The 63,540-nt window shown below is 40.0% G+C and overlaps 5 protein-coding genes across 5 annotated transcripts in view; 2 read left to right on the forward strand and 3 right to left on the reverse strand.

The window, feature by feature from the left end:
* snky (ubiquitin protein ligase sneaky) overlaps positions 1 to 15,958 on the reverse strand; it is a 39,944-nt gene extending 23,986 nt beyond the window's left edge. Inside the window, exons 1-5 of the mRNA XM_072306556.1 lie at positions 15,596 to 15,958; positions 12,125 to 12,195; positions 11,727 to 11,849; positions 10,695 to 10,804; positions 1,086 to 1,319 (exon numbers count right to left, since the gene is read on the reverse strand). Coding sequence (XP_072162657.1) covers positions 1,086 to 1,319; positions 10,695 to 10,804; positions 11,727 to 11,849; positions 12,125 to 12,195; positions 15,596 to 15,630 — 573 coding nt within the window. The 5' untranslated portion in view covers positions 15,631 to 15,958. The remainder of the gene's footprint in view (positions 1 to 1,085; positions 1,320 to 10,694; positions 10,805 to 11,726; positions 11,850 to 12,124; positions 12,196 to 15,595) is intronic.
* Positions 15,959 to 20,620: 4,662 nt separating this feature from the next.
* Positions 20,621 to 30,191, forward strand: LOC140225222 (double-strand-break repair protein rad21 homolog). The gene is made up of 7 exons (XM_072303388.1): positions 20,621 to 20,792; positions 21,770 to 22,147; positions 22,844 to 23,064; positions 23,835 to 24,305; positions 25,665 to 25,856; positions 26,517 to 26,675; positions 27,487 to 30,191. The coding sequence occupies exons 1-7, from the start codon at positions 20,786 to 20,788 to the stop codon at positions 27,610 to 27,612; spliced, it is 1,554 nt and encodes a 517-aa protein (XP_072159489.1). The 5' UTR covers positions 20,621 to 20,785; the 3' UTR covers positions 27,613 to 30,191.
* A 263-nt stretch (positions 30,192 to 30,454) lies between these two features.
* On the reverse strand, positions 30,455 to 39,604 carry LOC109032184 (uncharacterized). Its single transcript, XM_019044177.2, has 3 exons — positions 38,162 to 39,604; positions 36,272 to 36,514; positions 30,455 to 35,293 (listed from the first exon to the last, which is right to left on the reverse strand). Exons 1-3 carry the CDS (start codon positions 39,227 to 39,229, stop codon positions 33,878 to 33,880), a joined length of 2,727 nt encoding a protein of 908 aa, XP_018899722.2. The 5' UTR covers positions 39,230 to 39,604; the 3' UTR covers positions 30,455 to 33,877.
* A 209-nt stretch (positions 39,605 to 39,813) lies between these two features.
* Positions 39,814 to 42,303, forward strand: LOC140225230 (large ribosomal subunit protein uL30-like). The gene is made up of 3 exons (XM_072303430.1): positions 39,814 to 39,971; positions 40,771 to 41,005; positions 42,109 to 42,303. Exons 1-3 carry the CDS (start codon positions 39,961 to 39,963, stop codon positions 42,286 to 42,288), a joined length of 426 nt encoding a protein of 141 aa, XP_072159531.1. The 5' UTR covers positions 39,814 to 39,960; the 3' UTR covers positions 42,289 to 42,303.
* Positions 42,304 to 42,628: 325 nt separating this feature from the next.
* Positions 42,629 to 52,407, reverse strand: LOC140225242 (uncharacterized). The gene is made up of 2 exons (XM_072303482.1): positions 52,269 to 52,407; positions 42,629 to 50,232 (listed from the first exon to the last, which is right to left on the reverse strand). The coding sequence occupies exons 1-2, from the start codon at positions 52,290 to 52,292 to the stop codon at positions 49,846 to 49,848; spliced, it is 411 nt and encodes a 136-aa protein (XP_072159583.1). The 5' UTR covers positions 52,293 to 52,407; the 3' UTR covers positions 42,629 to 49,845.
* Positions 52,408 to 63,540: the final 11,133 nt, after the last annotated feature.

Below are 63,540 nucleotides of genomic sequence, written 5' to 3' on the forward strand. Positions count from 1 at the left end.
CTTTTATCTCACTTCCGAAATATTTTGCTCGAGGAAATGGATGTGCAGAAAAGTAGGTGATCGGCGTTGTCAACTCGTCCGTATGATATAATTGAAACTCTGAGCCTCCTAATCTTGTTATAAAGCCACACTCTGCGCAACAATGACGTGGAATCAATTTAGGATCGAATTAAAATACTTTAGCCTCAAGAACTTCAACTAGAAACAATACACCAGCTGGAGAAGAAAACCTTCACGCCAAAGGAAATACTCTAAATACGGTTCTAATATAAATCTATTCAGCAAATGAAGTTTACGAGGTTCATTCTCTCGCTTAGACGTTAAACTTTCAATTATAGACATTTTCATCGTGCTCTATATTAAAGTTTTACAATTAAATTCTCATGTCTTTCGTTTCTTATTTTTTTCAATTTGGCTGTATATTTGGCAGCGGCGAACTTCCGGCTCTACATTCCCTCCTCTTACAGCTCAGAGGATCTACTTTTCCACGAGATAAGAAAATCACTATTATTCACTCCTGCAGGGTATTAAAAGAATGTACATAAAAAAGCTACCGCCTCCTCCTCGAAAGGTCGACCCTTTTGCGAGCTTATTTAGGTACAGCATGGTAGACGCGGCCGAAAAACGTATTCAACCGAGTTTTGATGCCCGCATAATGCGGACGATGCCAAATCGAACTTTCCGTCGTTTCTGTCGGTCTTGGGTATTTTCGCACATGTTTTCGGTGATGCATTTTTGTATTGAAAGTTCAAAGCAAGGCATGAATGATCGATTATCGACATTTTCCCATTTGAAGCTATGGTAAAAAATTGACCTTCAAGGTGTTTGTTTCGAGCACCCTGATCATCGATCCTTTTCCATAGGTTTAAATGGAAGATCAATCGATATATCGCAAAGCACATCACGTCACTGATGGTTTTTCATACATTGAAATGGAGGAGAAACTGAACAGACTTGTGCTAAAAGGAACGATATGTATAAGGTTTGCGTGCAACATAGTTGCTTTAGCATGCTTGCGTCCAACCGTGTTGCCAACTTGCAGGAATCGCAGCTAAGTTAGAGAAACAAGTTGAAGGAACTCTCACACGCATTTGGGATATAGCAGTCTTGAAAGGTTTGAACATGAGGCTGAATCTGGTTTTCGTTAGATTATACGTTAGTTCCGTTGAACATGCGAAGACCCTGACCACTTCTCTGCTGTTTACCGCCAAATTAGTCACGGGACCAGCAATCAAATAAGCAACGATCAGAGCTTGAACAACGCTTTGCCCTGAGCCTCCGCAAAAACTTGGCAAGGACAGCAATGTCATGCAACGAATCTGTAAGAAATAACACAAAAAAGAAAGGAGAAAATAAAGAACTACAAAAACAAACATCGCAATAATATTTTGAGTAAGTTTTAACCCTCCGATGCCCAGAAAGGTTAAAGTGACCCGTGGCTTGCTTAAAACACGCGCCCCGCAGGTTGAATGGGGCCGGTATGCACACACGATCTTTAGAAGTTGGTCTTTAAATACATCTTAAAAAAGAATCAAATGTCAAATTGAAAAAAAATCAAGTTTCATCACATTCGAAGATAGGATAGGGGTATTTGGGCCTCGTTTTTTAACTTCTCCCCCGAATTTAAGTGACGCATCATTGAATTAGCAGTACAGAGCGGAAAGTTGCGGGTTCATGCCTCGCGCCATCGCGCCTTCAATTTTGCAGACGCAACGCGGACATCAAACAAGCACGAATAGTTGTATCTCTGCGCCGTCGTCAACGCGCATTCGCTCTTTCTCCTTGGTCTATTTCTACACTGTGTTTGTTTCCGTTTGTCTTATTTGTGGTTGTGCCTTAAAGACTATACGTCCTTCAGGCACCAAGGGACCTCCTTAAGGGACGTTCTTAAGGAACTCGGCCTAATATCGCAAACAAGTAATCGTGTACCGAATTATTCGAACTAATTTTTACTCTGAGGTCTTTTAGGAGCTACCCTGAATAAAAGGCGCTTCTTGAAAGTTGGGAATACTGATTGTCCTCCATTTAGATGTATTCTAGGGGGCTATTACTTAAATTGCAAACTCCTGACACATGCAAGAGCCTCATCGTCTGAAAAATTTGAAGAACATTGTTAACAATTTGCCCAATAAAGTCGAGTTCTATTCCAGGAAATGTGGCAACGTCTGAAAACACATAAGGCACACAGTGGATCGAGTCAATGGGAGAGGTCGGACAAAATTTGGAATTGTTGAAAGCTTATATTTTTGGAAATACGAAACAAAAAAGTCTGAGTGTGATTTCATTGGCTTTTTCGTAAAATTTCCTTCATAAAAACTCCTTGAAATTGAATTTCTGACAAAATCAACATTAAAATTTGAAATCTCAGTCAAAAATTCCATGTCCGATCTCTTAGATTGACTCAATCCACCGTGCGGCGTGTTTGAGTAGCGTGGCGTGCTTTGAGATATATCAATTGATCTGCCATTTAAACCTATGGAAAAGGATCGATAAACAGGGTGTTGGACCTTACCTTAATAATCGATTCTTTACTATAAGTTTATATGGCATAATCATGGATATATCGCAATTGACGCCACGCCACGGGCGTGTTTCCTTAGCATGGCACCACTACGAGAAGCACGGTACTTGACAGAGGCACTGGGTCACCGTGCCGGGGAGAGGGATTAAAGGCCGTCTTATTTGAGGACAGCATTAACATTTTTCCAGCGCGCCCGGGCCCGCCCTCAAATCCCTGGCTAGTAGGACCCTCACACGGTTCGAGGGGACCCAAAACATCGTCCTCGTCGTCCCCGGCAAGTGCTTTGCCGACGTTGCCGTGCCGTGTCGGTGGAGAAAGGCGGGATATCGACGGTGAAACTACCAAACCACGTATCCCGGTTTGCGACGTCGCAGACTTCCTGTCATACTTTGTTTTTTAAATGAAAAACTACTTAACATCCAGTCTTGAAAATTTCAGTGATTTTTCCTTTTTGTGCGGAGAAAATCCCGTGAAAATTTCAAGGAATGATATCGATTTGGTTTACTTCAAAAAAATAAAATGTGAGCGTAGATTTTTAAACACCGCAAACGAGATACGTGGTTTGGTAGTTTCACCGTCGATATTCTCTCGGGGAGGAAACTACCCGGAAGCGTGAGCGGCGTCGCCTTGGTGCTGGACAGGGAGGAGACAGCGCCGCCATGCCGAGATAAAGTCATCCATCAGTCGTGCTGTTCATTTATCACGGCCTAGCGACGTACGGGACGTTAATTTGATGCGCTCCTCATCCGCAACGCCGCGCGCGGAAGTGGCTCCCGATGGCCTCCCATCCGTGTCTTCGCCTGCCCGGAAGGCGCGTAGCTTCGCCTTCCAGTCGTGTGCCGTCCTTTGCGATACATCCATTGGTCTCCAATGGAGATGTTGCATGTGTGAGGGATTTGCGATTTGACTGCTGTTTCTAATGTAAAAGTTCGCGAGAAACACTATGGTGCCACTGGTTTTCTCTGAAATCATCTCCCAAGCTCAAAAGAAGCTCTCAAAGTGAGGCCAAAATGGAGAGGATATCCCACCCTACCCTGAGAGTCCACCTCTACATCAAAACAAACTCTCCATGCAAAGATAGGGAGCAAATACATTAGCATCGATGCCGTGTTTCCAGTTTTGGAGTCCCCAAATAAAGTGGCAACCCTGCTACTGTATTTGCACCCTATCGTTGCATGGAGAGTTTGATGTAGAGGTGGACTCTCAGGGTAGAGTGGGATATCCCCTCCATTTTGGCCTCACTTTGAGAGCTTTTTTTGAGCTTGGGAGATGATTTCAGAGAAAACCAGTGGCACCATCGTGTTTCTCGCGAGCTTTTACATAAAAATCAATGGTCAAATCGCAATTCCCTCACACATGCAACATCTCCATTTAAACCTGTAAGAAAGGATCGATAAACAGGGTATACCTTCATAATCGATTGTTTACCACGGCTTCAAATGGGGAGATATCGATAATCGAGCATCCGCGTCTCGCCACTCTTGGCCTACATCCGGAGATATCCTTCTCGCCATCCTTCTCATCCGGAGATAGGAAACGGAGGCGGCAATAGTATTTCAGTCGAAATTTATAGTTGGAAGAGGGGGTGGGGTTCAAATTTGTTGGAACGAAGCATAATGGGCCTGTTGCAAACCTTTGCTAGAGCAAAAATAAGGGTTGTTACCCATACAGAGTGTCTCGGAAATCACAACGAGCGCATCGGCTGAGTCCGGAATGCACTCCTTACTTCACAATTGGACGTATTTCTGTCCAACGGAACTAAGCGCCAAATTGAGTTCCTTTTGAGGAATTTAGAATGCCGGATAGCGCGTTCTGTCAAACGGAACTAAGCGCCATGGAGAAGTATTGAGTGGATAGGACGGAATGAGCCCGACGCCCGATTCCGCCGCCAATCCAAGTCCCCCTCTACCTTCCTCCTCTGATGGCGCTTAGTTCCGTTTTACAGAAATACGTCCAATTTGCATAAGAAATTTGCGTTTTTTCGAGCTACCCGCTTCAAAAACGAAACCACGGCACGGGTGAACATTTCGTTAGAGGAGCCATTCCATCCAACCCCTGCTCACAAGGATACCACGCAATATTCAACATAGCCGACGCCAATCCGCCTGAACACATGTGACGGGACGATACTTCCAACCACATGAATACAATCGGCGTGTTTACATTTACATTTTTCTCGCTTTCATAGAATCCGCCTTGATTCACCGCGAGCTCTCCTCAACTTGCGCGTAGAAGCGACAGCCATGTTGAGCAGGGATTGAATGGAATGACTCCTCTCACGAAATGTTCATCCGTGCCGTAGTATCCTTTTTGGAGCGGGAAGCTTAAAAAACTGCAAATTTCTTACGCAGATTGTGAAGTTAGGAGTGCATACCAGAGTTTGCCGATGCGCTCATCGTGATTTTGGTGACATTATCCAGAAGGAACAACTCTAATTTTTGCACTAGCAAAAGTTTGCAACAGGTCCATCAGATTGAGAGTCGGGGAGGAAAGATTTGGACGTGTTTCTGCTAACCGGAGCTATGGACGGGTGGGAACGATGGGGTGTGCTCTAGAAAGCTGCGGAAGAAACAATGTAAAAATGGGCGTGATTCCTCTTGGGGAAACGGAAAAGTGGGATTTTACATAAAATCAAACGCAAGAAATTGTAAAAGTTAGACTAAAAAAGACTGAATAGCTTGATTCCTGCGCGACTCGGATTACCGATCCAAGTTTGTTTATTTTAAGTGGATTGACGTAATAGATAATTTTATCAAAGGAGCGGGTGGGCGCGGGTGTAACGAAACTTTTATCCGTTCGTCTTTGACCGGGACATTGAGGAGGGTTGCGCGACGCTGGAAACTTGATTTCCCGATTTGTTGCCAATTTGAGTGAGTAAATTGTAAACCACTTTTCGTAGACTCACTGGAAAAAAGTCGCTTGAATCTAGAGTCCAGACTCCATTGACAAGAAAAAGAACTCTTGATTCAATCGGATTTTTGATTGAATCAAATGGAAATCCGCTTAAATCAAGAGGCTTAACTCGTCGATTCAAGGGAGAATCCGTTTTAATCAAGAGTATTTTTTCTTGTCAATGTTTTTAAGAGTCTGTACTCTAGATCCAAGCGATTTTTATTCCCATAGTGCTCTCTTCAACGTTTTGTGGTATAAAGTCAAATATTGATGACCGAAGTATGAAACGACGTTTATCCATTGCGGTGTTTTAAAATTTCCGCTCCTATTCTATTTTTTCAAACAGAAAGAAGCCAAATTAAGTGCTCAATTTTATACATGATATTTTGCGAGCAGAGAGGAAAAATCAAGGAAGTTCACAAGACATTGCGTCGACTACTTTTCCAAAGAAAAAATGAGGTATGACCGAGAGACTGCAACGTCGCAAACGGATTTACGTGGTTTCGCAAATTGACCATCAATGTAATATATGATTTCATACAATTTACAATTCTATGCAATTTTTCATGCAATCACAATATTCTGTATAACTTCATAAAATTCCAACAAGATTTTCTCAAGAGATTAGATCTTTCTAAAGCGGACTGTCACCCATACACTCCTAACGTCTCAAACTATCTTGCGTCTGTAAGTTACGATAAAATCGTAACTCGTACTTCTATGTTGTCCATCGGACGTTTTCGCATTCAATTGACTCTCTAACCGCATTTTCGTCTAGATTTTTCCGAAATCGAAGAGAGCGTCCGTAAGAATTTGATCAGAATTCTTGAAAAAGATCAGGAGATGTAAAAAAAAAAAAAATAGCGACGTTACGGATGCAGTAGCATTTCTTACTGGATCTAACTGTGTACCTTTTTTTCAAGACACATACGCCCGATATTTTATTTTAAAAGAGACAACGACGGGACAGGACAAAAGCACAAGGAGCATTTTCCCCGCGGAGTTATTAGAGGGCAGCGGTGAGGCGTGAATGATCGATTTTCGATACTCGCCCATTTCAGACTATCGTAAAAGATCGATTATTTAGGTATTCGTTGCGAACACCCTGTTTATCGATCTTATTCCATAGGTTTAAACAGCAGATCAGTCGATGTATCGCTGTCGGAGGGCTCCTCTTTGAAGAACTAAATTAATTATTCCGCGACGGTACGGCTCGGGCTCCCACTTACCTCGCCTCGGTAAATCCGTGATTTTCACTCATCACGGAACCAACTTTTATAAAAGTTCAGTCGACTAGCACAAATTTTTAGTGAGTTTCTTCCGTCGCGCGTTGCCCGGGGGATGTAGGATCTTCATCCCTTATAAGTTTCGCGATTGTCGTTGTTCATCCCCGACCCCGCCCGACACCCCTATGCGACCTGAGATGCGAGAGCTCATACCTAAAACATGAGTTCCGAACTAACGCGATTAGCGGGGACGAGATTCCAACATACCGTCATTTCCCGGACGAAGGAACGTAACCCAATTCCGAGGTTGCCAAGTTGCCTCTAACAACTCGAATTTTTACAAGAATTTAAACGTGAAATTTTTGTCCAAAATTCGTCTAATTTTTACACGGGACCAGAGGAAAAATCGGTGAAAATTCGGTTGGAAATGTTCAAGATTCTTCTAATGAAAACGCAATCTGTAAGGGGAAATTTGGCAACACTGAAGTGTAGTTACGTTCTTTCGTGAAGGGAACGACGATATTAGACGCGTAGCCGGATCCGAGCCAGTGGCGTGGCGTGAATTGCGATATATCGATTGTTATGCCATTTAAACCTATGGAATAGGATCGATAAACAGGGTGTTCGCAGTGAACACCTTTATAATCGATTCTTTACCATAGGTTTAAAAGGCACAACAATCGATATATCGCAATGCACGCCACGCCACTGATCCGAGCTCGCGCCAAAAGCCTCGTGGCAAAAACGCGTAAGCAAATACTGGACTTCACAACTTTTATCTCAGGGTCTCCTCTTCACCGCTGCATACAAGGGGGAGGATGGGGGGGGGTCTTAGACCTTCAGCCATCTCTTTTTGTTTGTTTTATCTTTTAGCGGTTGAAGCGTCAATCACAAATTTTGTCATAGAAATTGGGGGAGGGGACCTTTTACATATTTTCACTGACAATGAGTGGTAACCTTGACTACGTGTCAAGCCAGAAGTTAGGGAAGGACTTGCGGAGAAAAGGGGATGGTAGCTCTAGTTCGTGTATGATTTCAGACCCAACTTGCGGTGGGTATAACAGAAAGGGTATTTCTTGGTTGCGGTGTTTTGGAATCTCCACCGCTAATCAATATTTTAGAGAGGAGACTTCTCGGTGAATTTTCTGAAATTTTTCGGTTTCAGATTTGTAAAATCATAAAGAAAATTCCGTAAAAATTTCAACAAATTGTATACATTAGCTTTAAATACATGGATGAAACGTTAGTGGAGATTCTAAGACACCGCAACCAAATACCCTCTTTGCACCCAGCGCTTCAATTATTTCGATTATTTGGACTAGGACTGGAGAATGTGCCGAAAATCAAACTTGAACATTGTGTGAGCTGTAATTCCTTTTACTTTGTGCTACTCAGCCTCTGTAGTCGCTCTTCTGACCGTAAAGCCGAATCTTGATTTCCTCAGAAAGCATGGATTTATACGTGGATTACATTTTGCAATAAGGAGCCACTATCTCTGGCTCTTCCGTAAAAGCACCTTTCTGCATAGGGAAACCAATGGCATATATTTTGTTTCTAAATTGAGCCGGAAATGGTGGTTACTTATTGCAAAATGTATTTCATGTGAAACAGGGCTCACGTGGAAATTAGGATTTGCCCTTTCGTCAAAGGGGCGACGTATTATTAGGAGGATTATAAATAAACAAGTGGTTAGAAATGAGAACAAAATAATATGAACTATGCAAAACGATTATTCCGATAACGGAACTTGGCTGTTTTGAAAACGCCTTCAAATGCGGCGTGAAATCTCACGCATTCCGGAGAGTTCAATTAGTTGTATCATTGCGCCATAAGAATGTTACGGAAGATTTAAATGGAAATAGCCTCCATGCACGCCGGCCTTTTCGATTTCCGTTAACATTTTTGCAGTCATGAATGCGCTTATGTGTGCTTCAGCTAGAATTGTATTTAGCAAATGGGTGGTTCTTATAGGAGGATTATAATTAAACAAGTGGTTAGAAATGGGAACAAAATAATATAAACTATGCAAAACGATTATTCCGCCTTCAAATACGGCGTGATAGCCTCCATGCACGCTGGGCGTGTCGATTTCCTTTGACATTTTTGCAGTGGTGAATGCATAGCTAAAAGCTATGCAAAACGATAATCCGGGTATCGGAACTTGAATGATTTGATAACGCCTTCAAATGCGGCGTGATACCTCACGCATTCCGGAGAGTTCAAATAGTTGTCTCATTGCGCCGTAAGAATGTGACGGAAGATTCAAATGGAAATAGCCTTCATGCAGGCCCGCCACATCCCATCTCGGGCCCTGGTACCAGTTTTAAGGTCCGGGCCCCAAGCACGGAGGGGGGGGGGGGTCCGAGGGGCATCCCTCGAGAAATTTTAGAATTTATACGACTAATCGGACGCATTTCCATAAAGATATTTTTCATCAATTTCTGCGGAATAATTATGTTTTTTTCTACTTTCAGCACAAAATACTTACGAATTGTTGCATTCAAAACATCTGGAATTTTTTTTTTCTTTTTTGGGGGGGGGGGGCATATGATACTATTTTCAGTTCTAAGAGGGCCAGGCCCTCCTGGACTCCCCCTTCGTTTGTCTATGGCAAGGAAGTTGAGCCATGGGCCATTGAAGTCGAGGATGCCCAGACTGGAGACTCTTAGCATCTGACGATGGAAGAAAATGAAACGCAGTTACTAAAAATATCCCTCTGTACTGAAAATCTTGAAAATAGATAGAAATTTTCCAGGAAGTATACTCATTTGAAATTTTAAGAAGAATTCTATAGTGCCCCGGCGTGTTTCTGAAAATCTATTCACCTTTTGCGAAATTTTTAAGGTAAATTTTTCACCTTTTCTTACGAAACAAGGGTTGCATGTGAATTCGTAGTGGTTTTTCACGGGTAACACGGGCCCCGTTACCAGGGACCCAGTATCCCCCCCCCCCCCCCCTGTGGCGGGCCTACCTCCAAGACAAAAGAAGTTGCACAATCTTAGCAACATTGCAATGCTAGTAGTTCCTATTTGCAAAATGCAATCCAAATGAGAGTTGGGTATGAAAATCTTTTCATTTCTTTTTTGGTCGTTCTTCTGTCGAAGCGGGCCTAAGAGAACGCAAAGCGCCCCCTGAGAGTTGGGCCGCGTAGCCCCCTAGTGTTTTATATTGTTTGATACCTCAATCGAAAATTTATATAAATTTTTAAGTGAATTTTTTTTACTTACTCAAAGATATTTACAGAAACTGTCAAAGAGATTTTTTTCCCCATACTCAAAATCTAATCGGAGATTTTTAAAACACTGCAATCAATAGAGGTGCGCACTTTTTGACTCTATACCCACGGATATGTCTATTGAATTTACACCGAAGAAAAATAAATCGAAATATCCGATTGAATGGCCAGCCTGGATACTCTACGCAGTGATGAGGCGTTGATGATCGACCATCGACATTTTCCCATTTGAAGCTGTGATGAAGAATCGATTATTTAAGTGTTCGTTGCGAACACCCGGTTTATCAATACTTTTCTATAGGTTTAAATGGCAGTTCAATCGATATATCGCGAAGCATCGCCACTGATTTTATGTGGGCTACTTAGCGTTCCCTTTTATACACAAACCGCGTTAAGCAGAAAGGAACCAAGTCACATAAATTATTGCGAACTTTAATTGGACAATTTAATTTATTACATGAATACTGTTGCGCGAATATTTGTGCATAATTCAGTGCATTTTCTGCATAGTGCGAAGGGAATTCCTCAACATTTTCTAAGGAATCTGCACAAACGTTCTCGTGTTAAAAATTAAATTGACCCGTTAAATTCGGCAACAGCTGATGTGGCTAGGCCCCCCTCCGCTAAACGCACTAAAGTTATTCTTCTCTCTATTCCGCTTTCTCTCGTGCATTGTGGGTAGGTTCCAGATTCCGATGGATTGGGGTATGAGCGAACTCATTTTTGATACCACCATGGGTAATACACCCCCCGCTCCCCCAATAATATAGCATTTTATGTTGAGAGCCATTACAGAGTCGAACGCTTTTTATCTACATACCTGCGAAGAAATGGCGTTTCCGAAGGCCAATATTAGACTAATACTTGCTCCCAATACATAAGCAGTCAGCGCATCGAATTGCAAGTCAACCACGATGATTTCGTAAAGCACTGTAAGCATAGTGTGCAAAATTTTAACTTTAAATTTTAAAACAATTTTAATTAGCTGTCTGTCGAACGTCGGCGATTCATGATGTGGAACGATAGGTGGTGGTCTCAAAATCCTAAAAATGCATCTGAAATTGAAGAATTTAGGCAGGTCCGTTGATGTGAAATAATATGTTTCAAGATCAGATGTCCACTTATTAAATAAAGTGACAATGTTTGCAAGTAAGGAGGGAGCGAAAATCATAGAGACTTAAACTTTTACTTTTTGAGAATATAATATAGAGGGCTTATTTCCGTATTTGATTTGGTTCACATTTACGCATTAACTTTCGACCAGACTGTGCGTTGATTGATATCAGTGGATGGAGAAGAACTGAGTGGATCGCGTACCAGAAAAGAACCAAGCCACATCAGCCATCGCCAAATTTCACTGAGAAATTCAATATTTTACAAGCGAACATTGGTGCGGATTTTTTTGAAATTTTTGAGGAATTTTCTTCACACTATGCAGAAAGTTTACTGAAATTTCTGAAAAAATTGGCAAAACCGTTTTCATGTAAAAAATAAATTGCCCATATAAATTTGGCAGTAGCTGATGTGGCTTGGTTTCTTTTTGTTCAATATAACGCGGTCCAAGCCAATCTCTGACGTCCATTTCCGCTTTTTGAAAACTTTCGTGTGGCATCACGAGAGGCTACTCATAGCGCTCTCTAGACATTGGCGGATCCAGCAAATTGGCAATATAGTTTTTTCTCCATTTAAACCTATGGAGATGTATCGATTGTCGGAGGGGCCAGGTGCTCCAAAAAGAATCGATTATTTAACATAGGTTTAAATGGAGGAAATCCGGTGTTGCCAAATTGCTGGATCCGCCTGTGTTTCTAGAGCGTACATTAAATGAATAATCACGATAATTTATACTTACATAGTCCTATGAGAAGACCGAATATGAATGCTGAGAACTTTTTGGCAACTCTGTGTTCATTCTCATCCGAATTGACCACTTCGTCCCAATAGGGCACATGCTCCGAAAAAAAAGTTGCGACGCCTACAAACAAAAATGAGAAAGGAGGATCTAGGGTTAGGTTAGGTTAGGTTAGGTTAAAAATCAAATAGAAAGAACTTAAAAATGAGGAGGCTTTCTTCCCAGACCTGCTTGCCCAAAATTTTGGCAAAACAGTACAGGTTTACGTTATTTTCAGGCTCAAAGTTTATTAATCATACAGGGTGAAAATTGCAAAATTGAACGTATTTAAGTAACCGACAGACTTGTGAAATTAAAGAAAACATAAAAAATCAAAGCCACTAGACGCATCCAAGTACCGTTATTTCCAAAAGAACCGAGCCAGTGCTGCGGTTCACACGAGCTCAAGACGTGGGTCTGCAAATCCATCCTGTAAAAAAGAAGGAAGAACGAGATTCAACACAGCCGAGAACAGGATAGACGTATATAGGCCTCTTTCCTAACTTTTTTCCCGAATATGAGCGACACCGCATTGACAGTATACAGCAGAGCATTGAGAGCTCACGCTTCGCGTCATCGCGCCTTCAATTTTTCAGATGCAGCACGGACGTCCATCAAGCACGAATAGTTGTATCTCTGCGCCGTCGATAACGCGCATCCTTTCCCTCGCTTTATTACGCTTTATTTTATTTTGTTTGTTTGCATTTGTCTTATTCGTATTGGTGCTTCAAGCACCACGTGAGTAACACAGCCGAAGGTAGCAAAGATGTGTTCGGGCTTCATTTTTAACTTTTCTTCCGAATCTGAGCGACACTCCATTGACAGCAAATAAGCAGAGCATTGAGAGCTCGAGCTCTTGCTTCGCGTCATTGCGCCTTCAATTTCGCCTTCAAAAGCCTCAAGGAATGATTTCGATTTGTTCTCCTTTAAAAAAATAACAAAGAGGCGGAGATTTTCAGATACCGCAAACGAATACGTGATTGTCGACTCACACCGACGCTATGTATTCAATCATAAATAACATGAGCAGATATCGTTTACTTCAAAATATGTCAGTAAAATTACTTATAGCGATAAAAGTATCCTCCATGAGAACTGCGGCGGTAAGTTTGATTCTATTTTACGCCTTATGTAGGCACTAGCCTTGTGAGATATTTCGGGCACTCTGGTGACTTTTTTTGTGAGCAACTATTGAATTCCCTGACTCTAGAGGAAAGCAAATGTCTCTTGAATAACAAATATCCCCAACTCTACTTCGAATCGCGTTATTTCAGGATCTTCTCTAATTAGGCCCAAAGTCGAAGAAATAGAAGGAAGAAGATAAATATTTCATCGAAGAAAACATTTATTTTCCTTTCTTTCCCGCGGTAGCTCATTTAAGCGTCGAGTTGCCAAGTGGCTCTAGAAATTTGTTTGCACGCTCTAAAGCACAACAACAATATCATACAATATTTGGCAACGAGATTTTTCTTGGGGAAAACGAATTTTTTTCTTATATGAAAATTCGGTGAAAAATCTGGGGTCAGTTATGTGGATCAGTGGCACTTGTTGCAGATAATCGTGTTCTTTACAGTGGTGATTCTTTCAATTTGGCAACACGGGTTTTCCTCCATTTAAACGTTTGTAAAACAATCGATTCTCGAGGCAGCTTGCCTTATCTAAAATCGATATTTTTAATGGATTCAAATGGTGGAAAATTAGTGTTGCCAAATTTCAAGAATCGCTACCGAGTTCTGATTGTTAAAGTTTTCATCAAAAATTAATGATTTCTGTCCGAAGGCCATGTTTCCACGCTTCACGTATACGGAGACAATGACCATCGAAGAATAAGGCGGAGGACATCATCCACCACAGTAATGCATACCGGGGTTTCATTAATTATTCTGATTTCATTGCGATTTTCTATAATTAATTTATGAGTTGACGAATCATTATTAATCAATGCATTAGCGTGGTTAAAATTAAAACCGTTGTTAAATCTATCTCACAAGGGGAACTTCCCAAGCTGCCGCCTCCGATCGGGCTGAAAAAATTCATACGAACTCTTTGGATGAATTTATTTGACCCGTATTTTTTTGTTTTTTTCCAACGCCCCCTAGAAACCCCCCAAAAAAATTCCGGAAAGTCTTGCTTTGAGCGCTCGAGTGTATATACGTAGTATGGCAATCAGTTCTTATCAGTCGGCGGTGGCTCTGCGGTAGCGCGCTTGCCCGGTAGATAGGCGGTCCCGGGTTCGAATCCCGGGCGCCGCACCTACTTTTTACGACCGAATTTTATATTCTCACACATTTTCACATCGAATCCCATTTATTACAGTGGAACTTAAAACATCAATTAATTTACAACCATTATCAAACACAAATTGATCTACGATCAATAACTTCTTCAATTTGAAGTATAGATTTTTTTTGGGAGGGGGGGGGGGGGATACGCGCGCGATTTTCTCGCCAATCACTGTACTTTTACATTAGCCGACGACCCGCCCCGCCCCCTCACATCAACATATTTCTCCCGATCACCCGTATGCGTCATGATTTTTCCCGTCATTATCCACAAAAAAAATCTATACTTCAAATTGAAGAAGTTATTGATCGTAGATCAATTTGTGTTTGATGATGGTTGTAAATTAATTGATGTTTAAGTTCCACTGTAATAAATGGGATTCGATGTGAAAATGTGTGAGAATATAAAATTCGGTCGTAAAAAGTAGACGCGGCGCCCGGGATTCGAACCCGGGTTCGCTGATCCACCGGGCAAGCGCGCTACCGCAGAGCCACCGCCGACTGATAAGAACTGGCTGCCATACTACGTATATACGCTCGAGCGCTCAAAGCAAGACTTTCCGGAATTTTTTGGGGGGGTTTCTAGGGGGCGTTGGAAAAAACAAAAAAATACGGGTCAAATAAATTCATCCAAAGAGTTCGTATGAATTTTTTCAGCCCGATCGGAGGCGGCAGCTTGGGAAGTTCCCCTTGTCAGTAAAGAAAAAGAAAAACAACGCATCCTCTGTGTACTGAAAAATTTCACGCAAAATTTCACGCAGATCACGATTCGTGCAACCAAAATTTCTGAAATCAACCCTTAGCTAAGATATTTAACGTTTTTCAATGCGTAAATTCAAACCCCCCGGCTCATAGAAAAACGAAAGTCTACGCGAGTCAATTTGCACTCTAAAAAACAGTCTGCGCTATGAAAATGTAGCAGCCACAATCTCGGTGCTTCGGCTTAGCCGTTACACTTAGCTGTTAACACTTTGAACAACACAAGGAGGGAAAGAACATTGCTCCATCATGACTGCCTAAACCGTTTGTAGTGCGCGATTTGATTTGGGTAGAATACATTGTTATTCTTGTGAGCGGGGAATGCATAATTCCTCTAACCAATGTAAACTAAAAACTTTAATATCTTTGTTAGGAGTTGATTTCAGTGATTTTCTTTGTGCGGATTGTGTTATACGCAAAATTTTAATTCGGAAACATGTATTAGAATGTTAGAATACGCATTTTGTCTAAAGGTCCATTGATTGTTAATTGGTCTTAACGTGGAGATTAAACTCTTCACATTGTGAAGAAAATCAAATCTTTTTTTAGCTTTAGAGGTTAGAAAATGGAACGCTATCAACCTTGTATGCTCACCCACCGAGTAAGATTAAATCACTTTGTTAGCTTGATGTCTCGAAAATATGCAACAATAAAAAAACATTCTTACAATCAACAAGAATTTTAAGGCTTCAAAAATCGGTCTAAATCTTTGATAGTTTAAATTATTAACTTATTTATTGTGCATCTAAACTATAAAAAAGATAATTTAAGCATAAACTTTTCACAAACCATTGAACGAATTGACAACAACACGAATAAACCATGATGACTCGTTTACTTCTTGCTGATGTCCCCACTTAAACGTTAAACTTTGATCCGACGCACCTCTTTTGCTTTTCTTCAAGACTGAATACTTAACTTTTTTCATATTTATGGTTCATTTCACCTCGTGACATGAAAGTTTCTACAGACTTGTACAGACACGAAATTTCTTTTGATGAATGTTGAATTGTTGAGTTCACCATTTGAGCAACCAATCGAATCGAGAGCCTCAAGACACATGGTTGCAATATTGCGGAAATTTCACGAAATCTTTTCGTAAATAAAATGTGAAGCAAGCTTTTTTTTTATTAATTTTTTTTTTTATTTCTAGAGGACCCCCCAGAAAACAAGACACATCGATGTATCGATACAATTTTTCTAAAACACTGATTTTGTTCCTGAATTTTGGTAAAAAACAAGGAAAATTAGCGCGCGAGCATATTACAGCAATTTTCTCGAAAAGTATCTCATGAAAATCCAACAACAACAACAAAAGTCTTTAGGTTAAAATACGAAATATTGCATTTAGACTTCCTGCTCCCTTCACGCTCTTATAACCTCTCACCATAAATTGTACCGAACACTTATCAAGTGGATTGCCGATCACTCCAATAAAAAACGAGAAAGTAAAAAGAAAAAAGAAAAAAAAGAATTGTGAACAGAGTTGCATGCTATTCAAGAATAATTAAGAATACTTTGTGTTAAAACTGTTGTGCTGTGGCCATTTGTTCTCGTTTACTAAAGCTAATTTTTTCATCTTCCTTTTTTTATACCGCTGTGCGTTTACTTACACGAATTAATAAGTATTCCACTCAAAGAAAGGTGGTGCAATCAAAAGGTGCGAGCACCCACGCAGTGCAACACTACATGTTCGTGAAGCAACTATTCCAACGTCTGTGCGGTGTTTAAGTATAACCGCAGCGTTGAAGGCGAGCTACTTGCGCGTTGCTGCTGCCAATTCTAACTCAGTTTTCTCTCGTGTGCTAATCGTGCCTTTTCAATTATTTTCCTCCTCTTTTGTGATCTACGCTATGGATTTACAAAAATCATAGGTCTAATTATATAGTTTTTAGAGTGCCTCACATACTTTCTTATGAGGAAGCTGCACATGTAAGACCTTGACCTTTTTCATTGCAGTAAAACTTCTTAATATTTAAGCAGTAGATAGCGACTACTTATTTAATGTATCAAACCATGCTATGTTGCATTGAAGAATTATAAAGATATACTCTAGGCACATATCGACGCAGTGGCGTGGTGTGGCGTGCTTTGCGATATATCGGATCAACCGATATGTCATTTAAACCTATGGAAAATGATCGATACACAGGGTGTTCGCAGCGAAAACCTTAATAATCGATTCTTTACTGCAGGTTTAAATGGCATATTAACCGATGCATCGCAATTTACGCCACGCCACTGATCGATGGTGATACTTCCGAACTACGTAACTCGTTTGCGGTGTTTTCAATTGGACGTATTTATGCCAAAAGGAACAATGTGCATAGGTTTTGCGTGCGACATAGTTGTTTTTAGTATAAATACGTCCAATTTTCCACTCTAATTTCATCTTTTTGAAGGAGAACAAATTAACATCATTCTTCGGAGTTTCCACAGAATTTTCCTCGCACAAAGAAAGAAAATCACGGAAGTTTTTAAGAATCAACGTTGAATAGTTATCCAACTTAAAAAATGAGGTAGGTATGACAGGACGTCTGCAACGTCGTAAACCAAGACACGTGGTTTGAAAATCTCACCGTCGGCGCGCGTCGTGCTGCCAGCGCGGCATGCGCACTGGCGCCTACAAACCTAACAGGGATACTTCACGCATTGCGCAATGCGTGAAGTATCCCTGTTAGGTTTGTAGGCGCCAGTGCGCGTGTCGCGCTGGTCGCCCTCGCCTGCCGCGCGCCGAAGCGTGCCACGGCGTCGTTAAGCCAACACATGCATTGTGATGAGGAGACAACCTATAGACGCATTTAGTGTGACGTCACATCTCGATTTAATTTCAATATCTCGAAAGTCGAAATGTGCCCCAACAAACGAACACAACGTTCGTCCGAAGACTAAGTACTATGTCACGAGCTCATTATATTATCAATTCGTGTGTATGTGGTCTCAAACGTTTTGGAAAATAACTAGCTTTCATAATTTTACGGTCTCATTGATTAATATTACAGTTTTGGGCTGGTTAAAGCATTCTTTCATCAATTGTTCATTTTGGAGGTTATATGTTTGTTTATTGGGGCACATTTCGACTTTCGAGATATCGAACCAGATATCGCTCCGTGACGTCATCACTAAATGCGTCTATAGGGGAATGCACATACTTGGCTGTTAGTTCCGATTAATCTCGCCACTCTCCCATTTGTCACTTTGCAATCCTGAGTGAAGCATTGAAGTTTCAATTTTTACTAATCAAACAAATGGCTGGATTGAAACTGAAGTTTTCGTCAAGCGAGGCGGGGCGGGGGTAATATGATTTGCTGGGATGAAAGCAGTGGCGAAGCGTCAACGATCGATTATCGATATTTCTCCATTTGCAGCTATGATAAAAGATCGGCGTTCCTTGCGGACACCCTCTTTATCGATCCTTTTCCATAAGTTTAAACGACAGATCAATCGATATATGGCAAAGCACGCCACGCCACCTGATGATATCCCGGGAACGAGATTACTTTGGTCCCTAAGTTTTCACCATCGGCTTCATCAATTGATGAGGAAACACGCATTTCCATTCCTACCAGTGGCGAAACCAAAATAAGGTGTTCTTTGCGAAAATCCTGTTTCATCGACCTTTTTCCGTAGGCTTAAATGCCAGATCAATCGATGTATTGCAAAGCATGCCGCGCCACTGATTCCTAACAGCACGTAAAGCATTTAAACTTTTATGGGAGTGACTTTTTTTACGGAGTTCATTTGTTGCAATGAGAACACCATGTCCCTTTTGCTGAGAGGCACTCACTAATTTATTGAAGTGGGAAACCCTGTTTTCCCAACCTTGACGCGACTTGAAGTTCAATGCTGCTGACTCACTGCGCCCGGCGAGCGGGTTTCTAGTGCATTTCCATGCTTAGTCGCAGCTAACTCGCTTCCTCAACTACGCAGTCACCCTGAAAAGAGAAAGATGGGGAAAAAAATCAAGCAGTGAGCGATCATTTCCACCTTTCCCCCCAAGTTTCCGCGAACCAACTTCCGTCCAGTTACGAAACCTAACTTTCACGGGCACGTGCAGTTTGTTTAAAAGTGTTCGCGGAACCTTGAATTACTTTCACGGACTCAATATTCACTATCCACATCCAACGTTATTTCGAAAAAGCGCAATTAATATCTCGCTCAACAAAACGTTTTCGTGAAGAAGTATATGAGATTAAACGCTTGATCAAGAGCCTGATAATTACCCACGATTGAGGAGGAGCTTGAGGGACAGAGCGCATAAAAATGGTTTTTGAAATAGATAAGATTATCATGAACTCGACGAAAACTAGTTTGAAAGTATATTCTTTGAAAAATACCCGACTAAAATCCAACTTTAAAGCATTAAAAAGTGAGCTTAAACTTCCTTTCCGCTATAAGGCTCCATGGAATTTTGAAACATTGAACACGTTTTTCTCAAAATAGCAAAAACTGCACTTATGCGTCTTACCCTCCAAGCCCGCAATTACAGTGTGGTACGTAATGCAATATTAAGAGTCATAAAACTTGAGCCAGGATTTTATTTCGGGGGGGGGGGGGCTGGCCGACTGAGGGTGGTTCTCCTCTACAGATTATGGGGGGGGGGCAGAGGTTCAGGTGTCCTCCCCCAGAATTTGTGGCAGAAATTCTGCTTTCGGGGGAGGGGGCTTGAGCCCCCCAAGCTCCCCCGTCTCCCTAGCTATGCACCTGCAAAGAGTAAAATATGTCACGCTTAAAAACTAAAATCTGACAAGGCTGGTTGAAAGAATATCCAATGCTGAAATTGTAAGAATCTAAGAATAGTAAAGCTCACTGCGGTACAAGCAAATGTAGTCTCATTTTTTGCCGTTTTGAATATTCTGCACGAAACCTCCGCAATTAGGTATCTTCGTTTTAAGGAGCTTCATGAAGCTTCAACGATGCCTCTGTGTCGTCGGTAACACCGTACTGCGCCGCGACGCGCGTCCCGGGCAGGCAGCGTAGCGCGCGGATCTGCCTCAGAACGGCCGGCTCCGCTCCCCGTCCCCCGATGGTTTTTCCCCGTTTCACGCCTTAAATATCGATCCCACAGAAAAATTCATAAGAATCATTTTTGTTCCTAATAAAATTTCCAATCTTCCTGTTGTAGAAAAATTACGCTAACATTAGCCGTTCAGTAGTTATTCAATATTCAAAATTTGGGGGCCCCCCCAGGGGGCTCAGATTTTTGGGGTCTATGTCTAAATCGAATGTCTATAGGGTAGAGATGAATCCCTGAAATTTTCATGCTTTCTTCCAGAAGTGCACGATTGTTATGCTTAACGGCCCCACTACACATTGTGCCCAAAAATTTTAGTCTTTTATATGAAAGAGAGGATAGTCGTCGAAAGAAAAACAATTTATTTGTTTTGTCTATTGTTATTTTCATCCCCGGTTTTTTTTTTTGTGTACAGTTGAAATTTGGGTGAGCAAGTTCTTTCATTGCAATTGTGCTCATCGTCTTCAGGGAGCTTAAAAACGTGCCTACATAAAAAACAGCTGAGCGCTTCTCTAATATGAACGTATTGGAGCTTTCCCACTTTTTTTTGTTCCTGTATTTGGTTCTATATTAATAGAAAATATATTATATAGAGGCCTGTGGCCGCTACGCTGCCACCAACCACTGCTACACTTAAAAAATAGTAGAAAAACCACGTTCATGTTATTTAAGAGATGAATAGATTCCAAAGCTGACGGGTGCATGCGAAAGAAAGTATATTTGTCTCTAATTGCAACGTTGTGTACCAATTTTTATGTTTTATTTTTGTACACCGGTATTTTTGTAATCCCTATTTTATCATTTCCTTTCAGGCAAATCTGTTATTCAGTGATGATGTTGATTTAGACAAGGACAAGGAACCATTACCATCAACTTCTGCAGGTAGTCTTTTGAATCACCGCGCTGCATTAGAAATTGATGCACCTATTCAAGATGATGGCTTTGGTGGGAATTTAGGCCAAGATATGATTGGTTAGTACCAACTTCTTTTTTTCTTTAGCTCATTTAATTGCTTAAATTCTAAAACTGTGAAAGAAATATGTTGAACTGAATTTTCTCAGCAATAATGAAATACACCGAGTCCTGAAGCGCTCATTCCCAATCTACCATAAAATTTTTTTAGAAATTCAAGCCTTTACCGATACTCACTGGTGCTTGGTGCTCAGCTGTACTTATTTTTGCATTTCTTTTGATTTGGAATAAACGGTCACAGACAGTTCGGGCAACAGAAAATTCAAGGGTCAAAGAATAAGGAAAGAAACTTGACACCCTGAACAAAATTTTCATGTGCATTTTGTACATGCACTTTGTACTGTGCTTTTTGAAGAAGCAAAACATGGCAACCCCTCTTAAAGATCTATTTTTGTATCTTTACTGTTCAATTTCACTCAAAGTCAGCCAAAATTGTCTTTTATATGATGCTAAATAAAACGCCTCCTCAAACCTTCCTTGGTTATAATACAAACTGCAAAGGAGCTGATTAAGGAATGACTGTGAATGGAGCCCATTGCTCCGATATGGTGCTAGTGCTTCTTGTTGTTGATAAATCTATGACCCTGTCAATGCAGAAGTTTGCATTTGAAGGTTTCAACATGGTTTGTCAACAGGAAGAGGAAACCTTCATAACTTTAGATCAGTAATTTTTTTCCAACTTCTTTTTATCTGAAACTAGAATTTTACTGTTTGGTATACTTAATTGTTGCGTTTCATTCATACAATTTTACTTTAAAAGATTCTTATCACTAAAATCTAAATTTTTACCAGTTCTGGAACCATTCATTTCTACAATAAAGTATTTATAGCCCTCACAGGCGCTAGCCTATCAAAACATTTGGAAAACTGGAGAAAGTTAAATTTAAAATTAGATTTAACGAAGGAGCAGCATTACCACTTGATAGTTAAATTTTGAATGTTTCTCATCTATCAATTGGTTTTGTTTACTTTGACAGCAGGAGGGTTGTTCGAAGGTGGCTTGTTTGATGATGCTCCTATGCCAGAAGTTCCTGCTGTTGACACAAGCTCTGTGGCACAGCTGGATATGCCTCAAGAACAACCTGCACATGCCGCAGACAGTGATGATGATGACCACTTCGACCATGCCATGCCTAGTCCTGGAGCACCCAGTTCGGACGGTTCTCGCCCGGCTTCACCGTTAGATACCAACAATATGATGCCGCCCCCGCTCCCGCCTCAAGCACCCACCCAAGAGGCACCTCCGCTTTTTCCAGAGCCACAAGAACCTGAACCAGCTGCCGATCATACGACTTTACTTCAGAATGAAGAGGAAAGTTTTGCACTTGCTCCCGTAGATGCCTCTGCCCTCAAAGGTATTCATCCCTCTAATTTATATTTTTTTGTGTGTTGAGCGTAGGAATTCTGCTGAGGATTCGCAGATAAAGTATGAATGAAAGTAGATTATTAATATCTTTCTCTCAGAAACTTTACCTTTCAGTTTGTATAAAAGGAATTTCAGAAATCAATATCTGAACAAGATATTAGCGTGGAATTTTAACATTAATCCAATAACAGATAGGGTGTTGGAACAACTGACAAAAGAAAAGAGCCAAGCGACTGATGTATCATCACTGAACATCTACAAGCTTAAAGTAGCCCTTCATAACAGCCCAAAGTTTTTGGCCTTTAAGCTCACAACTTATTAGTCTCACTATCAAAATTACGGTTTTTCTCTTTTGTAATTTAATCCAAAAGTATAATTAAATTCTCCGGCTTAGCATATACCAAGACTCCTTTATAAACCAGATAAGTTCCAGCTTCACAGAAAATCATTCTTAGACACTACAAAAACCTTTTATCTCTTTAAAAGTGGTTCCTTCAAAAGTTAGTACCAGTTCATCTGGCTTTCCCCTCCTTCCACTTAAATTCATACAGAGCTGTAGAATATACACTGCTTTCGAATATTTATACAGATATATATCGGCCATTATTTTTTTTACTTTGTGTAAAAGCTATTATTTAAAAATGTGTAGTTGTTACAACTCTTAACCGAATTTCATCACTTACAGGGCTGACCAAAACGAAGAGGAAAAGAAAGCTTATTGTCGATGAAATCAAAAATATTTCGGGAGAAGAGATGAAAGCGCAGCTCTCAGACACTAGTGATATTGTTACAACGCTAGACTTAGCCCCACCAACGAAGCGGCTAATGCACTGGAAGGAGACAGGTGGTGTTGAAAAACTTTTTGCCCTACCGGGACGTCCAATTCCTGCCCGAGTTTTATTCAAGGTAAAGATATAATTTTGTAAATCATTGCGAGAGAAACTTAGTTTACTCGAATGTATGAAAAAGCTTCATACTTGCTTCCTTTCTCTGTAAAACAACTTGTGTAACAAATGTTTCTTCAATGAACGGGAAATTCGTATTTACGCATAGAAGATCGTTGATACCTTGGCAAGGAGTTGCTTTCACTAATTTTCGCTGCGCAAATTGTGTTCTATGTGAAATTTTGACAAGGAAACATGTACTGTATCGCCAGAGTTGCCACATCTGTGGAATACAGGATTGAGTCAGGAAAAACCTGGAAATGTCAAAGAGAATGACAAAAAGGAAAAGTTGTTGAGTCACCTTTACTTTCTTTCTGGAAAGGGCTTGATGTTTTGAAAACAAACAAATGTTGTCCAAAAACTATTTCAAATTATGTCTTTTAAATTATCTGGAATATCAATTAATGTCACAGTCCAAATTTGGCCAAGAAAATCAGGAAAATGTCAGGGCATTTCATTTCCTAAATTCTGGAACAACCCTAATTTATCACATCAACTTCAAAGTTTCAGTGTTGAAGTCCATTTATCGGTTGAACAACAAAAATGTAAGACGATTTTCATCGTCAAACTTCCAAAAAATGGTTAGAACTGGCACTGGAATGGTGGTGGCACTTGTTTAGAATCCAAAAAATCTTTAAGGCACCCATACTTTAGAGAACTAACTTAGGACTCTTCCAGAGATTTCATTACCAACCTCTCCTCAAATATTTAACCAAGCTTAATTTTTTCCAGAACTACCAGCGGCACCTAACCTCGAGGGCAGCACCCAATGAAGACTACAACGGAGCAGATAACGCTGCTGACCAAATGCCTCTAGATTTGATGAATGATGGCAAACCAGAGGCAGAAGTAGAGAAACCGGAGCCCGCAACTAGAGGTCGAGGCCGTAAGAGGAAACAGCCAGCGGAACCTGTAGTCGAAGAACTCCCACCACCGCCAACACCTGTAATTCCACCTCCAACTCCTGAACCGGCACAGATGCAAATGCCACCATCTGTTGGCGTTCCCGAGCCAATCCAGGACACAACCCTGCCGCCCATCCCGGAGGAAATAGAAGCACCCATGTCCGTTCCCCCGATGTCTGTTCCTCCAGCTACTCCTGCCCCTACTCCTGGAATGCCCTTAATGGAGGAACAAGCGCCAGCACCTTCTCCGGCTCCGTACCCTCCTATGTCTGAATTAATACCAGAAATACCCGAACAGGTTCGTATACATTTTTATTGTGTTGTCTTGCATTTCCTTTTAAAGATCTAAAGCTGTTGTCAGCATGTTTCCTTTTAAACTGGAGAAGAGTTCCGCGTTAGCTATTCCGAAATACTCTGTAGAAATGTCACGCCACTGACACATTGAAATACTTCATTTCAGAGTTTGGCCTTTGAGATAATTCGTCCAGGTTCGTGGCATGGTGGAACTAGCGTGTGATATGTGGCATTGATCGAGTCAAAAATATCAGCAGATTTCGAATTTTTAGCCCAATAAAAGGACCATAACCCCTTAAGCTTCTGCACATGAGTCTAAAGAATCACTCTCAACCCAAAAATTGGCAAAATTCAGAGAAATGAAAGAAGGATTCTTTTTGGAAATAAACATTGTACTTGATACAGAAGTTGATTACTGTATGTATCAAATGCAAGATTTTTTCTGTAGAGAATCGTCCTTTCATTTCTCTTAATTTTGCCAATATTTTGGTTAAGAATGATTCTTTAGGCTCATAAACCGGGGCTATTGTCCTTTTTCCAGCTTAAAATTCAAAATCAGCCAAGATTTTGATTTAATCAATGCAATCTATCACAAGCCAGTTCCACCATGTTAGAGAGCGGGAAGAATCTTCTTAGTATGGAAGTATTTTTCAAACAACAAAGAATGTGTGAGTCAGAAGACCACTCCATTTCCTCCCTTCTCCGATGCCTTTTCCCGAAAGTAATTTTTTATGAGCTCTGTCAAAATGGATGGAACCAATCTGACTATTTAGAGGAAAGAAAGGCAGAAGTTTTTTCAGTAAGATGCTCTCAAAGGCCCAGACTTAGTTTGGAATGTAAGACACCTGTGGATACTCATTTCAAGCGAAAGGTGGGAAGTATCTCAATTAATGATAGGAAACTCACAAGTAGGTGTCAAGTAATTTTAGTTCTCGTCATATCGTTAGTAGATTCTCGTTTTAAGTAAATTCTAGTTACTCTTACACAAAAATTTGGCAGATGTGATTGGGACCTGAAGGATTGCAGCATGAGCGAACTCATTTTCGAATCACTATTGGGGTTTAGACACTGGAGGTCCAAATTGTAGTTTCTTACTTTGAGAACTCATTGTAATCCATCATTATTCTTTTAGAACTCAGCAGATTTAATATTCATCGTCAATGCATTGAATGACATCCTAAATTTTTCTCAGGAAAATGAGGGAAAGTCGAGTTTCCCAAGAGATTTTCACCCCTGGTACTGTGGATCTGTTGGTTCAGTTGACAATCTAGTATTACAAATGGTCATTCATACATTCCTTTTGTGACTGTTATTTCATTATTCTGTTCGTTTTTATTGATTATTATTATTTATCGTTTATTAGGCTTTACCTTCGGAGCAAGAAGCACCGTTAATGGAAAACATGGGCTACGAAGATTCAGCACTGCATCCAATGATGGCGAACATGGGTTATGATGAAACCCATCCGCCTGCCACAACACCTGGCGCTATTTCTGAAAGAGGGCAAAACACTCCATGGCACGAAGATTATGAGCTCCCCGTTTCAGTCGGACCGGTATGTTCTCGTATATTTTTTTAACTGTCAAACAATTCAACTCTATAGAGTTGTCGACCATCACACTGGTCATCTACATTGAAAATATTTGATTCTGAGGTGCCATCTATAGGTGAAATTGCAGCGAAACTTGTTTGCCAAACCAGATTTACATCTCAAAAGGAGGTTCTCAAAAGAAATGTGAATATTGAGTTGGAATTTTATCTGTAGGTATCAGAGATGAACTGAAAAATGATACTTCAAAAGCAATCTCCTTCCCTCATTTTTGTTTTGACTAATTATTTGTTTATACAAAGGCTGAACGAAAAGCAATGCGTTCTTGTAGACAACTCGCTAAAGTAATGTGGAAAGGTCCTGAAAATGTCTAAGCCTTGCACAATTTCTCTCGAAAGACTTAAATATAAAAGAGAAGACAAAGGACACACCAAAAATGAATCTTTTGGAAGAATTTTGAAAAGATCCTCATTTTCTGGTGCTTCTAAGGTTTTGTAGTCTTTGTGACTTTTCTTTTTTTTTTTTTTTTAATCCAGGGGAAGAAAACCCAAAAATTTGCAAATTTGAACAAAAATTTAAGTTTTGCATTCAGGCAAGTGTTTTTGTTTGTTTGTATCAAGTTTTGTGCAGAACATTTCAAATGATTTTTTCTCCCCCATCATTTAGGCTGACGAACAAGCTGTTGATGAAACTATTGAACAATTTGAAGAGCGCGTCTTGAACAAGCGAGCAAGTCAGCTCTACCACTTGATCAAAACAAAGTATGATCAAGGTGTTGATAAGTTATGCCTCTCTGATCTCACCCATCGAAATAACCGCAAGCAGGTAATTTCCGCTAACTTTTCTTCTAAGGTTCTTTTGACCATGTTTTTTTTTCTCGTCTTTCCTTATTTTACTTATGTCTTACCAGTCTCAGTAGTGTAAAGGTCAGGGTAGTCCCTACTTTTCAGAGGAAGACTGATGTTGGTAAAACTAGCATTTTTAAAAACACATGGCATTTTGAAACGTAATAACTGAATTACTGAAAATTATGTTTGTGTGAAATTCAGGTAATATGTTTACCAATAGAGTAATCCTTTTATGTAATCCTCATCTCTTTGTTTTCACATCTCATGCTTTGAGCATGCAATAATTTGTAGTAGTTCCTCTACCCAATGTAATTTGGTAGATTTTCAGGGAACCTCTATTACCTCTGTGATATCATAACCTAAGGATCCCTTCACCTTGTGTAATTTGGTGAACATTATTCGGAACAAAATTTCTAGAGGTATATAAGAGTACATTTGGGGCTTACAGAAACATGTTGCTTAATTAATATGTTACAACGGATTTTGTAACTTGCCTGTGTGCATCTCCACACAGCGTTGCGAAATTAGTAATTTGGTATCTGTCTTTCAAGTATGACATTGCATGATATACAACTGTCCTATGTATGTACTTATCCTGTAAGCCCCTGTTTTTCTGATAACATTTGCAGTTCTGGGTGACTTAATTTTGAATGAATTAAAGCAAAACAGAGGTGTAATTTTGCGCTCAAGGGTTATCACTGTTTTTTGAAAGGTTTTGCTCGATCAAATGAATCTGCCAAATTTTGTCAGATTTTTTTTTGCTAAACAACTTCTCTTTTTGTTTTCAGGCTGCTCAGAAATTCTACTCTTTGTTGGTGCTGAAAAAATTCCAGGTTCTTGAACTAACACAGTCTGAATCTTACGCCGAAATCGGCATCACCAGGGGCTCTAATTTCTTAAATCCTGTTTTGTAAATTTAAGTACCACACAGCATCAGGGAAATAATTTGCTTTTAGGTTGGTCAATTTTTCTCTGCCAAGTGCATCAGCAATGGAACCATGAGCCCTAGTTATCTTTTTTTTAGTGATTAGTATTCAAGTTGATTTTCTTACCCGCTGCTATTCCTCTCTGAATACTCTGGACTCTTGTGTCTTCTTTTATTCTTAAATATTCACAGAATTATTTTTCTTTGCAATTGTTAGAACTCAAGTTGATTTCTCTATTCACTTTGCCGTTGTTACGTTGATGTCATTCTCAAATATTTATATTTTTTCTTTTAGGTTTGACATAATTTGAATTTTGAATTCCAATCGTTGTTTTTAAGATATAGATTGATTCCCTCCAAGTACCATTTGGAGTCAAGAGTTTGTTTTATGGTTTTTTTTAAAATGAAACTCGTTAAATCCATTCCGTTCTTGTTTATACTGACCTCTTTTATTTTATTGACAAACCTCTGCTCAGTTTTTGTTTTATTTGACTTACCACTGTGTTCAGTGATGATTTCTATTGTCATATTTTGTTACCATTTTGTGCGATGATCTTTTTATTTTGTCTTGTTCTATAAAATGAGTTAATCATTGGTTTTAGGTACTTTAATGAAAAACAGAGACTTCAAAGACTTTTTTTTTTCATTAGTTCATCTGCACAAATGGTCCAGGGATTAGTTTTATTTTTTTTGGAATTATCTCCAGAAACATCACTTATTTCAATCACGTTATCAACTTCGATAGTTCAAACATTTTATTATCATTAGGTAAATGTAAATTGTTGCCTTTGTCAAGGCTTTTGCATATTGATTTTCCCTCCTCAGGTTTCAAGCATGCTGATTCGTGCCTGTTGGCTCCTTATTTTTTTCTCTCATTGTTCATTTCTGTTTCTCCCAAATATTGACTTATATTTTCTGCTGCAATATCTTTGCCTGCATATATTCATGAAGAAAATCATGGGCAGTCATGCTGAAAATCATGCTTGGTGCCAAAAATTGAGCAAACCCTGATGCTTTTAGTTCGTAGATATTTTCTGGTCGTCGGGAACTGATGAATAGGTAATTAAGCTCTTGAAATAAAATTGTATATAGTTTAGAATGATTGTTTAAAATTAAATTTTGTACAAAGCTTGTAATTTTTGTCTTAGGGAAATTTTTCAAATTTTAACTCATTTGTTTTACCGTTAAAACCAAAAAGATGAAGAAAGTAGAGAGTCAGTGCAGAAGGCAGATAAAATTAGGTGGACGGATTTATTTCTGTCTATACCTTGATTTGATTTTTTCTACTGTAATAACAAAAATCCTGTTTTGAGGTATTTTTATTCCGTGGAAAATGTAACTTGGAATTAAGGAGGGTGTAATATTTTTTTCCTACCTTTTTTTGTTGATATGCCACAAAATGTTTTTGACAAGGATAAAGTTGAAAAACATTTCCCTCTAAATTTTGGTTGTGAAAAAATTGTTTACTTTCATCTTTCAATATGACCCCAAAAGCGAAAAGAAACAAACTGTGTTGCGAAATTTCCTTCCATGTTTCACCTTTAAAATGAGAACTAACAACATTTTGTGAATGTTTGTCCTCTTGCTTGAGACTCTCTCTCAAAATTTCTAAAAATAATACAGAGAATATCTCATCTTAACAATAGAATAAGACTTGAAATTACGCAATGCAGTTTGTTTTTTTGTGTCAATTCCTTGTTTAAAACTTCATCCGTGCTAATTCTTGGAAGACGTTCAGTAAAGCTTGAATACATGCAAGACCAATCCACACTGGTCGGTCATTCTCGCAGAAGAGTTTTGAGACCCTACTGTGCATTGGTGGTAGGAAGTTTCAATGCAATGCGTTTCTTATAAGATAATCCAATGCTATGTCACATCAGTTGCATTAGAGTGCGGACCAGGCAGGGTAGTGGATTTCAGAAAGATGCGTTATGACTAATCTGTGTGGACTGGTTTTGAACACGAGGCGTGATTTTTAGTCGTACAGCGAAGCCGTATAGACTTTAGTTTTTCACCTTTCTGTATTCCTGTGCAAGCCTACTGGTGCCCCAACATTGGTGGCGGTGATACTTCTCTCCAAGAGCAGGAATTTGGTACTTTGTGAAAAACCCTTCAGTAAAAATTTGTTCACAAACAGTCTCCATTGGATACCCAGGAAAGTATTTCTAAGCCCCCAAAAAATGCCTAATTTGTAATTACTGTTGGAGGAGGGTTTTTGTTTGTCACGCGGTTCTACCTCAAAGCTGAAGCCTCAAGTTAGTCCCTCTACTTTTGTCCGTCTATGTAAATGAAAATTTATTTCAGTGTACAGTATTTAATTTTATTTGTGTGTGTTAAGCTATAAGATTTAGGTAAGTGAAGTCAAGTATACTTCACTTCATTTCAAAATTTGTATGTAATACATTCAAAGAGTTATATTTTTTACATGACTTTCTTTTCTTTTCACAGAATTTTCAAAGGTAAATCTTATGATCTTTAGCCGTAGGTATTTTAAATTGTAAAATTTTTATCAAACTTGTTGTTTTCTTCAATGTTTCACTTTACAATATACGGTACTTGTGAATTTGATACTCAGTTTCATTTATTCACTACTCAATCGCTTTAACTTCAATCAGCCTAACTGAATTTCTTCCTCCCTAATTTCTTCTCCTGTTACTTTTTTCCAACATAAACTAAGTTATGTGCTACAGCGTAAAGAAAGCGGCAAAAATACAATATCTAAAACCTTGCTGGCTCCAAAAAATTCATTTATACAAGTATGCATATATTTTCAAAGGTTTTCAGTCAAAAATTTAAGGCAAGAAAAGGACGGAACAAAAAATAGATTTGGGTCGATTTCTTAAACGTTTATTTAAATATTATATGTACAATTGCACGGAAATCAAAAACCTATGATACAAATTGAACACGTTAAGTTTCAAGTTTACAGAGGACAGTACAAACGTATTTATTCCTTGCGTAATGCTTGCTTTCTAAGGCTGAGATTACTGGAGATTTCTCAGAGGAAGGAAGTAATTGATTCGGCATGTCCTAAAAAGAATGAAAATTGAATTCAAGATGTAAGAGATAGACATATTTATTTTTGTACATACGGTAAGCAATATTTCTGTGCTTACGTTTGAAGAAGGGAAAAAATTCTCTGGTATTTGCCAGTATTAATGGGATGTCCCATCGAATACTTCAAACACTGACAAGCCATGAAAAATAAATGGTGTGGTAATTTTGTATCAAATGAACCATATCTACATTGAACTCTGGCAAGGCGAGACCTTATTATCATGAATGTTCATGGGCAAATGTCATTAACAGCAGGTAGAATCTCCAAGCGTTCTGCATGTTTTTTGTGCAAGATGATACGAAGATAGGTAATTTCAAACTTCCACCAAATTCAACTGAAAAATGACTCATGTGCAGGGAAGTCTTTGTCTCTTTTGCAATATTAAGTTTTAAACTTTCAGTAGAAGGAAGTCATCTAGTGCAAAAAGAAATAAAGTCAGCATATAAGGGCATACAACTGAAATGAGCACTAGTGCTCCTGTTCATTCAGAGGCCTGGTTTTGTTGAGTACAAAGCATATCTCCCCTTTGAATATTAGGAGGCAGGCCAAGTTGAAGGAGAAGTATTTCTCCACCTTCAAAATACTGCTAAGGAATAATGATGGCAAAAAACTTCCAAGTTTCAACAGGAAACCCCCCTCGAAACCTACAGATAATTACACACTTGAAGGGCCCTGCTCATGAATTTACCAACGGAATTTTTCAAAAATCTTAGATCCTTATTGATACTTCTCAGGACAGCCTCGGAACATTAAATGCAAAAACAAACAAAAGAAAAAATATTCTGGAACAGGCCTTTTACAATTTTTTAACCTCAAAACTTGATTTTTTGAAAGTAACAAAGGAGTTACTTGACATACTCATACACTGGACCCTTTAATTGCGATGAAAATCAGCCGTTACCTATTAAATGCAATTTAAAATTAGAACACGATACAAACCAAATGTACTGAAGACATGCAAAAAGGCCCTCTCAGTGAAAAAATAAAAAAAAAATGAGAGTAAAAGCTTACAACATTAACGATAACAGAAAGTACGGCTTGGAACTCTCACCAGATGATCTTTACAATATTAGAACGCACTTTGAATCAATTGCATGATGAAAATTAATTTTTCTCATCTAAAACTGATTTTTACGTAGTGCTTAACTATTCAGTTTTTATCTTGAGAGCGCCTTCATCCGACTTCATCACAAATGTAACTGTCCATGAGTAAAGGGCCTTTGCGTGTCGAGAGGCAAATTTTTGAGCTTGAGCATGGCTCATTATATCTTTCCATAAGTAGTTTTTCTCTAGATACTACGTTCTTTCAGCAGCTAATATCAAACGGCTGCGACTAAAGTTTGGTTCAAAATCAAAACGTATTTTTCGTGCTGAAATGTTGGTAAAACAATCCTCTAAGTAGTGACATCAATACCTGCTTTAAAACACGATGGCTCCTTCTCCCATGGATGATCACAACTAATAAAACTGTATTTTCAATTAATTTTAACTGAACTTGTTCCTTATTATTCAATGATACCAACACAAATGACGATGAGATCACAAATAAACGAAAATTCAGAACTAAAATTATTGATAGCAATAGCCTCATTCATTTCAGTAAAATGTAAAATCAAGACATGACATCCCGAGCATACAAAATCTGATTTTCAGACATTCATGAAAGACTTAGGATTGATTTTTTTTTTCAAAAAAAGAAAATAATACATGAATTCATCTGAAACCAGCATAATCTGATGAGAAAAGAAGAAGTGAACAAAATATGAGTAATCTTCTTGTCATAATCTTTCTGACGTTCATAAAATACAAAAATTACTTCTGTAAAAAAACCCTGTGACAGAGACTCACTGACTTTAAACAAATTAAATTTCAATAAATAAGCTAGCTTTGCAAAAGAAAAAAAAAATATTGTATATAATTGTAATCGTTTACAGGAATAGGGACACTAATGCAAGAGAAACAGTTTCCTGAAGAGCGAGTCATGCCACATTAGAATAAAAAATCTTAACTTGAGGTTCTAATGAGAAATAGTCAGCAGCAGTGCCTTAAAAAATAACCTTCAAGCAGTTTAGTTCATTTTTCTAAGACAAGAGCATATGTAATTGTACGAGTACAATATGGAAGATGGAAGATGGAGATTTCGCATCCCACAGGGATTTTCAATTTAAAAATTTATGATGACATAAAATTTCATGAGAAACATGATGGTGCCACTTGGTTTTCTGTGCACTAAACTCCCAGGCTCAGTTGGGGCCAGAATGGAGGTGATCACCAACGTCAGGGTGAGAGTCTACCTCTGTGTCCGATTAAATTCTCCATGCACAGGTAGAGAGTAGATACATCAGTAGGGTTAGTACTTAATAAGAGTGTTCCAAAGCTGCAGCCTTAGCGGCCTTACTAATGTATTTGCACCGTATCTATGCATGGAGAGTTTGACTGGACATAGAGGTGGACTCTCATCGTGATGTAGGTGATCCCTCCATTACAGCCTTAACTTTGAGAGCTTCTTTTGGGCTCGGGAGTTTGTTTCAGGAAAACCAGTGGCCCGATTCCATTTCTATGAAATTTTGTTTAAGAAAAAGTACCCAAAACTTGAATCTCTGCGACACGCAAGAGCTCCATTCTGAGACAGACACATGGCAGATCTAAACTATGAGCAACTTTTTCTCGAAACTATAATTTTGAAAACATATATGTACTTTGAAGAATTATAAATCGAATTTGATTGGACACTCTAATGATAACATGTTTGTAAAAGACACTTCTAGGCATTAGTCTTGACATCTTGAATTTGAGTTTTTCTGTACTAAGGTCTCTTTTTCTGTGGACTACCACATTTTAAGGAGATTATTCCTGTCATGTGGACGTGAATACTTGTTTGACTTGCATTTTAGAGTACATTGAGATTTTGTTTCAAAGTCAAAATTTAAAAGAAACAACAACGGGGAAAAAATCATTACTTCATTCCTTGGAAATGAAAACAAGATAGGAGACTTACATTTTTTGGCAAATCTAGTCTTAGTCGACAAGTAAAAAATAAAAAATGAAAATTAAGATTTACAACAACCTAACAACGAGACGAAAATAAATAATTTGAATAGTACTGCTTTCGAAAAAAAAGAACACCAAATTACGAATAATACAAGATACGCTTACGAAAAATGTAAAAAGTGCACGGCATAGACGGATAAATTCCTTAGACTTCACTGCTAACAGGCTCTCGAGCATGGTGGGTCCGCACATGTTTATTGTGATTGGATTTAGTAGTAGATAGCTTCCCACAAATGTGACATGAAAAAGGTTTGAAGCCTGTATGAATTTTGAGATGCTCACTTAAATAGTAGCTTCTATGAAATGTTTTTTTACACACCTCGCAGGTGAATCGTTTCTCTTGCTCATGTTCCCGAACGTGACGAATACAATTATACTGATGAATAAACTGCTTCCCACAATGATTGCATGAGAATGGTCTAGTTTTTGAGTGAGATCTTTCATGAGCTTGTAAATCCGTTAAATGAACAAAAGCTGCATTGCATAGCTTACACTTGTGAGGTTTCAACTTTCGCGACATGTGTATCCAACGATGAGCGTTGAGGTTCCATTTTGTAGTGAAGTTCTTATTGCAAATATCGCAAGAGTACGGCTTTTTGCCAGAATGTGTCTGCAAGTGACTGGCCAAGGAGGTTCTTAAAAATGTCTGTTTGCAAACTGGACAAGACACATTTTCCCTATTTTCGCGTTCTACTTTCGGCAAAAAGCTTTGATCGTGCATGCGTCTGATATGCCGTGTCAGACTTGATAAATGCATAAACTTCCTTGAACAAAACCTACAAGCTTTAGGTTTTCCATGTGTTTCAGCATGCCAAAAAAGTCTCTTTTTTGAGTGGAAAAGTTCACCACAGTCACAAAAGTAATCTTTGATTTTTTTGCCTAATTTTGCATGAACAACTCTTCGATGTTGGATGAGGTTGGAATAGCTTTTGAAGCAAACATTATCAGGGCAGAGTTTGCATTTAATTGGAGCTCTATTAAGGTGTACATTCATGTGTTCTTGAAGCTTCTGTTTGGTGACAAAAGATTTATTACAACTTGAACAAGAATATGGCCTTATTGATAAATGACGTTTTCGATGAAGCTGCAGACCTGCTCGAGTGTTAAAATATTTACCACAAATCGTGCACTCCAAGGGATGAACAGTGCGAACATGTGTTTTGAAGTCAATACTTGAAGTAAAAACTTCAAGACATGTTGGGCATTGGTTTGACTTCAAACTGTGGACTAGATTGACATGCTCTGATAATAACTTTTGAGACTCGAAGTCCATGCTACAGCAAATACATTGAAACCTCTTCTTATCATCACACTTTTTCTCATCCATCTCTGACGTAGTGCTGAAATTTCTCATGTCTTTGGAGCTTCCAGCAAGCGGATCTTCATTCTTGACAGAGCATGATTGAATGTGAATTTTGTAGCGGTCAGGGTGACTGAAGCTAGCAGAGCATGTCGGGCACTTCTCTGGCTTCACATCCTCTCCCTGTTCCCGGAGTCCTTTATTTTCAGCTTCTTGTTTCACTTCATATAAAATTTGGTAGGGTGGAGAGCTGTTGTCACACTGTAAACAGGACAAGAAAATATTGTTAGAAAAAACAGCACATTAAAAAAAGGAACCCTCAGATCTATTCCTATGCTCTTTGATTTTCCTGGGCGCTGGGAATTAATTGAAATAATAATTGTATCAAGAGACAAGTAGGCGAGCATGTTTATGATCTTTGGATACACTCACACAGATCAAAAAACTAAATACTTTACATCTAGAGGGCTGAGGAGAATGAAATTTCTTAAATGTTCATTTTCAAGTGATAATATAACGCAAAAATGAACCATTCCAAGTTGAGACATTAGGTATCTGCCAGACCAGTTAGCAGAGACTGCAAGCTTCATGAAAATTATAGCCCCCTGAAGTAAACTTCCACCAATAAAATAACCAACATTTCTCATATACTCCACTCAATGCTTGCTACCAACATTTCCCTGATTGCTACTGGAAATTAATACACTAAAAAAGGAAAACAACTGGAATAACTAGAAACTTGAAAAACCTCCATAGGTATAGAGATGATTCCATATTGATGGTGAAACTGTTAAACTAGGGATCTTGACAGCAATGTTTGAAAATTCAAGATCTCCAAGAGTTTGAAGAGAATACTACTATTTATTGGAATTTATTATGCAAAATTTTCAGAGAATGTTGTTGATAGAGTGAAGAAAATTTTATGGAAAAACGATGATCAGGCAGTTTTTAGAAAAATGAGACTTGACAAAAGATTACATTCCAAACCAAAATACAAGGTTTCATACTTTCATGATTGATTGGTTTAACACTGCCTATTGTGACAATACCTGAAGTACAACTATCAATTATTTTATGGAATGTTTACTACATTTTTATTGATAATAATAAAAAAACTAGGATAGTTTAATGGTCTGCCTTATCGATTACTTCATGATGTTTGAAGAAATTAATTGGAAAAAATCAGAGAGGTAAAAATACACAACCTAGCTTTGGTCGATGAAGGATGATAAAACTTACATGATTGCTCCACAGGGAGTTTTCACTCATACTGTCTTGACCAGAAAGTTCTCCATGGGGAGGCATCATCTCATCAGTTTCTATATTAATGATTGGTGAAAGTATCACAGAATCATCATCAATGTCATCAGGGTCGTCTACATCTTCCTCCGAGTCAAGAGGATCTCCTTGATGGAAATAAGACCCGCTTCCATTCTTGTCTTTACTGTGATGGTTGCTTTCCCTCTCATTTCTTTTAGCAGTCTGTGAGGAAAATAGGAAAATCATTATTGCAAGAGACTAGGTAACAAGAGAAAATAATAGGGTATGACTCACATTTCATTAATATTTTGACAGCTTTAAAATTCCCGAGAAATCTTTGACTGGAAACTGATACGTAAAAGCTATTTGGGCTCATTTATTTAGTGGTAAGAGCTAGGACATGATGTGTTAAAATTAGTGTACTTTGCCGAATAAGTTTATGCACCTTTAAAGAACGACTGAAGATCATGTGACGTCATTTATGCATTAAAAATAAATTAAAAAATCAAAATTATGAATCTTCTGTCGCAGTCTGAAAGTGCTTAAAGTTAATAGGCCTGGACTAAAGTTGAGTATCTTCTGGCAGAGCCAATATGACAGCAATTACACAGGTCTACACCAAAAAAACTACTTGAGATTTGATGGCAGATTCTAAGGTAATTTTCAGCATTATGGCCAAAAACGATCTGTTCTTTTCAAGAAAAAAAAAATGCTGTTCCAAAATAAATACATTTTTTCAGGAAACTGATGCATGCCAGAGACGAACCAAGCTAATTTACAGATTCAGCAGCCCAAAACACCAAATTAAATGTGTGTAAAATATATGTTGCATGCCTAAAAAGATTTCCATGTGAAGTCTGATAATACGATTTTCTTGGTTGTAGCGTACTTCATCCGCCTACCTACATATTTCTCAAATATAAAAATGGTTCGTTTGTTTTGCATCTGACGACTAAAATATTGTCTTATTATGTATCTGACAGTGCTGCTGCCATTTAATTTTTGCTACAAAAGCTGAAAACAACCTTAGCTTTATCTTGTCACCCACCAATTTTCCAAACTGACCCTGCACACTGCAGGAATTTGGTGGCCATATTGATTTTAATTTCTTCATTTCATTGTATTTTCTTCATGATCCTGATGTACTTAGTTATAATTGCACCAAAGTTATTTGAGCTACCATTTTTGCGCTAATCACCTCAAAAGTTTGAGTTACTTCTTACCCATTTCATTTCAGCGGAAGACAAGTGGGCATTGTGAAGAGTAATTTGTAGACATCTTCAAATATGCAAGAGAAGGAGGAAAATAGGAGGCAGGAGTCCATAAGAGCTACGTTTTTACCAGACTTCTCTCAGCTTGCATCTGTGTTAAGCCGGGATTTCATCCAAATGTTTATCAGCGCAGGTCGGTAGAGCCCAACGCCAATTGTTATGAGAGCCTTTGTTATAAGTTACTTTCGCCAGGTGACATCGCCGGACAGGCGGTACAGCCGGTAGGGGGGACAGCATTTGGAGGAAATCCCGGCTTTAGGGTGCAAATTCTGAAAGTGCTCTGCTCTATTCAGCTGATTTTTGGATTGCAAGAAACATTGAATAGAAAATAATTGTAACTCCTGAGGCAATATGCGCGAAAACGGTGGCTTGAAGAACATCGGCGCAATTGTAACTTGTCATCAGGATCATGAGATGAAAGTCAATAAAAAATTGAAGTCAATATGGGCACAAAATTGCATAAGCAGTGAAAAAAACTGAGGTCATTTCGGGACTCTGCACTAAAAATTACAGAGGGACCAATTTCCACAGCACTCTCAATTTTTTTTTGCAGACCTGTTACCGCAGGTAATTAAATAGCTAGTATAAGGAAAATTACCTCAATATCATCACAGATGACAAATTCTTCATCGTCACTATCTGAAAGTAGGCTTTCCATTGAGCTATGATGACTTCTTGGGCTTGAGATATTAGAGCTGACAGGAAAATCTCTGCAGTGTTCCGGAGCAATGAACATCTCATCGTCATTTTGACTACTACTAGCTGCTTCAGAGAAATATAATCCATTCTGAATATCAGTGCTGCTTGGTTCTTCCACTGGAAGTGAATCAGATGGAATGCTATTCACTTCAGTTTCGTTGTACTCATCTTGAGAAATGATCTGATGGCTATTAGAGATCACTGTCCCTATGTTTGTATTATGATTTTGATTATCAAGGTCAAGGAAATCGCCTTCACAATTTTCAGAGCATGGATTCGTTGCGTCTTGCCTTTCACAATTGTATCTGTTCTCCGCTTCATTATTATGAGAATCATCACCTTCTCTATTAGTTTTGTCTGCGCAGACGTTGGTGTCAGAGCTAGCATGAGTTGCCCCATTTTGGATATCACTGTTTAGAACTGGAGGAGGGTTAAAGGGAATTTCTGGAATTTCAGTAGTCTGGTTAGAGAGCGGATCTATTTCTGTTGTTCCACTACTCCTTTCTTGGGTATTTACTTGGCCATGAGGAAATGGGGTCATTGGAGGATATGATGTTGGCAAAGTTGGATAATCATAGTTATACACAGGTTGATAAGGATTGTAGTTGACAGGATACGGTTCAGGATTACCTGATATTTGAGGCAACTGCTGAGAAGGAGGGCTGACAATTACAGGAATCGTAGTTGAATTTGGGGGATTTGGAACATTTGCCGTAATGACCGTATTGTGATAGTTGCCATTGTTGACTGGTCCGTAGTTGTTAACAAACTGCTGATACATCACCGAAGGGACATTGTTAATGTTTCCATTGTCAGGAGAGCCGCTTGCTGGATCAGGCTTCTTGTTGATGGTGTTGACAAAAGCTGCTATAACGCTTTCCTTCGGATGAGTGTTGAGATGGTCAGCAAGTGTTATTCCACTTCGCAAGTACAGAGTACAGACGGGGCAACTAACTTGATCATCCATTTTGGCTGAAAGGCAGTGATCAAGTGAGCAATGATAAGTAAAATTTTAGGAGACAAGTCAGGAACGAGAACAATTTTCAGATTCCTTCAGACGGTTTGAAGAGAGGTTGAAAGAATCCTTGATAAAAACTGGGAGACCTTCCTGACCAGACAACTAGTTTTCATGGATAGTGGCATTGCAGAACACACAAGGCGATGGTTAGAAAACTTTTAAACCACTTTCCTACGGACAAATGAACACTTAGTACAAGAATAAAATACTTTACACGGTTTAGAACTGAAGAAAACAGGCCAGTCTAAGCCCTAAAAGATGTCTTTAGGAGCTCAGTGGCCATGTTTTCACACTTCGTATGTCAATAATGCAATCGTATCAAAATCGTGTAGACAAAACAATCGACAAATGAATTCCAAACAATAGATATGACGTCACAATTGTGATAAACTTCAGAAAGTTTATGTCTACAGCTTCAAATTTCTCCATTGTCTACAGCAAAACATAAAATAGAATCTAAAAAAACTCTTAAGAGCACTTTAAAATTTTGATCTGTCTTTCAAATATAATTTTAAAATTTTTAAAGTTTTGGATTCTTATGCTGAGAGGATATGGTTTAATGAAATAATGTTCTTAGGGAAATTTGCGGATCTGAAGGTACATCACCGAGGTTGGTAGTCGTGGTCCTTCTGTTTTGACTGTTTTGAAGCCTATTTCAGAAGTGTGTGAAAATCGTGGAAATGGCGGACACGTAAGTTAAACAATTTTGACTTTTTATCTACTTTAATCCTCGTTCTTAGCGAATCATTTTCCTAGCCAAGTCTCTGCATCAACTTAAGTTGCATTCGAAATTATGATTAATGTCAATTGCTACCTGTCAATAATGTGAAACCCATCACTGACGCACCGGGCCGAATCGTGGTTTATCCCATTTCTCGCCAGCCTTTTGCCATTCAGAGACCAGAACTTCAATTTGTTCATTAACATTGACAAAATTTTCTGCCATCGTTATTTCTCTAGTCACAGTGGCCAGTCACCACCTCTATTCTTCTTACTATTTTTGAGGAACTTAGTTGCGTCGGGGTCAATGCGACTCCCCCAGGCATGCTTGACAGCAGCCTTTAGCTCTTTAGGATTTCTCCTTACTGCCAGTTCCTTTTGAATCGCTCCTCTTTCCAGTTTGAAAAGTATGTTATCCATCACTTTTTTCTATTTCATGAAAATGTGAAGATGAGTTCATGTACATTTGGTTGAAGGAGAATGTAAACAAAATTCCCATGTGTAGATGAATACCAGCATCGGATTTTGAGTCTAGTTATGCCTAGATTATTGTCTTTTGAGTTACTTATTATAAGTATTAACGATTCATGACTAGCCGTGTCACCTCCAGTGGGCTGGTTTGCTTTCTTAGCATGGGTCTGGGTCATACCTAACCTCATTCTTTGTAATAGCAAGTGTCAAGCCAACCACGCAATGAAGACTTCTTAAATTTTGGTTTAGTAACCTTGACAAGAATTTTTTGTAAGTGATGGTGTGCTTTAATTTTACAGTCCAGCGAAGAGTCCTGCAAAACCCGCAGCCAAAGCAGGCGTCAAGGCTGCGACCAAAGCAGCAAAGGCTGCTGGAGCTAAAGCCGCTGGTAAAGAAAAGAAAGTTGTCAAGAAAAGGAAAGTAACTGCAAAGGATTTTCCAGCTAAGAAATTACCAGCAGTACCAGAGTCCATACTCAAGAAACGTAAACGCAGGGATGAACGGACACAGCGTCAACTCTTCCGATCAGTCAAGGTGCAAATTCTTTTGTTTATTTCAATCAGCAAGTTTTTCTTAGAAAGTTTTCTATGGGGTTGGTTGGAGAGTAATTGGAGATGATCCTAGGTTACAGGCTCATGAATGTATCTTATTAACATCCCAGAAAACGAATTTACCGTCCGGAGCAAAAAGTCTGTCAGTGTATAGTTTTCCAATTTTCAATTTATCTTTCCTGCCCTTTGGTTTAAGCACATACTTCTATTATCATAAAGGAAATTGGGTTGGAATTTTATCTCTAATGAAAAGTCCAAGAGGATTTAAACCTCATTTTTTTTATAGTTTCTGCCAACAATTCTTTGGATAAATTTTGCAGACTGCATATTGGGCTGGATTTAACTATTTCCAGACTTTCATTTCCTTTTTTATTCTATATTTCATATCACAATAGAGTTCTGTCATCGTATTGAGCAACACAGCTCCATTCTAATCAACTGCATAGGTTGATGTCCAGAGCAAGATCTCGGTAACTTCAATGCAGATTTGACAATTTTTCTTCTGTTACTGAAGCTCCTGATTTCTCTCATGCTCTATTTTTTTAGATGCTACTAGAAGTATGACTTATTTACAAGTTTCACTTATTTTAGAGGGAAAATATTCCCCCAGTCAAAATAGCTGCTGTAGTGGAAGTGACTGGGTCAGTTGTGCTGGTCACAGAATTGGATTTTGATGCTTGATTCTTGTAGATTACCTAGTAACAATAATAATAATATCAGTCCAAACAGCAATTGTATGTTGAATATTAACTGTGATATGGTGCCTTCAAAAACTTGATTTGTGATGTAATCCACCACGGTAGTAAGTATGTGCCATGTTGTGCTCAACCGCTGTGGTTGACGTCAAAAACCCGACTTTTCAAAGGGTGTTATCTCTGTTAATATTGAACATAGAAATTTTCTGTTTGGACATATCTTATTATTTTTAGCTAATCTACAAGAATCAAGCATCAAAACACAATTCTGTCACCAGTAAAACTGGCCATTGTCCCTCAGTATAGTTCAGATGCATTACATTCTCATGACCAAATATAACCTTTCGTTCTCAAAAATCTAGTGTTCTCATCCATATTCATACTTTTACAGGGTAACCTCAACAGGATTAAGAAACGAAGAACTATTTTCTTGCGAGCTGAGAAATATGTTAAGGAATACAGAATGAAAGAACGAGCTGAACTTAAAATTGCTCGTGATGCCCGTAAGCGCGGCAATTATTATATTCCAGGAGAAGCCAAATTGGCTTTCGTCGTCAGATTGAAGGGGTAAGTTCAAGAATCCATTTTTTCCTGAAATGCTTGGGATACTTGCACCTCTTTTTCAGCTTTTCTCGAGGCCTAACTACCCATCCCCACAGCTTCAAATGTAGATGGATCTCTCTTTTTCTAGGAACTATAAATAAAGTTACGAAGTTCCTCCAAATAGTCAAACATTATACAATTAGGAAAATTCTACATTCTGCTTGATTTTTGGTAGACAGAGTCGAGTTGTAGGAAAGTAAGATCATTGAATAATTTTTAAATATTAAAAACACTTACATCAATTAAGTGTGTCATAATAGTCATCATCTTTTTCTTCAGAAATCTCAATATTTCTTGTTTTGTTTTCCAGGACTTGTTGCTAAACGCACCAAGAGAAATCATGAAACATTATCTCAGCCCTCATCTTCTAAAATGGCACACTCTCAGTGGTTGAAAAAGTTTGTCAGTAGATCATCTTCGGACGAATCCTTAACACCCTCCCTCAGAATGAACCTGCGAATCTAAGGAGATGAGGACACTCTTTTACAGGAGGAGTATGATTTGTTTTAATGATTCATAGTTAATATTCATTTTTTAAAGTAAGAAACCTCTTAATAGTTTTTTAAATTTTTTATTGTGGTTGTGGTTGATCTCGCAAATTATTTTCTATCTGTGAAAGACCTATTTTGTAACAATCAGTGTACTGCTGTGCTATGGAAAAATGGCGTGTGAGCATTCAAATGTAGGGGAGTTTCCTTTCAGAAAATATGTATTTTTGAAGAAAGTTACGAATATTTTTCCTTGAAATTTTCAGACACTCTAGACCAAATTACAAACAAAAGTCTCTAAAAAATCAGAAGTAAACATAGAAATTTCCTGAAAATTCGAGCTCTATCTAGGGAAATTTGCAACATTTGAACGCTCATATGGCATTTTTCCTTAGCATGGCGGTGTAGTCAGCAAGACTTCGGCCTTGGGTTAAAAGGGGTTGAGTGAAGATACATGACCCCATGTTTGGAAAGAAGGATAGCCTCTCCCCCGTATTAAAAGTGATTTCTTTTTTGGTAGGTCGAAAGAGGAATTTCCGAATAATGATTTTCCTATCTTCTCCTGCCCTAAAAATGGAACTTTTGAATGAAATTTTGTGATGCATCAATTCAAAACAAAAGAAAAATGTGTACTACCTATCACTTTTCATGTTAACCTCAAGACTGATTTGTAGAACACCAAAATATGTCGTACTATTTCTAGTCATCAGAAATGAAGGCCATAATAATTGAGACATTTGATGCAAAAAGGACACTTCTCTGTCGCAGGGTTTCAGAATGGTCGCGACTTTATATTTATAAGTAGAATCTATCGGGTGAATGCTCTAAAATTTTTGCAAAATAATGAAGAATATTCAGTAAAAGTTTTAACAAATTGAATGCATTTGCTTTAATCCTAATTATTGATGAAATGTCAGGAGAAATTCTGAAACTCTGCAACCGAAAAATACCCTCTCTGCACCTATTGCTTCAATTTGGGAGCTTCAAGTGAAACACATAAAATGCTTGTCGGAGTGCACCAAGATGAAACTAAGGGCTGTATCCATAGTAGCCCCTTAAACAGCTTCTCTCCTTACGGAGGCCCCACCTGGTCTAGGTACATTGTGCTTAAGAAACGTTTAAGGAAATTTTGAACATAGCATCATGTGAAGAAACATTTTTACAAAATCTATATATAATTCAGCAGCGTAACTCTAGAAATGGATGCTCATGAGGAATCAAAATCATCTACCACCATAAAAAATGCAAAGGAATGAAAATTGCGAGTTCTGCATATTTTAAGACTGGTTTACAACTAGAAATTGAAACATTTCGCCGCCACGATTCGCTGCAAATTTTTTAAAATGTGCTGAAGAATCTGAAAAGCAGACAGAAGCTCTGATCATAGCCTCCTGATAACGAAAATGTGAAGCTAAATAACGCGAAATCGGCCATTTTCCAGATTGAACGCGAAATAGCTTGAAATCCGTGAAATTCACCGCGAAATCATCCATATACATCTGCAAAATCTGTAAATTTTCTTGAAATTTACGTATGTAAGCGTGTCAGACGTTTGCCGCGCTTTTTTTCAAAATGAAGAAATCACAGAGTTGTTTTTGAGCATTGGCCGTCATTGGCAACAGTGTCAGTGCTTCTGTGAAGTAGGTTTAGAGAGATACTGAGCGATGGCTCGTTAAATCAAATTGAAAGCTTTATTATAAGCTGTCAAACGCAAGAAGCACTGCAGAAACAATGTCGAAATCAGCAAAAATAAAATCAAAATTGTAAAAAATAACAGCGGAATTAGGAAAAAATAACAGCAAAATGTTCCAATCTCCATTTGCAACTTGTTTTGAGTAGGTCAAAATCTCAACATTTTTTCTCTTGGATTTTTAATTTTTTGTAAAGGCAAATCATTGTGATCTCACACGGGGATCTATTTCCAAAGTGATACTGTTGAATTTCACTTGAGATCTGCTTAAACTATTCTTTTTAAGATCAAATGTCATGGATTTCCTTATAGCTCCCTTAATCACAATTAAAGCTATGTGGGACTCTCTGAGAAGAGGAGTCGTTTAAGGAGCAACAGCGAATATGACCCTGAATCATGTTAGCAGAATGTAGGTAGGAAGTTTACCTATCCCTTTTTCTCTTTCTTATTTTGAAAGAGAAGCCCTTTAAGGATCATCAACAGTTCCAGGTATGTCTCTTTTCTAGTGTTGCCATGAAGTTCCATGAGAAAATGCTTTAAAAGTTAACTTGAAAATTGTACCAAAACAAGTTCTATTGTTTCACCAAAAAATTATCCAACGAAATAATTGATACATTTTGTCTCAGAACCGTACCAGAAAGACTGGATTACACATGTTTTTGCAAAAATTATACTGTAGTAAGAACAACTGTAAGCCTATAGACAAGCTATGAATTAATTTATTATCTCTTCAAGATTCCATGAAGGAAACGAATCGCTCAATGGGCAGTCCAGAAATCAATTTCTTGCAGAGATATAATGTTTCCATTTAACATTGATTGATTAGCGATAATGCAAGAGATGTCAATTGTATAATCTAACTTCCAGTTGATCTGTGTAAAAGAAACTTTTTATTATTTCGTTTAGGAGTTGATTTCCAAACCCACCGTTCTAAGAATCGTTTTTTTTTTTCCATGAGATCTTGAAGAAAAAACATACAACTTTTTTCCTAGAGTAGACACATCACTCATTTTTACTAACTTGACTTGAAATTTGATGGTAGTATTGAAACGCATTGTTGATAAGTACCAATAGAGTTGCCATGGAGATTTCTCAATTCTCTTCTAGCAGTGAGTTCTCTTTACTCCATGAAAAAAGTATCTTTCCCATCACAGAGTTAGAAAACTTTTTATGTCTTTAATCTCCTCACTCAACTCTAACAATATTCAGATGCTGTTTTTCTCCTGTTGTTTTGTCTAAATCTTTTTTACTGTTTCTTGTGTTCGGATAAGTCGTTTCTAGAAGTAAGTTCACCGTACACGCAACCCTTTCAATTACACCCTTTTAGTTGGTGTGAAAGAAGGTATTATTACTTGGACAATTTGTCCTCAGTAAATATTCTGTTTTCTCAGGATGTTTATTCTTGAAGATTATGAAATTGCCGTGCAAAACAAATCAAAAGTTGCATACTTCCCAATAAGTTAATTGGAAATATTGCTCTTTTTAAGGAAGAACTGATTCTTCCTTGAAAACTCTGTAAAAAGGATTTTAAATTATCACTTAGGACACTTGAGTTGCGGGATGAACTTTGGTTCCAGTTAAAATCTTGCCCAAAAAGGCTAAAGTCGTTTATTTTCTTAAAATAATAGTTTGTTCCCAGCTATTTCCTTTTCTGCTTTTCTAATTTCTAGAAGGGGTAAATTAAGCTGCCAGTTTTGATAATGCGCCAAAAATAGGAAACAGGAGGAAAAGTATACCCTCTTCAACGTTTTACTCTTTCAAGGAAATTTTTTAGCTTTCCTCTCAAAATATGGCTTTTCTTTTTTTCCGAACTGCTGGGGTGACTGGGTGTTTTATTTTGCAGAGATAAAAGTCAATTCCCATGTGTAAGAATAGCTACCATTTTTGAAAAGCACTGAGTAAAATTTAGGTTGATTTATTTTTCTTTTACAGTAAAAATTTATGCCTTCAGTTATAAAACTTAAAGATTTATATTTTTGTTCAATTTATTATTGAAAATTTTATAGGTTGAGTCTTTTGATCTCTCTATGGTTATATTCTTTCTCAGCGAAGAAAAAAATCGTGTATATATATTTGTAAGCACAAAAAAAAAAAAAAAACCTGTGTTCTTGGAGCGTGCAAGTTGTTATATTTTATGAAGTAATTTTGTTTTTGTAGAATCAAATATTTACTTCTTTAGAATAAGTTGTTTCTTTCTTGTAATAATTACTGAAAATGGTTTGATCAGAAAGCGTTCATAAATGCATCTATAATTTATTATGATATCATAGGTAGCTTTTATAGATAAGTGGAATTCAAATAATTCAGTAGCTTTCTAATTTTTCCATTCCATGAAAATGCTTTTAAGTATTCATTACTCTTTAGTACGAATATAGATCAATTTAAATTGGTCAAAGGCAGATTTTTTTCTAATACTTTCCAATGATATGCATTAAAAATATAACAAAAAAGTATTTGGTCATTTTCCGATTTTTCAAGAAAGGAACTTATCGAAGGCTAAACCTGAGAGCCTTGTATCTCGATTGTTATATTTCAAAATTACTGGTTTCACTTACTTTATTTTGTAAAAGTGAAAGGAATCTACTTAGCACCACCTTCAAACTAAAAGGAAAACCACAACAATATAAAATAGGTTAAGTTGAACAGTCTTTCAATGAAAAGATAAATGTGACAAGAATTTTCATAATCATAAAATTACATGTGTTCTCAGAGTTTAGCCATTGATATGATATAGATTCTTTTCCTTTCCTCTCTGTGATATGAGTTGGTAAAAAACAGTTATACATGTATCATGCATAGTGATGAACGCTGAATTCTTGCTCCTCACTCCTTTTTTAGCTGCCAACTTTTGAGCTCATGAGTCAGACAGAAAGGAAAATAGCAAACTGCCACTTGTTTTACCTATCTTTGTTGCCTTTGAATAGATTCAAAAGTAACTCCGGCAAAGAAGAAGTTAGGAACAAAATCTTAGCAGACATCACTGATCATGCACTAAACTGCCACTAGAAGTCTGATTTTAAAACTGCGTTTAATTTTAAAAAATAGTATATTTCTTGTACTTAAGTATTAAGTGATTTCTTTTGGGAACAATTCTATTTCATTACTTGTGAAATACAAGCCACGATGCTTAGGATTACATAAATTTATTCCAAAAAAAGAAGTAGTATTTGGCATGAGAAGTATTACACACCATTTGTTTTTTGTAAAATTGAAAATAAATTAAGTAATAATAAATAAATTTAGTCTAAGTTGTTGACAAAGTTCAATGAAAAATAGACTTTTGTTTGCTGAAAACCGTTCCAGCGAGTAATCAGTCATTTTTAGATCCATGTCTATTCTGTTTCAATTGACCAGTTTTAAGTTTCAACCATTTTTAATGATGTTTTGATTAACTTCATTCGAAGCAATCAACTCTCTTCCCAGAAGAATTTTAAAAAGGGAGTCAAAAAAAGAAAGAAAAACCCTGTACTAGACTGTATGTTGTTGTTTTTTCATCTGAATAGATCTGTTCTCTGTATTTTCTGGGACAGCAACCATTTTGTTTGACGGAAGAGTCCAAAATGGTTTACTCTAAAATAACGTTTCAACAGAGTTTTATGATTTAATTTTAATTTTGTTGTGTGTATAGAATTTATCTTTCTCTTTTTTTTAAAAAAAAATATCACTATTTTATGTCAATGTTGTTTTCGGGTGTGATAATTATTTTAATAAAGGTTTCATGTGATTATTTCTGGTGTTCTTGATCGACATATTTCTATCCTGAGGACCTCTATGGAACTTTCATAAATCAGAAAAGTATTCTAGCCCTGTAAAATTTCCATCTGCATGGATAAATTTTATTAGTCTCTCACATTAAATACGAAGGGGGTTGTTTTTTTCTCTCTCACATGAGTTTACTAGTTTTATTTAACTATCTCTAATCTGAAACGTTTCAAATATTTGGACATAAATGCAGTTCATTTTTTGCAAGCATCTGTGTTTGAGTTGTAGAAAAAATTGCTTTTTGCTTTCCTTTAAATTTTTTTCAAAATTTGATAGCCAGGGAAATGGAAAAGGCTTGAGCTACAGTGGCTCAGCATTGCAATGTTGTGAAGTTTCATCTGATGTGTTTCTCTACTTGTCAACAGTTGCATTTTTACTGTGGAAAGTTTTTGTCCAATCTCAGAGAAAATCCCTAGAACATTTTAAAGAAAATTGACAACAGCTTTCGATTAATTGAGTGAACCTACGAGTGGAATTTTGCAACATTGCAATGCAAATTTCCACTCTGGTTTTTACCTTTTCCAGTCACCAATTAAAATTTACTAACCACAATTGACTTTTTTTTTCCATAATTGCAAAACAGTGAAAAAATAAATCAAAAATTATACTCTTCCTTGTGTATGCATTATCCTTAGCAATGGCTAAAGTTAAAAAATGTCCAATTGCTACGTTGTGACTCCTACTTGGTCATACTCAAATCATACTCTACAGGGTGATTCAAAACTCCCACAACGCCAGAACCAAGCATCACCTCTGAAACTTCTGAACAAATTGAAATAGAGACTTTTTGCGAGTGCTCCCAGCCCAGGTCAAAAGAAACAACTATTGAAAACCCCCCAAAATTTTTAAGGGATCACCCTGAAAATAGTTGTAAACCTTAGGGATCACAGGGTTGCCATAATTTCTTCATCCTCAGTGGATGTGTCCGAAATTTCCTGACTTTTCTCGGTCATCCGACTTTCCAGACCACCGGCAATCCTGCTGACAGGGAAGGTGCTGGACTATTGGATCACCCTATGTTTTACAAAATTTTAAGAGTAACGCATAACGCCTGAGGCGCGAAGCACTGGAGGGGTGAACCTCGTGGCGGTCAGGGGGCGTACCCCTTATTTTATAAATAAATAAAATATTAAAAATTTACCTTTTTAAATAAATACTATCCATATCAAATGCTTACTTATCACTATTTGGACGTATTTCTATCAAACAGATTTATGCGGAGGTGAGAAATATGGGGTGTGCTTGTTAGTTCTCTGGCCGTAAGAGTGAATGAGAATAATAAAGCGCCAATGACGTCAGCAGCAATGATCGAGCTGTGGCGCGAGAGGGAGATCGTCGTCAGGTCGCTTTAACTCATGAGCCCTGTCCACAACGCTCTCTTGCCATGCCCGCGGCTCATGAATTCCGCATACAGTTGGCACATAGTTCTCCTCGCTCAATTTAAAATCCCGTTTTTCCAATTCGTCAAAAGGAATCACGCCCACTCACCACATTGTTTCTTATCCAGCTTTCTAGAGCACACCCCATATTTCTCACCTGCACATAGTTCTGTTTGACATAAATACGTCCATTTATGAACTTAGAATCATCGCCTGGGCCTTTCCTCAACATCGAATGCCACGGGAGGACCGGTATAGTAGGGTTTGAAATTCGGAGGTACATATTTGGGGACTGGAACCGCGTTGGAGCTGTAAGCTGGTGCGTAGGTTTTCCCGGGCAAAATCGGGGATTGGGGAGGACCAGGGACAGGAAGTCTGATGTTTGGCGCCTGGGTCTGGTACATGCCCATCAATCCTGCCGCCAGGGCCGGGTGCTCGCTCAGCAAACTCCCGACAACCAACGCGGACAGCGTCGGGTTCATGGCGTACTGCATCCCCAGTCCCTCGATCTGAGGACCGCTCATCTGCACCTCCACGCGGCGTCGCACTGCTCCGATGTTAATTGCTAGAACCAGAAGAACCAAGCTCCAAACCTGCAAAACACAGGGATTTCAATTCTAGGAATAGAGAATTTCCAGGTCAGGGTGGACAAAATTTCATGGAATATGAAATCTTGAAATTTCACGTGAAATATTTCATGAAATTTCTGAAAGATATCGAAAAATACCGGTTCCTTTTCATGTTCGCAAAACGTAAAAATCGTGACCTTTTTTGCTATTTTTGTGTGATTCAGTGCGGGTTGCATACTCTAGCCCCTGAAAAATATAAAATATTTCAATGAAATTTCCAATCTTTCATTTCTCTTTTACGTTTCATGCCACCCTGTTGCAGGTGTCTGAAATTTGATATTTCGTGTTTAAGTGGAAACTACTGAGTGAACTGAACACGAGGATACCCTTGGTTCATGAATTGAACAATTATTGGAGAAGATATGACAAAATGATCTAATCTGCTAAAATACGTGTGTTTAAATGGGAAATGCCGCTAGATGACGTCACTAGGCGGTGCATTTTCTCACTTTTAAATCTATTTCTATTTCTCATATCTAGAAAAAATTATAAAAAATACTGTGAAATCAGCTCCTTAAGTACTTTCAGAAGAAGCAATAAAAAATTGAATGCAAATTCTCCATTGAGCACTAGACACGGTACGAAGTTAAGCATTCTGATACAAGTTTCTCAACCAGAATTTCGCGTAAAACACGATTCGCGCAACGAAAGTTACTGAAATGAACTCCTTACCAAGATATTTTGTGTATCTTGTCGCATGAATTCAAACCTCCCGCTCATGAAAACGCAATGGTCTACGTGAGTCAAATCGCACACTAAACGGTATCATGAGAAGCTCTGCGATATAAAAATCTGGCAACCTCAAACTTGGCGCTTTAGCTCAGCTATAGCAAGTTGTTTATGGTTTGAACAACACAGGGTGGAAAATGAACAGTGCTCGATAGAGAAGCCTGTCCAAACCGCTGTAGTACACGATTGGACTCTCGTAAAGTATTGCGTTTCTTGTGATCGGGCGATTCAAATTTCCCGTAACCAATGTAAAATTAAAATGTTAATATCTTAGTTAGGAGTTGATTTCAGTAATTTTCGATGCGAGAATCGTGCTCTCGATGAAATTTTGATGAAATCATCACTTTAACGGACCTAAAACAAGTGTTTCTGTTTGTAGCTTACTTTTCTAACCGGGCGTTCAAGTCTCCGAGAGCATCGATATCCCATTACTGTCAGTTTACGAGGTCATAATCGTATTCCATTTTTCAACGAGACCCACTGCTATTTTTGGCTAATTTCTAAAATAACATATGTTCGGTCTCAATGCTGATAGACGCTTTTAGGAATAGTGGCTCCTTATTGCAAAAATGTGGTCTAGAAACACGTACGGATTCTCTTTAAAATGTCGCGTGAAAATTACGAAAGTCGCATACAATTTTAAATTTCGACTTTTGAACGAAATTTTTAAATTACAAGAAACAACGACTGTAATATCGTATAGTGCTGCTTATCATTGACGTAAATTGATGATTGTGACCGTGCGACGTGGTCGAACTGGCATGCGATAAAACGCATCGATTAGGTAAAAAATCTCGGCATATTTTGGATTTTTAGCCAAAAAAAAAGGGACGATAGCCACTCTGCATGAGCCTAGAGGTTCATTCTAAACCCAAAAATCAGCAAAAGTCCGAGAATTGAAAGCAGAGTAGTGTTCGGAAAAAAACCTAGCATTCGATACAGAAATCGATAGCTGAGCCGAATGCGAGGTTTTTTCCAAACACTATTCTGCTTTCATTTCTCTGAATTTTGCCAATTTTTGGGTTTAGAATGAACCTTTAGGATCATGTGCAGGGGCGCAAGGGCGCCGGGGCGCAGGGGGGGGGGCAGGGGCAGGGGGCAGGGGGGGCAGGGGGGCAGGGGGGCAGGGGGGGGCAGGGGTGTCCTTTGTTTTGCTAAAAATTCAAAATCTGCCGAGATTTTTGACCTAATCGATGCGATATATCGCATGCCAGTTGGACCACTTCTTATGAGCTTGACGAATCAGCATAAAGATAAGAGGATTGGCTTACCTTGAGGTAGGAAGTGAGGCGCATGTCTGGCACTTGCGTCTTTGGGTGTGAAGCGAAGGGACGAGGCTGCGGGAAACCGAGGCCGGGCACGTCTTCGCGAGCGGAACACAGAGAAATGACGGCAGCGGACGGAAGTCCGTTTTCGCGGCTCCACCCCGCGACTCCCGCGGCCCTCCTCGTGGGAAAAAAGAAAGCAATTCCATGTGAATTTTTTGTCACCTCCGGCCGGGCCGCGCGCTACGGTTTTTCATCTGACCGCCTCGCGCCCAATAATTGGACCGCCGTGCTAAGGGAAAACGCCGCATTAACATTCAGGCCTTGCCAAATTTCCTTCCATAAAACGCGAATTTTCTGGTTGATTTATGAATATTTTTCCTCCAATTTTTCAGATAATTTTGCCGGCAATTCCATCGTAAAGTCCTGAAAATTTCAAGGGAAAATATTCATAATTTCCCTCAAAAATAAACATTTTATCCAAGGAAATTTGGCAACCCTCGAATGTTCTTCCGCAGCACGGCAGTGGAGCCTTCTCGTTTTCCTAGTTGCCGATCAGCGTTGTCAACTCGGTGGAGCTGAGATTGCGGGAGGAGTACCGCACTTCGCTTTCCGTTATCTAATAAGAGCAGAGGTGCAAAATGAAGTTTGACGCGTTCCAGGGTTCGTGATGTTTTTTATCTTTGCCCAAGGATGTTCTTTAAATTGCACCTAATCGAATTTGAAGGCGTTCAGGCTCGATAGGGAACGCTACGGGGCCGTCCCTAAATCACGAAACTCTAAATTTCCGGTTATTTGACAACCCCTGTAACGCTACGTAACGCTGTGCTAGACCTTCCCGAAAAAATTACGTACCGCTTCCCGGAGCCCCCATTTCGATAAAAAATAATCTAGATATCACTATCATATGGATTGCATTTTGCGAAAAGGAACCAAAAGCATTGAATTGATGCTAAGATTGTGAATTTTCATCCTTTGCAATAAAATTACTGGAATCATGAAAAAATGTGAAATTTACACGGTAATTTTTGTCTTAGATTTACGGTTTTTAGCGAGTGAGATAGTAGCTGTCAGTGGATAATCAGGTTTTTCTCCCAAGACAAAAAAAAGTTGCACAATCTTTGCAACATTGCAATGCTCCTGGTTCCTTTTTGCAAAATGCAATCCATAGACTGATCAGATTGGCGATTCTATTTGGCGAGGAACCGTGAAAGTATTGCAGAGAATATGTTCGAGATTCCTCAAAAATTCTAAAGACAACCGCCCAAAAGTTCTACAGAAACGCGAAAAAAATTCACTTAAACTCGTTACGTTACGTTTACATGCGCCCTGTTAGCACTTTTTCTGCTCTGAATAACCCACTGAATCTGTTTACTTTTTTATAACCTGGCAACATGGCTCAAACCGTCTTGACCACTTTCGATCTCTTAAATATTATCGAGCATATTTCCCGCAATGGTGCTTGTCGGACGTATTCGATGATTTACTCATTTTGGTTCACGTGGGTTTTTTTCCATAATGAGAGGTAAAGACTTGCAAAAATCAATACTTGACACTGGGATTTATATCAGCCAATCGGCCACCTTCAAAAGAAAAGGAAGGTTTTTTTGAAGGGGAGGGGGAGGGTCTCTCTTCGTCTGACAACAGCGTAATAATCAACTGGTGCCTGCTTCAGCTTCACGCTTTAACAACCACAGCCTGTCGTATTTTGAGCTGCTTCTGAGGCAGACGAGGCAGGTAGGAGAAGTTCACATCCAAAATATTTCGCAAATAAAATATGTCTGTCACGCGATTGAATGAATCAGCAACGGTCATGATTCTCAAAGCAGCCAAGTACAGCGTTGGTCACATGACTCTGCCCGATTTCTACAAATATTTCTCCATGAGCAGTTTGGAAGCTATAAATTAATTTTTTTTTATTTCTATAGTTTGACCTCACAGCATTTAATCAACAAGAAGGTGAAACAAACAGCCCACATTTCAATAGAGCAAGAGTAGAACATAATATCCCTGGTAAAAATTGGCAGTAGAATCTGTGTTCCAAAATACCATAGACCTACAGCCGGCTGTAAGATTTCCAATAGCTTCTATAGCCGGCTACACAATTTCTTATAGCCATTTAAGTATAGCCGATGGCGATTCAGCAACAGCCAGGCAATAAAGTGTATGCTAAACGTTACTAATTACAGATGCTAGGACTTAGTGAGTTTATGGACCACTGCTCTCTTTTTGGGCCGTAGTATCTTGATTTATTTTGCGAGGAAAGCTCCGTACTTTTGATGGATGCTTGCCATTCCTTATATATTAGAGCGCCTTCAGTTTCGTATGATACTGTGCAATACCTCTGGTGTGAAATAGTTGCTTCAAGCGCCGTGGCACGCTGCGGTGCGGCAGGCGGGCAGCCAGCGCGAAACGCGCATTGGCGCCTACAAACCTAACAGGGATACTTCACGCATTGCGCAATGCGTGAAGTATCCCTGTTAGGTTTGTAGGCGCCAGTTCGTCGCCGCTCCGCTTTGTGTTACGCTCTAATATTTAATCTCGCGGAGTCAGCGTTATTCAACTCATGATTTTGAAATGTTTGCACATCCTGTATGGATTATTCTCGTTTTAATTGATGAAAAAAAATATGTATTAAAGGAAAATATAACGTGTGTTTTGTAAATATTAAGGTGGTTCCGTATCAAACTTAATGATTTCCAAAGCACACGAATTTCTACACAATTTCTTATAGCCTTTTATAATCGATGGCGAAAAAGCAACAGCCAGGCGATAAAGTGTAAAGCCCGGCTATAGGAACTATAGCCCGGCTGCATAATTTTTTATCGCTTCGTATAGCCCGGCCGTATGATTTTCTCCGCACTCTACAGCCAGCTATATGATTTTCTGTAGCCTTCTTTAGCCAGCTATAAGAATTCCTATGGTATTTTGAAACGCAGCTGTTACTTATCGCCAATTTTTACCAGGGATAATTTACACTGATATATTTACCTGACTTATTGCGCTATCGTTTCGCAATTGCACCTAGGTAATCATGTACGTGTATTTGAACCGCGCTCAGCAGAAAGGAACCGAGCCACATCAGCCATTGTCAAATGTAACTGGGTAATCGAATTTTTCACAAGAGGACGTTTGTGCGGACCCCTTTGAAAATGTTAAGGAAGTAGCTTCGTGCTGTGTAGAAAATTCACTGTTCGCACAAAAATCCGCACATCCGTTAAAAGGTAATAGCTGATGTGGTTTGGTTCTTTTCTGCTCAAGTACTTACTTTTTTTGCAATTTCGAGGGCCGGTAACGTTGTGATACGTTAAAATAATGCATTCCTCGGAAAATTGACAATGTCGCGATAAAAATTAATGGGTTCCTGTTGGACGGGTGCAAGTAAAAAAACTCGTGAGCCCTAGCTTTCGTTGATCACGCAGGACTCTAGGACTCATGAGTTTTTGAACTTACGCTCGTTTCACAGAAACCGATTCAATTAGAAATGGTTAACTTCATCGGCACCCTATGGGCCTCCCTAGAATTAAGTTAACGTAGTATGTATAAGGAGCAATCGAAGCTTCAGGTAGTGTCGCGTGCGACGGATACTAGATGAATTTGGACGCATTTCTATCAAACGGAACTATGTGCATTAAGACATGAGCCCTGAGACCCATAAGAATACATCCATAACAGGGCTCACGTCATAACGCACATAGTTCCGTTTGCTAGAAATACGACCATTTCAGTGTAACGCCTGGATGCAACTATTCGGGCTCTTAGGATGTCCGCGTTGCATACGCACGGAATTGAAGGCGTTTTGCATGGAGACACTAGCCGCCTCAACAGCCACAGCGGCGCTCAGTGAAGTGAGTCAATGAGAGGAGGCATATAAAATAATGTAAAAATATTAAGAGCTCATATCGATATTATTACGGAACGTAGAGGTTTTAGGAGGTGGTTCATTGATTCTCTCGGAAAATTTCCTTCATGAAGCACCTCATGTAATTTATAGTGTGAAGAAATCAACATGAAAATTTGCAGTTTTAGTCGAAACTCGAAAATTTCATGGGCAGTCTCTCCGGAGGGCTCGTATCATTATTCGGCGGGCTTTACTTCGAGCATCTAAGATGACAGAGTGCCCAATTCAGAGTTCAAGTCTTCATTCACTTTTCGAAGGCATCTCATAGAAATGAATAGTTGCTCTACAAATCATGCTCAGCACATCGCGATGTCAAAACTGAGGCACAAAAGGTACTCACATCCTACGCCTGTAATCCTGTATGTAACTTTTCATGCTTAGGAGATATTTTTGTAGTATGAACGAGGAATGGAGGTGTTGCATGTGTGAGGGATTTGAGATTTGACCATTGATTCTTATGTAAAAATTCGCGAGAGACACGATGGTGCCACTGTTATTCTCTGAAATCATCTCCCAAGCTCAAAAAAAGCTCTCAAAGTGAGGCCAAAATGGAGGGAATATCCCACCCTACCCTGAGAGTCCAAAGAGTCCCCTGAGAGATGCCGTGTTTTCAGTTTTGGAGTCCCCAAATAAAGGGGCAGCCCTGTCAATGTATTTGCTCCCTATCTTTGCATGGAGAGATTGTTTTGATGTAGAGGTGGACTTTCAGGGTAGGGTGGGATATCTCCTCCATTTTGGCCTCACTTTGAGAGCTTTTTTTGAGCTTGGGAGACGATTTCAGAGAAAACCAGTGGCACCATTGTGTTTTTCGCGAACTTTTACATAAGAATCAACAGTCAAATTGCAAATTCCTCACACATGCAACATCTCCATTGAAAGGGCTCTATCAGTTTGGATATTCGCAGTAAAACCTCGGCGCCGCGCCGCGCGCCGTGGGCAGCGAGGGTAAATTGGTGAGTGCCTGGACTGTCAAAACGCCTTCGCTTCCGTGCGTATGCAACACAGACATCCGTGGAGCCTGAATAGTTGCATCCAGGAGTTAAAATGAAATCTGCACAGTGTTTGTTGCATTCGACACTAACCAAGGGCGCTTTGCATCTTTAAAATAAAGAATGACATGACAGAGAGTGCAACGTCGTGCAATTTTATCTCAATTTATCACGATTTTTTGGCCGATAATATTGCGAAAAACCGTCGGCGATAAAATCGCAGCTTCACTGAAAATTTGCGCCGTGAAATTGCAATGCATCGCAATATTTTATCCTATAGTATTGCGATAAATCGCCGTCGATAAAATCGCGATTTTATTGCAAATTTATGCAATGAAATTGCAATGTATCGCGATGTTTTATCCTATAATATTGCAATAAATCGCCGTCGATAAAATCGCGATTTTATTGCATATTTTTGCCGTGAAATTGCAATGTATCACAGCGTTTTATCCTATAATATTGCAATGTATTCCCGTCGACGAAATCGCGATTTTATTGCCAATTTATGCGGTGAAATTGCAATGTATCGCAATGTCTTATCCAATACTTAATATTGCAATAAATCGACGTCGATAAAATCGCGGTACATGCTCCGGTCAAATCGCAACTTATCGCGATCTCTGCTACTTTAGTAGCCATCGAGTTACTTCATCCAACGCTATGGACCATAGCCTATGGTGCATTGTCTTAAGAGGGAGCTTTCTGTTCGATTAACGAGCGCATAGAATGATAAAAACCGGGCCGTAAATAGTTGAGCTTGTAGGAAGTGAAAATGTGAGCTTTGAATCAAATGATTGCGTGGAAATGGACGATTTAAGGCCTTTGACGGGTTCGGAGACGGGCCACTCGGGGCAGCCTGAGAAAGACGCTGCACAGACAGGAAGCTCCCACTCTACGCAGAGATCCGAGTCTCCGACTGGGTTATTGGCTTATGATTCAATTACGGTAACATTTCAAGTCCTTGTTTCCTTTTTAATCCCCTCCCCCGCCCTCTCGCATCTCCCGATCGCAAAGTCTGGGAAATCACTGGCGTCTCGTTATGAGGCAGTTAACACTTTTATTGGTCAATTAAACCTTTGTGCAGCCGCTCCGGCCCGGCCGGCCGCCTCGTCGCCTTTTCGGTTCACTTGCACACCGCACCAATCAAAACCATTGGCCTCACGACAAATCACCCGAGTACAAAGAAAGACTCCGAGCCTTTTAAATGAAAGGCTAACACTCCTCACGCCCGTTTATGACACCCTTCGTTAAAAATACAGGGTGTTAGAAAAAAACCCTTTTCCCCTGGTTCCACGATAGCATACCCAAAGGAGCACAGTCCAATGCAAATAATGAAATATGCAATGGTCACTGGACAAGGTGCGAAGATAAGCATTCTCATACATATTTCATACAGGGCCGGATTTACCTATACTTGAACGTGCCAGCGGGGGAGGGGTGCATAAGATGCGTTTACTCGTGTTGGACACATTTTTGGGAAAGCCCTATCAACGCTACTAGCAGAAGTTCACGGAACTTTGCGCGAAATTTGAGTTTCGTAAACCTATCTCTTTGTGGACAAGTTCCATTCATAAGAAATGAACGAAAAAATTATGAAAGAGCAAACATAAATGTGGTTTAATGATTTTAACTTCCGCCGCGTTGCGCAGACCGCCCCGTGTTTGGCGCAATGCGTGAAGTATTCCGACAGTCTTGTAGGTACTATGATTTTCACGCCGACCGCTGCTAAACGCACTGTGTTTCACGCAATGTGTGAAGTATTCATGCATTCTTGCAGGCGCTATCCGTTTTAGGCTCACCGCATGCAGTGACCGCACTGTGTTTGATGCATGCAATGCGTGAAGTATTCGTGCAGTCTTGTAGGCGCTAATATGTGTTGCATGCCGATCGATCGCCGCGCCGAGGGCTTCTCCTTTTCATCTCAAGTCCTCGTCATCATTTTTCTCCAAGTCGCGCCGTTCCAGACCAAATTGCGTGTTTGGTTTTTCTCTTAACTCGACTAATTAAAGGGGCTGTCACTTGTACCATTGAAAGACGACAAAATGAGAAATTACTATATTCTCAGGAAATGAGAGATTTTGTCGCCTTTTTTCGTTTGTAATTTTTTTTTCTAAATCCGATTTTTTTTATGCCTACATTTAAACAAATTGCAAAATTTGCTGCCCACTAGATTTGCCGCCATGGGCCGCGGCCCATGTGGCCACCCCCTTAATCCGGCCCTGGTTTCATAACCAAAATTCATAGAGTACATAGAGTCGTAATGTAAATGGGAGAGCTGGCGCCATGTTCTGCTCGGACAAATTCCGAGCCCGGTGTGTGCCGAGTTCGGGTCGCTTTTTCGAAACATTTTCGATCCAAAATGGCGGTGTGGAATACGTGGTAATTCCTATCTCCTCTGTTGTTGTTGTTGTTGTTGTCATCGGATGGCCCGTGTATCGCAAACAATCGATTATGTATCGAAAAAGTGACCCTGCGTCACACAGGACTCTTGGAATTCGGGACATGGAAAATGCTTAAAATTGGCGCCAGCTCTCCCACTTACATTACGACTCTATGTACTTTATGCTCGGAAAGCACTTGGGTGCTTTTGCCGGCAACGGAATTCCCCAGCGCACTACCACCGCGGACCAAATTACGAGGCCCAGCCTGTATTTTTACGAGTGTGTGTGTGCGCCAGGTGTCCCTTTGACGAGCCGCGGAATGTTGCATCTGATCAATGAGTGCGAGAGAGATGGACGATACAAGGGCGGCTTGGCAAAGCCGAGTGGTATCCTTTGACGTGCCGCATCTACCCAATGAGTGCGAGAGAGAGAGACGACAAAACAGCGTATCGACCAATCCAAGATGAGCCCTGCTCCCCGTTTACGGCCGTTCTTTCCCGGGCTCACGCTCGGAAAGCACTTGGGTGCTTTTGCCGGCAACGGAATTCCCCAGCGCACTACCACCGCGGACCAAATTACGAGGCCCAGCCTGTATTTTTACGAGTGTGTGTGTGCGCCAGGTGTCCCTTTGACGAGCCGCGGAATGTTGCATCTGATCAATGAGTGCGAGAGAGATGGACGATACAAGGGCGGCTTGGCAAAGCCGAGTGGTATCCTTTGACGTGCCGCATCTACCCAATGAGTGCGAGAGAGAGAGACGACAAAACAGCGTATCGACCAATCCAAGATGAGCCCTGCTCCCCGTTTACGGCCGTTCTTTCCCGGGCTCACGCTCGGAAAGCACTTGGGTGCTTTTGCCGGCAACGGAATTCCCCAGCGCACTACCACCGCGGACCAAATTACGAGGCCCAGCCTGTATTTTTACGAGTGTGTGTGTGCGCCAGGTGTCCCTTTGACGAGCCGCGGAATGTTGCATCTGATCAATGAGTGCGAGAGAGATGGACGATACAAGGGCGGCTTGGCAAAGCCGAGTGGTATCCTTTGACGTGCCGCATCTACCCAATGAGTGCGAGAGAGAGAGACGACAAAACAGCGTATCGACCAATCCAAGATGAGCCCTGCTCCCCGTTTACGGCCGTTCTTTCCCGGGCTCACGCTCGGAAAGCACTTGGGTGCTTTTGCCGGCAACGGAATTCCCCAGCGCACTACCACCGCGGACCAAATTACGAGGCCCAGCCTGTATTTTTACGAGTGTGTGTGTGCGCCAGGTGTCCCTTTGACGAGCCGCGGAATGTTGCATCTGATCAATGAGTGCGAGAGAGATGGACGATACAAGGGCGGCTTGGCAAAGCCGAGTGGTATCCTTTGACGTGCCGCATCTACCCAATGAGTGCGAGAGAGAGAGACGACAAAACAGCGTATCGACCAATCCAAGATGAGCCCTGCTCCCCGTTTACGGCCGTTCTTTCCCGGGCTCACGCTCGGAAAGCACTTGGGTGCTTTTGCCGGCAACGGAATTCCCCAGCGCACTACCACCGCGGACCAAATTACGAGGCCCAGCCTGTATTTTTACGAGTGTGTGTGTGCGCCAGGTGTCCCTTTGACGAGCCGCGGAATGTTGCATCTGATCAATGAGTGCGAGAGAGATGGACGATACAAGGGCGGCTTGGCAAAGCCGAGTGGTATCCTTTGACGTGCCGCATCTACCCAATGAGTGCGAGAGAGAGAGACGACAAAACAGCGTATCGACCAATCCAAGATGAGCCCTGCTCCCCGTTTACGGCCGTTCTTTCCCGGGCTCACGCTCGGAAACCACTTGGGTGCTTTTGCCGGCAACGGAATTCCCCAGCGCACTACCACCGCGGACCAAATTACGAGGCCCAGCCTGTATTTTTACGAGTGTGTGTGTGCGCCAGGTGTCCCTTTGACGAGCCGCGGAATGTTGCATCTGATCAATGAGTGCGAGAGAGATGGACGATACAAGGGCGGCTTGGCAAAGCCGAGTGGTATCCTTTGACGTGCCGCATCTACCCAATGAGTGCGAGAGAGAGAGACGACAAAACAGCGTATCGACCAATCCAAGATGAGCCCTGCTCCCCGTTTACGGCCGTTCTTTCCCGGGCTCACGCTCGGAAACCACTTGGGTGCTTTTGCCGGCAACGGAATTCCCCAGCGCACTACCACCGCGGACCAAATTACGAGGCCCAGCCTGTATTTTTACGAGTGTGTGTGTGCGCCAGGTGTCCCTTTGACGAGCCGCGGAATGTTGCATCTGATCAATGAGTGCGAGAGAGATGGACGATACAAGGGCGGCTTGGCAAAGCCGAGTGGTATCCTTTGACGTGCCGCATCTACCCAATGAGTGCGAGAGAGAGAGACGACAAAACAGCGTATCGACCAATCCAAGATGAGCCCTGCTCCCCGTTTACGGCCGTTCTTTCCCGGGCTCACGCTCGGAAAGCACTTGGGTGCTTTTGCCGGCAACGGAATTCCCCAGCGCACTACCACCGCGGACCAAATTACGAGGCCCAGCCTGTATTTTTACGAGTGTGTGTGTGCGCCAGGTGTCCCTTTGACGAGCCGCGGAATGTTGCATCTGATCAATGAGTGCGAGAGAGATGGACGATACAAGGGCGGCTTGGCAAAGCCGAGTGGTATCCTTTGACGTGCCGCATCTACCCAATGAGTGCGAGAGAGAGAGACGACAAAACAGCGTATCGACCAATCCAAGATGAGCCCTGCTTCCCGTTTACGGCCGTTCTTTCCCGGGCTCACGCTCGGAAAGCACTTGGGTGCTTTTGCCGGCAACGGAATTCCCCAGCGCACTACCACCGCGGACCAAATTACGAGGCCCAGCCTGTATTTTTACGAGTGTGTGTGTGCGCCAGGTGTCCCTTTGACGAGCCGCGGAATGTTGCATCTGATCAATGAGTGCGAGAGAGATGGACGATACAAGGGCGGCTTGGCAAAGCCGAGTGGTATCCTTTGACGTGCCGCATCTACCCAATGAGTGCGAGAGAGAGAGACGACAAAACAGCGTATCGACCAATCCAAGATGAGCCCTGCTCCCCGTTTACGGCCGTTCTTTCCCGGGCTCACGCTCGGAAAGCACTTGGGTGCTTTTGCCGGCAACGGAATTCCCCAGCGCACTACCACCGCGGACCAAATTACGAGGCCCAGCCTGTATTTTTACGAGTGTGTGTGTGCGCCAGGTGTCCCTTTGACGAGCCGCGGAATGTTGCATCTGATCAATGAGTGCGAGAGAGATGGACGATACAAGGGCGGCTTGGCAAAGCCGAGTGGTATCCTTTGACGTGCCGCATCTACCAATGAGTGCGAGAGAGAGAGACGACAAAACAGCGTATCGACCAATCCAAGATGAGCCCTGCTCCCCGTTTACGGCCGTTCATTCCCGGGCTCACGCTCGGAAACCACTTGGGTGCTTTTGCCGGCAACGGAATTCCCCAGCGCACTACCACCGCGGACCAAATTACGAGGCCCAGCCTGTATTTTTACGAGTGTGTGTGTGCGCCAGGTGTCCCTTTGACGAGCCGCGGAATGTTGCATCTGATCAATGAGTGCGAGAGAGATGGACGATACAAGGGCGGCTTGGCAAAGCCGAGTGGTATCCTTTGACGTGCCGCATCTACCCAATGAGTGCGAGAGAGAGAGACGACAAAACAGCGTATCGACCAATCCAAGATGAGCCCTGCTCCCCGTTTACGGCCGTTCTTTCCCGGGCTCACGCTCGGAAAGCACTTGGGTGCTTTTGCCGGCAACGGAATTCCCCAGCGCACTACCACCGCGGACCAAATTACGAGGCCCAGCCTGTATTTTTACGAGTGTGTGTGTGCGCCAGGTGTCCCTTTGACGAGCCGCGGAATGTTGCATCTGATCAATGAGTGCGAGAGAGATGGACGATACAAGGGCGGCTTGGCAAAGCCGAGTGGTATACTTTGACGTGCCGCATCTACCCAATGAGTGCGAGAGAGAGAGACGACAAA

The sequence above is a fragment of the Bemisia tabaci genome, chromosome 1 (genome assembly GCF_918797505.1).
Source record: "Bemisia tabaci chromosome 1, PGI_BMITA_v3".
NCBI classification, from domain to species: Eukaryota; Metazoa; Arthropoda; class Insecta; order Hemiptera; family Aleyrodidae; genus Bemisia; species Bemisia tabaci.

Coding starts and splice junctions, on each gene's coding strand:
- LOC140225242 (XM_072303482.1), bottom strand. CDS start 52,292: ATGCGCCTCACTTCCTACCTCAAG. Junction 50,233..52,268: donor GCCTCACTTCCTACCTCAAG/GTAAGCCAATCC, acceptor TGTGTTTTGCAG/GTTTGGAGCTTGGTTCTTCT.
- LOC109032184 (XM_019044177.2), bottom strand. CDS start 39,229: ATGGATGATCAAGTTAGTTGCCCCGTCTGTACTCTGTACTTGCGAAGT. Junction 36,515..38,161: donor TCATCTGTGATGATATTGAG/GTAATTTTCCTT, acceptor TTTTCCTCACAG/ACTGCTAAAAGAAATGAGAG. Junction 35,294..36,271: donor ACTCCCTGTGGAGCAATCAT/GTAAGTTTTATC, acceptor TCCTGTTTACAG/TGTGACAACAGCTCTCCACC.
- LOC140225230 (XM_072303430.1), top strand. Junction 41,006..42,108: donor AACTCTTCCGATCAGTCAAG/GTGCAAATTCTT, acceptor ATACTTTTACAG/GGTAACCTCAACAGGATTAA.
- LOC140225222 (XM_072303388.1), top strand. Junction 22,148..22,843: donor AGATGCCTCTGCCCTCAAAG/GTATTCATCCCT, acceptor CATCACTTACAG/GGCTGACCAAAACGAAGAGG. Junction 24,306..25,664: donor TACCAGAAATACCCGAACAG/GTTCGTATACAT, acceptor ATCGTTTATTAG/GCTTTACCTTCGGAGCAAGA.